Here is a 72,089-nt window from a genome sequence, read left to right as displayed (position 1 = left end):
TTTCAGTGATCTCTGCTGTTACCATACCACTTATCCACAGAATAGGGGGTTGAGAACATAAGAATGGCCATCCAGTGGCCAATTCCAGGTGTCGCAAAGGGAGTGAACTGAACAGGTAATGATCAAGCGATCTCTCTCCTGCCATCCATCTCCACCCTCTGGCAGACAGAAGCTAGGGACACCATTCCTTACCCATACTGGCTAATAGCCATTAATGGACTTAACCTCCATGAATTTATTTAGTTCTCTTTTAAACCCTGTTATAGTCCTAGTTTTCACAACCTCCTCCACAGATTGACTATGCGCTGTGTGAAGAACTTCCTTTTATTTGTTTTAAACCTGCTGCTCATTAGTTTCATTTGTTGGCCTCTACTTCTTATATTATGGAATCAAGTAAATAACTTTTCCTTATTCACTTTCTCCACACCACTCATGATTTTTATAGACCTCTCTCATATGCCCCCTTAGTCTCCTCTTTTCCAAGCTGAAAAGTCCAAGTCTCTTTAATCTCTCCTCATATGAGCCCATTCCAAACCCCTCATCATTTTAGTTGCCCTTCTCTGAACCTTTTCTAATGTCAGTGTATCTTTTTTGACATGAGGAGACCACATCTGTACGCAGTATTCAAGATGTGGGCGTACCATGGATTTATGTAAGGGCAATAAGATATTCTCCGTCTTATTCTCTATCCCTTTTTTAATGATTCCTAACATCCTGTTTGCTTTTTTGAGTGCCGCTGCACACTCCATAGACATCTTCAGAAAACTATCCACAATGACTCCATGATCTCTTTCCTGATTAGTTGTAACTAAATTAGTCCCCATCATATTATATGTATGGTTGAGGTTATTTTTTTCAACATGCATTACTTTACATTTATCCACATGAAATTTCATTTGCCTTTTTGTTGCCCAATCACTTAGTTTTGTGAGTTCTTTTTGAAATTCTTCACAGTCTGCTTTGATCTTAACTACCTTGAGCAGTTTAGCATCATCTGCAAACTTTGCCACATCACTATTTACCCCTTTCTCCAGATCGTTTATGAATATGTTGAATAGTATTGGTCCTAGGACTGACCCTTGGGGAACACCACTAGTTACCTCTCTCCATTTTGAAAATTTACCATTTATTCCTACCCTTTGTTTCCTGTCTTTTAACCAGTTCTCAGTCCATGAAAGGATCTTCCCTCTTATCCCATGACATCTTAATTTACATAAGAGCCTTTGGTGAGGTACCTTGTCAAAGGCTTTCGGAAATCTTACTACACTATAGCTATTGTCCACATGTTTGTTGACCCCTTCAAAGAATTCTAATAGATTAGTAAGACAAGATTTCCCTTTACAGAAACCATGTTGACTTTTGCCCAATAAATTATGTTCTTCTAGAGGTGTTACAATTTTATTCTTTACTATTGTTTCAATTTATTTGCCCGGTACTGACGTTAGACATACTGGTCTGTAATTGCCAGGATCATCTCTAGAGCCCCTTTAAAATATTGGTTACATTAGCTATCTTCCAGTCATTGGGTAAAGAAGCTGGTTTAAAGGATAGGTTTCAAACCATAGTTAGTAGTTCTGCAATTTCACATTTGAGTTCTTTCAGAACTCATGGGTGAATGCCATCTGGTCCCAGTGACTTGTTACTGTTAAGTTTATCAGTTAATTCCAAAACCTTCTCTAATAACACTTCAATCTGTGACAAGTCCTCAGATTTTGTTACCTACAAAGGACGGGTCAGGTTTAGGAATCTCCCTAACATCTTCAGCTGTGAAGACTGGTGAAGACATTTAGTTTCTCTGGTTAGTGAAGCCTGAAAATATGGATCTGTCCGCCTTCCTTTTTTCTGCATGCTAGAACAGTGAGGGGCAGAACCTGCGAGCCCTTTCAACTCCTGCTATTTATAGGGCTCACTGTTCCTGGCCTTGCTGCTAGTGTGTTGCTTGGGAGCCAAGGATGCAAGAGCCCTTTCAACCGTTTCTCTTTAAAGGGCTCATGGGACCCAGCTCTCAGGCAATATGCTAGAGGTGTGGGAGCTGAGAGCCCTTAAGAAGCATTTGAAAGGGCTCACTGCTTCTAGCCCCGCTGCTAGCACGTTGCTTTGGAGCAGGGGATGCTAGAGCCCTTTCAGCTGCTTCAATTTAAAGGGCTCACACCTTCTCCATGGCTGTTGCCTGACAGCCATGGGGAAGATACGAGCCCTATAAATAGAAGCAGTTGAAAGGGCTTGCGTGACCCAGCTCCTAGGCAACGTGGGGCCAGGAACTGATGTGTGGCTGGATAAAAGAGCTAGGTGGGCCAGATTTGGCTCGCTGACAGGCTCTTTTCTACTCCCATGCTAGAATGTGCTGAGCTGAGATCACTTGTACTGGGCTGGCTTATTTGGCTCGAAAAACTAAACAAACCAGCCTCCCCTCTCCTCACACTCTGTACCTAATGAAAGGGCTTATAAACTCTCTAATGTGTTTTTTTTCATTCACTTGTCTCATTTTACACTAAAATTATGCCCAGCGTGAGGCAGAGATGCTCTTTGCTAATGTCTTTATGGAGCCTAGCACAATGGATCGGGGCCTCTAGGAGTTTCCGCCACACAAAGAAGATAATAAATAAATGATACAATTAAATCATTCATTCATTGAGGTTCTGATTTTTTTCCTCTTTCCCCTAGTCCTGCCCTTCCTTTAAGGTAGTGCTTTCCCCTCTTGCTCAAGCTTCTATCCTTGTAGCTTTTAATATCTGCCCTGAATTACTTCAGAAACTTGTCTAGTTGGTCTTGGGTACCTCCACCTTAAATCACATATGATTTGACTCAAACATCCAGTCACATGTAGATGAAGCTGCCAAGTAAATGGGATTGTTTTAAGGCTTATGCATAGGAGAACTAGTAGAGATGCATCTGAGCCCCTTAAAAAAATTCCCCTTTCTGATATGTCCGATGTGTATGTGGCAGGTTGCACAAAAGACCAGGGGTAAAAAGTGGAGGAAATAAGAGATTGTTGTGATTAAGATTCAGAGCTGAAATTCAGGTTTCAGTTCCCACCTCTGCCAGATTTCCTGTGTGATCTTGGGCAGGTCACTCAGTCTCTCTGTGCCTCCGTTCTCCGTCAGTAAACTAGTAATCTCATTTATTCCCCCCCCCCCCCGTTTTGTTTTATCTCTATTTATATTGCAGATGGGAGCAGAGACTGTGTCTTATTTTGTTTCTACAGTGTGTAGAAACACCCCAGTCTTTGTTGGGTCTCTAGTTGCTGCTAAAATCTTCCAATTAGTATTATTGTATAAGTGGCTGGAGCCATGTTGTGTGAAGAGATTACATGTTGGGAAGGGATGTTTGTTTGCATGTGGGGTTACATCTAAAGATTTAAATAAACACCGAGATATTAAGATCATGATGTGAATGAAACTCCATTCTTAAGGTACACCCACACCAGAGATACATACCTTAAAATGAAATCACTGTATTTGTATTCATTTCTTATTTTAAGATGGCATTCTGTAGTCTCATAAATCAAGAAAAGCTGAAGTCAAAGAACTATGAAATTTGGCTTCTAGACATTAATTGCTTCTGTGTAAGTGACTTTGCTATGGAAATCTCACATAACTTGCAAATAATCCTTCTCCCTGTGGGGACTGCAGTTTGGAGAATTATACTATGCTCCTGTATCGTCACTATTTTCCTACTTGACTGTCATATTGGAAGCTATTATACCAACAATCCCCTCTACCCTTAACTTTCTCTCAGAAGTAAGGATAATAGGAAGTACACCAAGTAAAAGTTTCTTTGGACATAAAAGTACCATATCAGGAAACACTGTGCAGATGACCTTCATTTTCTCAAATTCACAGGCATTATTTCAATCACGTAACACTGTAAAAAGCTTAAAACTAGGAGGAACATTCAGTAATGATGCATTCACTGTGAATTATGGATGTAAGCAACTAGTCATCTAGTCCCTTGGCTAGTCCCCACCCCAGCTGCCTCTGCCTCTTGCCTCTGCAGCAAGGAAGGAGCAGGAGCCAATGTTGGGGGGAACCAACTTAAAAGCCAGTTCTCCATCTCTGCAGGGGTCCTGTCAGCTCTTAATACATTTAAAAGTCAGAGCCACAGCGGAATTAGCTCTTGTGGCGGGAGCTAACTCCACCGCAGCTACCCAGTTTATCGACTAATCGATGAGGTGATGGAAAATCCATCAACTCATTGATTAGTTAATTAAACTAAATTTATCATCCCTACTGTGAATATATTTGTAAATCCCTAGAGTCTTCTCTCCCCCATTATTTAAACTGTTTGTACTGTGCTGAAAAGTTGCTTATTCAGCAGATTTAAAAATGTATGCTTCTGGAGGATGAATTGCAGAATGTATGCTTCTGGAGGATAAATATGTGCTGCAATATCATCTTTAATGAAAGCAATTAACTATATCAATATATAAGATTCAAAGCAAGATTTGTTTTGAATTTAGATATAGTAAAGTTGTGCCTTGGATCCTACTGCCAGTAAGTATTACACAAAGGGACAAACATATTAAACGTTAATATTATCAAATCATAATAAAGTTGCTAATGTAGAAGACCCCATTTTTCAAATGCTGCATTTTTAAAAAGATTAGAATGCTTTTCCCTGTTAGAGACTTCCCTGTGGAGCTTTGATTAATCCATTCACTAAGGCACAAGAAACATTTCTAATCCCTCCATATGGTAGCTCAATAAGCAAAGCTGTCTCTACATGTGTACCTTTAACCTGAAAGTAACTTACACAATGGTTTGGAGAATACTGTCATAGGCTGCATGACTTGAGCATGCGTGATTCATGTCTTGAATGCCAACATTGCATTTTATGGCACATTCTTCTTTACAACAGAGGCTGAACAAACAACCTTCACATTTTTATTTTGGAAACCACAAAAAGCCCTAAAGTCAACTTTAAGTGTGTTATGTCAATTGTTTCTTGTCCTAGATTTCTTTATGTAAACAAAACTGTGTTCCTACTCTTTTCCACATTGTCTTAAATTTTATGTTAAAGGGATGTCTTTGAACCATATTGGGCACTATTGAAATCTGATGCACTATTGAAATCTGAGGCATGATTAGAGATTTTAATTGAGGAAGGATAATCATAGCAAGGCATTAGACCTGGATTCAATCTTTTGGCTCTGTTAGTCTTCCTGCGTGACTTTGAACTAGTCACTTAATCTGTTTGCTTCCCATCTATTAAATGGGAATTGCAGTCTTAGAAAAGAGACAATTATACTCAGTCTTTGCCTTGTGGTGGGGACAAGTCTGTGTGTATACTTCTGTACAGAATCAAGAACAGGCCCAACCCGGTGGGAAAATTTCTGTAATGCAAATGATAAATAGTTAATTTCTATTATTTTTTTGCAAAGCCCATAATGTACATATTTAGACAGAAGTTAGATTTCTTGACACTTCTCAGGGAAAGAAAACAATGGCAGCCTGCCAGAGTAAGGGCTACCTAAACATGGAGAACTGTGTGTCTGACTCTGTCCAGGGGCCCAGTGTAACTGTCCTTGATGGAACCTTTCCAGTTACTTTAAGGGGAGATGAATTAACTGTGAGGGTACAAGGAGGCAAATGTATTATATAGTGCAGGCTCTCAGCTATGCTAACGTTGGTAGATGCTCTAATCTCTGCAAATGGGATTCAGGTGTTAGGTCACATGGAGAGATGCACATGCCCTCCTGTGCCCTTGGAAAGTGTGTTCATCAGCCAAAATTCTTAAGAAACTCCTTGTGAAAACTCTGCCACTGAAATGCATAGAAAATTGTGAAGTTTTCCCTGACTACTGAATATTATCTGTTCATCCCTGTAAAAGATGATTTACAACAATGATGTTTGAACATCAACAGTCTTTAGAATGGATTTGCTTGTATTAAATATTGCAAGGGTATACACTATGCTATTTATAAAGAGTTTATCCTCTTTAGATTATAGAAACATGACAACATGATGTACAGTTTGAACCTCTCTAGTCTAGCACACTCTGGACCTGATGAGGGCTGAACTGGAGAATTTGCTGGACCATGGGTGGTCAATATTGTCTAGCAGCACTACCAACACTTCTAGGAGCCCGGTGAACAGTGGAATACATTTAGGGGTAAATTGGAGTTAAATAACAGCCCAGAAAACTGAGAGCCAGAACTGGTGGCTGTAAACAAACTTTATGGAACCATGGGAAACTTGGCCACATCCATGATAAGTGGACGTGTAGCTAACTAAAATCTTGCTGGACTACAGAGGTCCAACCTGTACCACAAATAATACCCAGTTTGTTTTCTGAGAACATAGGGTAAACATTTCCATCAAAATGCAGCTTAAGTACGTTTGTTGGCTGTTGTTACAGAGAAAGCACTTTACATGGAAAAAGCAAATTAACAAATTCCTCAGAGCCTAACGCTCATCCACTCTGTAAGCATACAAGGTTCGTCATGGGCTAAGGCAGAATTTTATTAGCACCCATTCACATGTAAGGTCACCACTCCTCCTTTTCCCAAGTGGCAGTGTTAAGGCTCTTTGGACCTGACTTTGAGATCACAGATTCAATAGGAGATTATTTCCATGAGTGTAGGACTGAAGCTCTCCATAAGTCATTTATGCTTTTTTGTGATATGCAAAATATTCTTATTACAGAGAGACCATATGTGGTGGAAGTAATAGGAACTTGTAATTTAATGTTGACACTTATATCCTTTTTGAATTCTTCACCTCATCTGTGCTGCTGCTATACAGATACTTCCTTTGATTCAGGCCTCATTTTCATGTTCCTGTTCTTATTTGAACATACTTCAGACTTTCAGTTTTAACCAACAAACCCTGATAAAACACCTCAAAATAAATCAATAAATTGGTGTTAAACACCAGCAATGGTTACTTGTATCTAAAGGGCTTGTCCATATGGAGCCATCATGTGTAAACTACATGGCTGTGATTTCTAAAGCGCATAAGCCTGTTGTGAGTCAATTCGTCTACAAAGACCCTGCTGGTGTATTCTAGATTCCCTAGTGCTGTTTGAAACCATACTACGTTAAAGTTCAGTAGGGAACATTACAGAGAGTTTGTAGTATACTAGAAGATTTACTCAGTTTTGCTCAGGTCCTTAACTAATTTTTTGAAAAATAAAATGAAAATGAACATGCTTCATTTAAATCATTGTTCTGGGGTGAGGCTGGGTATAAAAGGTTCAGTATTCAGGCTGCCCTGCAGACAGAGGACTCCTCCAGCCTTCTCTCATGGAAGCAGCTTGGGGCCAAATTGAGAAGCCACTGCAGATCCAGTGGGCACAGCAGGAGAGTGGTGCATGTCCCCCAGCTGGGGCAGGTCCAGGTTCATCTGCCCTCTGTGCTCCCCAGCCAGAGTGAGGAATAGAGCCAACTGTGCACTTTCCCTTTGCTTCTTGACAATATTCAACACCCAGCAATGTTCCCATACAAATGCGGGGGGGGGGGGGGACTTCAGGCCCCTGTGCCCCATCCTCCCTCAAGGGCACCAAGTGGCTGTGAGGCTCAGGACTGAGGCAGTCCTGGAAGGGAGGAGGGTGCGCTGCCAGACAGCCTCTTTCACTTGCCTGGTGATTCTGTTTCTTTTCTATATGGTTTTATGAGAAGTGATCCCATTCCAGGCACACACCATTTTCCTGGCACAAGCTGATCTTGCTTTAAGTTATGGTAAGAGGAAGCTGCATACCAAATGTGGCGGTCCTATCTCTTACCATTTAGGAGGCATTCTTGAACAGGCAGGCAGACACACAGACAGACACACACTCTCAAATATATAGTAGATAATAAGATAGCCATCAGCTCATGCAATTTTTGACATTTACATTCAACTGTAATAAGCCTCTGAATGGATAAATCCTGAAAATAAATAACAGAAGCCTGTTATTAAGGGAAAGATGTGAAAACAGCAGACTTCTATCCTACACTCACATATTAAACAGTGATGGCTGCTAAAATGTATGGTACAATTGAGTTAGCATAGTGTTAAAGGTTGGTATATTTTCTCACTGTGCAGCCCACATTATTTAGCCTCCTTACCCTATTGGGAATATCTAGGTAATGATTTATTAATTTGATGGACAGAGAAGAGATGTGGCTATCTGTTTCTGTGGCATGCAGCCAAAGCCTTTGCCTCGCAGCTGTTCAGAAAAGCCTGCTGGAACCCAATCCATCCTCAAAGAGTCTGTTTGGTCCAGGCAAGCAATAAAGGCAGCATTTAACTCCATTCTGGATCTTCATCTTTGATGTAAAGAATGATACGATCTGTTCTGTCTACGCATTTGGGATGAAAATCCCGCAGAGTTTTGGACAAACCATAACTGAGTTTCAAGTACTCTCTGACAAGGGTGCCCAAATGCTCTATTGGCATTAGCAGAGAAAGAAGGGATTTACTGTCTCCAGATTAGTGAAGGTATCACTTTATTCTGGGGGAGGAGGAGCATCATCCATTAGGGCTTGTATTTGTAGATGGAGTTAGATTGGCATTCATCTGAGAAAAAATGTGTCTCTTGATTCCTCTGAATGAATTGCTTTGGAAGAGAATATTCTTTGTTCACATGTTTCTTTTTTCTTTTTTCTTTTTACACATGTATTTCATGCTTCCTAAACTTGTGTGCTGTACATAGTTGGACTGCTATGCTATCTTTAAATACATTTGTGCCAGAATACAAGAAAATGTTTTGGGTTCTGTTCATAAAAGTTCATTTATGAAACAACAACAAAACTATTTATTCTCTCAGAACTAGATTTGTTTTGACATCAGTACCTGCAATCATCATGATTAAAATGTATAGCTACTTATAAAGTAAATAACAGAAATCTTATCTTTTATAAAAGGAAAGCATGTCAAAAGAGCAGCACTTCCCAACTACTTATCTGGAGAAGCATAGATCCTTAAGATTTAACACAAAACAACAGTGTAAATGAACAATTTAATGAGCTAATATTTGTAAGATTTGCTCATCACTCTAAATGAGTGATGGTACAAAGAATAAGGCTTAGTAGAGTAGAGTTGTGAAAAACTATCATTTCACTTAGTGTAGTTTAGACTTTCTTCTGCATTTATGGAAACATTTTAGATAATTTACTAAGGGAAAGAGTTAAGAGTTCCACAGAAATTTAATTTGCTCCTATAGAAAATATGTAAACATACTGGTTTTAAACCCAGGGCTGTGGCCAAATTTGGCACACGTCTGCATGTGAATGGGTGCAAAAGTTGCTTTAAGCCACATTTTCAGCCCTTTTTGTTCTGGAGCTGTTGAGCCATTGGGCTGGTCCTCAGAATAAACTGACACATCTTGAGGTTGGTCTAACTTACTGGCTGCAGAAACATCAGAGACTTGTTCCAGCATCTGGGGAATACTGGCTCATAAGGATATTATAGCCACAAGAGTCCGTTCGTTACTTACATCTGACCCATAGAATTTCAGTGTAATATATTTTCTATAGCTACTTGAACATGCAGCAAGGATGCAATTTTATCTTAAATTCTACTAGCTGTCTAAAATGCCAATTACAAAACAACCATTTTCTATTTATAGTCTATAGGAATTTTCCATTAGGCTATGAAAATTTGGCCATGGTAAAGCACTGTTTTTCCTGCTCCTACATTCTTTGAAGTCAGTGGGAATTTGAGTCCATAGGGAACACAAGCTTTGTGAATATTGCACAAGTTCTCCCCAATGCAGATAAATCCCTCAGAGGAGACACTATCTGTTTCAATTAATGTAATTTCCATTTTTCTTCTCTTGTAGGAAGGTAGATGGGTTGTCCCCTTGAGGAACAGAGACTAAAATCTTTGGTTTTGCTGGAGGCAAGCAGCATTTATACAGAAGCTCTTTCTCTCTCTGAATTACTGCTGGGCTTCTTGTGACCTCTAGACAGTACAACATTTGTCTCCTCTCATGCCCACCTTTATCTTTGTTCAAATGTTATGGGGGTTAGGCAAGAGATAATGTGTACCAAGCTCCTTTGACACAGAAATGCTAACTAAGTGCATTATGACTAGAACTAATTTGAGTACTTGCTCAGATTGCACACTGAAGGGCACAATACAACCACATTTTAATTTTCACAAATATTTTAGTGAATGTAACAATTAGGAAAATGAATTTTGTTGAATACTCAGAATTAAAACTTCAAACTTGAAATTCAATAATTCCCAATTGAGACCTGATTTGAGTTGCTCTGATCATTATGTTAATAAATAATAACATAACCTATGTTTAGTCTTTTAAATCTTCATTTCAGGACTTCAGTAACTTAACCCAAGGTTATGGGCCTGTTATAGAGGTAGTCAGTTTGTGGCCTGCAGTGTACAGGAGGTCAGACTAAATGATTGTGATGGACACTTCTAGCCTTGAGTCTGACTCTAATGAAAACTGTAGTCTGTTCATGGACAATTCAAATACCAAAACAACAGAGTAAATTATTTGCTGTGACTGGTCCTGGCTTTAGTTGTGAACTTTGCAAGTCTGAAAATGTTAAGCGCAGGTTTATTGTAAATACCTATGTGTCTAATGGAGAGAAAACACATGTGAAGGTGTAAAAATGTTAAATCCTCATGCATAGAGCCAAGGTTCTTATAATACAAGCTCAGTTTGGCTCACAGGAATGATGTAATATTGACTTTTCTGCATTTCTGGATGGAAAGGCATGCTTTGCTGCAGAAGCATCTTCCCTTTGAAAAACTAGATTCTCTTGGAGAGATAAATAGATCATTTTGATTATTAGAATTAAGGACAGAAGCAGTCAAACCAAAAGTCTGCTGTGATGTAATTGACATCATTATAATGTCTTCTCATCTTTTTGTGCTAAACATCAATTCATAATTTTTCTTCAATGTATTGACAGGCAGTACAAAATGAGCAAGGCTCAGCAACAAATATTGCTGTTGCTGTATTACCTCTCCACACTAAGAGAGTGATAATGTGAGAAGAAATTAGTACTGCATCCAGTGGTAAGAGTTAGTTGGCCTAAATCTTTGCTCATGTAAATCAGAGTAACTCCATTATTTAAGTGGCATTGTGCTGATCTCACATTACCCAAGGACAGTAAAATTTCTGTTGTCCAGCATGTTGGGGATTTAGGGAGTGCTAGTTAATCGAATATTCTGGTTAACTGAGAGTTGTACTTTTCTAATTGAATTCTACTATTCAAAGTCTTAAAATACAATATAATGAATAAAGTATAAATAAGTACACAAGTACTCACCAGTCCAGTTGTAGTACTGCACAGCAAAGGGTCTGGTTTCTTGAAGCACTTATGTATGTGCAAATAAAGTTTTCTATACAGTAGGTTATCTTATGACACTACACTTCACTGTGGGCTGCATTTGGGGAACACCCCAATCACTAACAATACACTTAACACAAAAACTATACTGATCATAATTTAATCTTTCTTTGATTCAGAAGGAATTTCAGGATCTAGCAGTGCTTCAGGGTCAACATTATCAACACCAGTTATTATTGTAGATGTAGAAGATTGTACTGAATCTGTAGTGACCATATGACACACCCTGTAAGCTACTTTTTTTGAACAATCCTCTGATATCAGTTTGCTTATTTTCTGCTTCTTTTGCATAAAAGTAGAGTGCAGAATATGCAATTGCATAACAACATGCTGAGCAGTCTACTGGTCCTGGTTACTAAAGTGAAGATTTGTATTGGAAGATCTCAAAAATGCCAGTTAATTGAGCTTTCTGGTTAATTGGCGGCCAGATATAGCTTATCCTGCATTTGACCCCTTATATTTGTCCCTTCTTAGTGTTTGAGGAAGAATATAACACATTTTAAATAAAACAAAACTTATTTTTTCTGATTTTTAGTGTTTTGCAAGTCCCAATTATACAATCAAAGGATAAAGAGGGAGTTTGAGTTAAATACATCATATATTAAGTTTTTGAATATACTACTAGTACTCTTTCATCTCCACATCCTTCTACTAATGTGGGGAAAGAATCATTCTTCCCATTTTCTCCAAAGAGCCTCAAAAGAGCCTGCTTAGGGTGAGATTCCACTGGAATATTGCTTTACAATATTGCTTTACAATCTGTTTTTCCTTATTAAACAGATAAAGTATGACATTCTGTGGCTAATTATGGACCACTGTTTTTGAAATCTGCCCACCATATGTATCCTTCCATTTCGTTTTTGTTCAAATCTACATACAAACTTTAGATTGAGCCTGAAGAACAAATAATTACTGATGCCAGTTTTGATGCCAGTGAGAGGTCTTTGAAATTGCATTTAATCACAAGGACAAAAAGCATAATGTTTTAATTGTAGGCAGGAAAATAATAGCTGAAAGTTCCACCCCAGACATTTCTGTCGTAAACAATTGCCATTCTCCGTTCTCCCTTATTTCAAAGATGACCTCTTGTTTATGTTTTTATGTTGCATCTCTCTCTGAAGTATCTGCATGCCCTGTTTTGTACTAGTGTTAAGAAGAATGAGGGATGTGCTGGCCCTGACCCTATCTCATCCACATTTTCAAAGTTATGACACTCAGATGTGAGTCGTAATTCTTCTGAAACCCAGTGTTTAAGAACTTCCCCTGACCCCCTGAACCTTGTCACTAAGGAGTGTAATTGTGCTGGCTGAAAAGATGCTTTTTTAAGCAGCTGTAATGGCCTATACAAGATCTTACTAAACCAAGGTAATGTGATTTTCCCACATATACACTTAAATACTATAGTCTGTATAATCTCTGTCACTGTTTTGGGAGAGTTTGGATGCACATTATTCATGAGATTATTTTTAATAGTTGTATTCCTACCTATCACAAAAATAGCTGATTCATGCACATTAGCAACATCTTTTCATAAGTCATTTTGAAGAGTAGGACATAACTGAGTGTCATAACTTTGCTTTAAAAACGTTTCCGGGATACCCAAAATGTCTAATATATTTCTTGGCATGCATATACATTTGTCTGGAGGGCTTGCTAAGAGGTATCCATCAAGGCTTGTTTCTTGCAATTAATAGGAAGTCCAGCATCATCAGTCAATTCATAATTTATTGGAATAATGGATACTGAGCTTTTACATACCAATGTAAGAGTGGTTCGATAAGTTGATGGAAGATGATGATTGATAAAGTATAGCTGGATTCAAAATGACAAGAAATCTGTCACAATGATATATCTGTGAATGCCAGAAGACTCATGATGAGCGCACTCATTAAACATTGACTCCACTAGGTAATCCTTTGGCCTGACCCTCCTCTCAGCTACATCAGGTTTACGCTCTGTAGACTCCCGTGGCGTTTGTCTGGATTTTCCATAGGGTAGTGAGAAGTGAATTGTCCTGCAACTTCTCATATGGGATTCATTTGCCCATCACATTGATATCTATAGCCAGCTTTGCATGAAGGCAAGTTAAGAGTTGTTCTTTTGCAGTAAGCATGGTGTCCATATAGTGTGGTGACAGCTTGACTGCTGTTTTGTTTGATTTACTGTAAGTGCGATGGATGGATAGATGGAAAGACTATAGAGTAGAAAGATTATAAACATTTCCCTCAACTTTGTGTAGGTTTGACAGAATGGCAGAGGTGGGGTGAGAGAGAAAATCAGTGTCTAATTGACCATAAGACTCACCTATATGCCAAATCCACTGTTATCTGATCAGTTACTACCTGAATTTCAGCAAAATGTTATCTTATAAATATTTCCGAAAGTTTGTTTGTTTGTTTGTTTTTGTTTGTCCCGAAAGAGCTCTAAGATGGTAAGAGCTAGAGACACCAAATTTTGCACAGATACTACTGATTTCCTAACTTAAATAACTGGATTGGTTATATCTCAACATCGCTTCCCCCAGAGCCGCAACTGGGCCACTAATTAGCTTTTAGTAGCTCCTGATCATAGGCATTTGCTGGACTCTTCTATTAAGCATGTCACATAAACTGCAACTATGAGATCCTTTCCCTATGATAACAGAAAAAGTACTAGCTATGTTAATTTCTTAATATATGAGAAAAGTAAATATAAAAGTAATATAAAAGTAATATATGAGTAATATAAAAGTAAATATAAAAGTAATATATGAGAAAAGTATTTCCAATAAAATATGCTATGTTAATGTCATTGACATAGTTCATTCATCATACCTTTTACTATATTTTCCCTGGGTATTGCTGCTAGTATAGACTAAAGCCAAGTCTAGTATCTATAGCCAACTATATTTTCCCTGGGTATTGCTGCTAGTATAGACTAAAGCCAAGTCTAGTATCTATAGCCAACTATATCAGTGACCGCCTGCTACAGTTGGCTATAGGGATACAGGGATATGAACAGGGGCCTGTACTCCCGTCACTGACCCTCTTCACATCAGTTGAGCTGATTTAGTCTAAATGAGTCCAAATTGCATTTACTTGTTTATGTTCTACTTTACTCCCGCAACATACCTGTTAAAGTAGGGTGTAAGAACAAGTATAATTTTCAGTTTTGCCTACCCCTACTTATCAAAAATGTGTCTTTCCCTGCACTACTCAAATGAGTGTTTTAATCACAAGGTTTCTATAACATATTTTAAGAGTTATTGGCTCAATTTACTGCAGCACTACACCATGGGAATGTACTCTCTGAAGTCTTAGTGCCTCATCTGTTCAGTACAAGTGAGAACACATTAACTAGCTTTGAAGTGTGCTTGCTCACTCTGTGGGTAGGTTATCCTGGTAGCACAGATCCAGGTGGTGATCACTTGGTGCTATCCTTATTGTTTTAGGCTAAGTTCACACTACGTAGGTTGGCTTCAGGCACCTAATTCCAGCTATGTAAAAAATGTAGATGAAGTCAACATACTGTAAAGCTGTGCTTCAGCGCCATCCTCACAGTGGGAGGTCAATGGGAGTACCATCACTGACAGTGTTTGACTTAGTGGGTCTTTATTAGACCTGCTAAATTGAACTTCGGAAGATCGACTGCCAGGGTGTATCTTCCAGGAAGTGAAAACATAGCCTTAGACTCCCCTATTGGTTGATGTATAATTTAACATGATTATATACTTCCCTCTACATTTTGTTCACAAGCTCAGGGCAGAAAGTGTCTAAGTGTTCATTGTCACAGAGAGTCACTTTATTTTCACATTGAACAGGAAATGTCATTGGAATAGGGAAAATACAGTTCTCCCTAAAGCTACACAGGCTGTTTTCCCTCTTCACTGTGGAACATTCCCCAGTCCTCTCTGGCTTGAATGCCTGCTATAAATTGAAGAAAACGTGGCACACATCTTCCTATTACAGAATGAAGTCTTAAGTTATGTGAGATTTGCACTTTGATGGATACAGTAAAAGAACTATGTGGATTTTCAGGAATCTCTTTTCTGTAGGTGACAGAAATGTCCTTTAATTAGCATTTTCCAAATGCAATATTCAACTAGATATATATGTAAAAGGGATGGGGGAAAGCAATTTGTGACATAATGCCTACAAGTGTCAAATAGACTCTGTAATCTGCATATGTTGTATTATTTTCTATCAGAATCTTGTAAAATACCATGTTTTGTACTCCGCAGGCTTTTTAAAAAAGTCTGTATCTGGTTGTTGCCAATGCTCTTTTGAAACTGGCAATAAAATGAGGTGGGAAGAACGTTTCGTTGACAGATGGGCATAATCAGGGATGCCAAATAACCAGTGTTTTCATCAAGTGTGAATGTTACTGGATAGGAACGAGACTTTTAATGCCAGAACAGCAGCCTGTTCAGAGCTTTTGAAGTAGCTGGTGAGGTGAAGCAGAGGGGGACTTCAGGCCATCAATTCACAAATCTGGCTAATCTTTGCAAATTTGGAAATTAAAAAAAAACACCCCAACTTCTTGTCACCATGACATTCTCTTAGTTTGTGTGAATTCAGGATATATAGTCTGAAAGAGAGACCTACAGTCTCTACTATAAACATGGGTTAGGTGCTGAGAATCTTTGGAAGGGAGGGGGAATACTATTATTTTGTGGTTACATTTTGTAAGTAGCTTGATTGGATGCAGAAACTCAAGCTCCTTGAGGTTTGCTGCTTACCCAAGTTGCTGAGACATTCTACAGCGCTAATTTGTAACTAGCAACTTGTCAATAAGCAATCTGAGCAATTGTTTTAGTCTACATGATAGACCATCATAGCCATATCAGATACTTTTACATACTGCCTTCTGCAATGTGATAAGTCTGTGATTCAAGTACTGGTATCATGCTACTCTTCTTGTATAGTTCTGAATGCAATGCTTCTTGTGACCTGTTGTAGTTCCTTCTACCACTTCTCTGGTTATCTTTTCTATATACACATCTAAAATTTAAAGCTGGATGAATTTTATATTTCAGATTCAGGAAAACAGCAGCAAAGGAAAATTATGCTTCCTCTTTCGAATGGAGACTATCTGGTCTGTGAGCCCCCATAACAGCTTCTTGAATTGCATGCTGCAGCTTCCCTCAGGGTTTTTCTGTTCAGTGACTTAAATACAATCATAAGATGTGTCCCGTGTTTGCACTGATACTTACTGGTACATATAACACCTCTTCCCTGGAGTTCTGCAGTCACTAGTATATCAGTTTTGGAGACCATAGTGCCGGGGGCTAACAGACTTACTGAGCCCCATGGGCAAGGTGGGAGGCTGGTTCCATGCTTCCAGAAGGAGTGAAGCCTTACGCAGATGGGGCAAAACTGGAGATACACCCCACCTCCAACCAGCCCTCAGAGCTGTCCAGAGTATGCCACGCAGGGCTCCAGCAATGATTTAAAAGGGCTTCGGCTCTAGCCTCAGCAGGAGTGGCAGTGATTGCTGGGAGCCCCAAGTGCTTTTGAATTGCTTGGTGCCAGGGCTATTACCCCCTTACCTCACTTCCCCCACAGTGCCAAATTCTCTTTCACTGGTTTTCAGAATTCAGAAATCAGATAAATTATTTGTTTAAGTAAATACACTATAGGAATCCATTAAATTGAAGAAATATGCAACTTATGATCCTGATTTTTGAGGGACTTGAACCCATTAACACTTACAAGAGCAGTCAGAGTTTTCGGGAGTCTTCCCACTTATTGTAAGGATTGTTACATGCAACTCTCACCCTACAATTTAAAAAGAGAAAATAGGATACCCTCAGCCACCCCTCTGCCCTCTCCCCTTAGGGGACTGGAATCTTCACTTATCACTTTTTTGACAAAGGTGGGCATGAATCCCATTTTCTCTTGCCAACTGTTCAAATCAGTAAGAGCAAATGGGAACATGCCTCCTTTGCCGGGGGGGGGGGGGGGGTGGGTGGGGGAGGTCAGGACAGCCAGGGCACGGGTTAAACAGGGATTGTCCCACCCCATGTGTCGTCCTACATACAGTATCTTTGAACAACTGTCCTGTCCTATACAGTATGGATGGAGGAAAAGAGAGGAGGAAGCCCATGGAGTATAGAAAATAAACATTTGCTAAACCACAACATCCTTGTTTGTGAGGGGACAGGAGGCATGACAGGTGTGAGGCTAGTGCACTTTTCAGCTCAATAAAATGCTTAGAGAATGTCCCTTTCATTCATCCCAACTGTGATAAACCCATGTGGTGGTGATTATTCCCCCTCTGATGACCCTTTAGACTACAGTGTATTGTATATCACTTTCCATTTGTAGCTCTAAGAAATAATTCCCATCTTTTTCTACTCACCTGACCCACATTTTGACTATGACCCTTGAGAATTGCAGACCCACTGCAGGGTTACAATGGGTCACAGAAATGAGCAGTACTTCCAAATAGGACCCAAAATCCAGCACAATTGTGCTTCAATTTTAACTTCTGTTTTAAGTCTGCCCTTGTGGCAGCTGGTAACCACACTTGAGACAGCTGTGTAGTGCATAAAGATCCAGCACTTCTAACAGGCTCCCTTTGGATTTTTGTATGAGTGTGTGTCTCTTAAAGACTTTATTTTCAAAAATCAATATTTTGAAAGACAAAGGAAAAAGAACCCCTTTTCTTGCAAAATATTGACTTTCTCTTTGAATGTCAGATGTTGCAGACTTTCCATCTGTTAAGCACTTCACAGACAGATGTCTGAAACAAAATATCACCCCTGCCATAGTCCCTTCTGCTTCCCACTTCTTCCTACTCATTACACCTACCCTGTAATAACTCCCAGCTTGCTGGCTCCGCTTCCCTCCCCTCTCTCCTCAATGTGAATGCACAAACAGGGAAAAATGTTTCTGCTGTCTCCACAGTTTTGATAAAACTCTCACATTTTATTTACACCTTCCCAGTCCTCTCAGACACAGATGACATGTCTGGAACATAAATAGATTAAAAAAAATAAACAACCTAAAACAAAATGCTCTCCTGATGTCAATAGTTTGTTTTTATAAAAATCTAACAAACACTGCAGAGTCTTCAGAGCTATGGATCATGCATCACTTTCTTTCAGAGGCTCATTTACTATTTTTAGCAATTCCATTGGTATTGTGATCTTTGAGATAAAGGATGCATGGTGCAAAATTAAAACCTTCAAAATACAGACTGCAGCTTTGCAGGCACCAGAGTGGCCTCACAATCAAACTATGTACTACAGAATTTATCTTTGCACTCTTCAGTATAGGGCGTGCTACAAGGCGAACATCATGCAGAGCTAAAGTTTGCTTTGTTTCCTTATATGGTCAGGAATAACGGGGAAAGTTTGGGGTCCATAGTTGAAGACTGTACTGAAATTTGCAAAGCCACATCTCCCATTCACATAGCTCTGTGCACCTCGGGGTTTAGCTAGACATATCTATGTTGCTCAGGGGGATGGATTTTTCACCTCTCTGAGCAATGCAGTTACACCAATGTAAGTTTGTCATGGTAGACCTGTCCTCAGTTTAAAAAAGGCTCCTAAATGCCCAAGTCAAAAGTCCAATTGGTTTTCAGCCCAAGTTCCTAAATGTGGTGGGGTGACTGCCTCACACTGGCCAAGAAGGATTAAAGTAGGCAGGAGGCAGCCTGAGTAGAAACCTGGCCAATCAGGGAAGGGTTTAGAGGAGCCCATAAATGTGTGTAGCTTGCTGGGGAACCCTGAATAAAAGGAGTTGCGCAGCAGAGAGTAGGCAGTTAGGCCCTGACCAGGGAAGGTGCAGGGCCTGGTTCCCAGAGAAGCACCTTTAGGAGAGCAGTGCCAGGCCGGTTCAGGGGAGCTAGAGAGGGAGGCCCCAGCCTGATACCTGCCAGGCTGCTGGCCTTGCTGAAAGGGACGGGAGAGTGCAAAGTATCACAGGGGAAGTGGCCCAGGGAACAAGAGGCAGTGGAGGGAAAGTGAAGGAGGGCAGGACAAGGCTGTCATTGGGGGTGGGGGGCTGGATCTCCCCTTTCCACCTTGCACTGCATCTAGCTACCATTGGAAGGAATGTGGCTGAAATGAGGGGCTAAATTGAGGCTGCAGTTGGCCATGGTGGCAAGTGTTACACTAAGGACTGCTGATATCCCTGGAAGGAAACAAGAAACCAGAGGAGTGGGCACAGCTAGAGGGCAGTGTCCCGAAGAGGATGCCGTGGACAGAACAGGAGTGTGGTGCGAGAACAGGGGAGATACTAGCCAGAAGGAGGCACCCTGCTGACGAAAGAATTAATTACTTGTAGTGAGTTCTGCTCCTGACATGAAGTCACTTGACCCAGATAGAATACGATTAAAGCTTGTAGTGCAAGTGGGACTTAACCACAGTGAGATCAGGTCACACAAACTATCCAACACTTCAACTTAGTTACACGAGCCAATTACAGCATGTTCTACTTAGATAACATTGCATTGTAATATGATCTACTAATTGATTAAAAAGATGTGGGGTGAGGTAGGTATAAGGAGTCAGCTGCACATAAATATGGAGAATGGCAAGTATTTGGGATATAGAAGGATTCGCAGGGAAAGAGCAGTGTTGACTAGGGGTGGGAAGAGAGAAGTAACTCTTTCATGGAGATAGTTCTGATAATTTTGTCCTCTCTAGTGGAAGGGACTAGAGACTCAGCCCCAGGACAATCTGCAGGGCTGGCTGCCTGGAACTGCAGACCCTGGAAACCAGGGTCCTTGTGACTCTGAGGAAGCTGCTGAGGAGTCCCCTTATCCTTCTTATGATCCAAGGATACCAACTCCATACCTTGGGCAGCTGGTGCTGGGTGACACCAGGTTGGGTGGGGCTCCAACCCTCAGCCACCACCCCCAGCCTCCTGCTCATTCACCACCAGCTTCCCCAGCCCTACCTTCCAGGTTGCTGTTGGGTAACCAGGCACAGTTCCATCAGAACATTGCCAAAATTGAAAGTTCTCTGAGAAATGTGCATCTCTTGATGAATCAGCAACTTCTGACATGCTTGTTCGAGTTTCTCCACCCAGATCTAGTTGTCACCCAAATAAAAATAAATTTGTTTGCTTGTTAGAGATGGAGTCTTTATTACTATAGGGCTGTGTCTACACTGGCCACATTACCCGTAATATCTATGGAAATGAGAGAAGTCAGAATAGGGAAATGCGCGGGGGATTTAAATATCCCCCGCGGGATTTAAATAAACATGGCCGCCGCTTTTTTCTGGCTTCGGGAAAAAACGGAAAAGAGCGTCCAGACTGGCGCGATCCTCCGGAATAAAGCCCTATTCCGGAGGATCTCTTATTCCTTCCTTGCAAGTAGGAATAAGAGATCCTCCGGAATAGGGCTTTATTCCGGAGGATCGCACCAGTCTGAACGCTCTTTTCTGGCTTTTCCCCAAGCCGGAAAAAAGCGGGGGCCATGTTTATTTAAATCCCGCGGGGGATATTTAAATCCCCCGCGCATTTCCCTATTCTGACTTCTCTCATTTCCATAGCTATTACGGGTTATGTGGCCAGTGTAGACACAGCCTAGTAGTCTCATCCATTAGAATGGGGCTGAAAAATTGTTGTGAGAAATGGGAGGGAAGGGAACCTGCAACTCACTCCTGTGTAGGCATTTTTGAAGCATTTGGCTTTTGGCTCCTTTCCCCTTCCTTCTAAAACTTTTAATACTGACTCTGGTGTATTAGTGAGAGACTCTCATCTCTCCTCTGTAGGGGCTCTGGAAGTTTTCTTGGCTATTTTCCTGCTCTATAGGGCTCTCTTTTCATTCAGGGTTTGTGGTCAGTGAGCTACCAGTTTGCCTTTTTTGGCTTGAGTGGTGAGACCCAAACAGAAACAACTCAAGAAGATAGTGATGAAGCCTAGGAAGAACAGTTGGTCTGGTTGTCCCATATATGCTGCTTATGGCATCTAATATTGACTGTCATGGTGAGAGGGAGTCTGTCTGAAGAGGATGGACTAGGGGTGAGATAGTAAGAATGGTGACTGCAAACAAAAATGAGCATAAATGGGCTGAACAGTAATTGGTGGCAAGATTGTGTGTTTATGAACAAGCCTAGTCACAGATTTAGGTCCCATTTTGGATCACCAATTTGATTGTGGAACTATGTATTGGTAAACTCTATTACAATTCCAGTGCTACTGGGAGGAATTTTTTGAAGAAGCTTACAATGCATGTACTTTGGCTTAAAATAATGCTAACATTTTGTACTGTTATAGCCTCACAGAACTTTATAAACATTAATAAATGTAGCCCTACAACACCCATGCAAAGAAATAGTATCAGCATTTCACAATTGAGTACACAGAGGTAGAGCCATTAAGGGTTAGTTTCTTCAGAAGTAGTGTGTATGCTGTGCACCTAATTTGCCTAGATGCCCATGGTAATTTTGTGTACAAAGAGCCAGCTTTGCATCTAATGATCATTTATTGATATGACTTAATTTTACATACAAGGTAACTATGATAACAAGATGTTTGTGTGTGTGCTCGCAATTGAATAGGAGCAGTACTGAAACTCTGGCCCTTGAAAATTTGTCAGCACTGGAGAACCTTAACAAAAATATTAAGGGTGTTGTAGCATAGAAGAGATTCCTAGGACAGCATCCAATTTACTACCTCTTGATTTTGGTGTAATTTCAGCAGTCTTAACTGAAATGGTGGGAAAAATGGATCTCATCTATAAATTATGGCTCCCATTGGTTCTAGCACCTCTGCAGCTGAGTAGGAGGAAGTTGTTTTTATAAATTTCTTCAGGGTAGACATAACTTTGGGGGCCAAATAAAGATAATAGTGAAGCTGTGATAAAGTTGGAATGGAATCCTGGTCTCTGAACCAGTCATGTGCCTTGACCCCAATATGTTTCTTGCAAAGGGGATTCTCTGGATTATGTGTATTTTCTCATTTGTGAGTACTAAATTCACTTATATTGTATTTTTGTTTTGATAGTACTGAAGAGCCCTTATTAATCATGTAGATGCTGAGAGGCAAATTTCCTTTATTTTCTAAGTTTTCCTGTAACTGAACAAAAATAACTTGCAAGAGAGAGTTTATGATTTTCCCTGTTTTCCAGTATGACAGATTAGAAAATGCATTAGAAAAATGTAATGTACTCTAGCAAACAAACAAATTTTGCATATTGAATAAACCACATGAAATAGTAAAAATAAGAACAGATGTGTGTGGTAGGAAGGCAGTAAAAAATTAACCATGTTTATTTGAAGAGATTTAAGGTCAGTTATATTTAAAATTGCATGCCACGTAAATTTACAGACATCTTAGAAATCAAGCCACATAAAAAAGGCCACATGCAAATATGAGTTTGTCAGGAGGGCATAGTTTCTATTTCTTACACTGACAATTTGATTTGTGCAATAATTACTCTAACCAATGGCCACTAAAGACAGGCCAAAAGCTTCACAATTGATATCTGGTTACAAACTTTCACAGAGTTTTGGGATGTATAGAATCTAGGACTTCATTAAATGAGGAGCTATGAAATATTCTGCACCAGGAGCTACCTTACCAGAAGACCAGTGACTAGTGGCATTAAGAAGAAATATATACATTGTTGACAATAATAACAAATGGATAGGGTAAAATTCTGTTTGGTTGTTTGCTCCTAGATATCTGTGTATTTACTTTTAATTTGAAATCTGACTGGTCTTAAAGCTTTTCAGAGAAAGCATATGTTAAGGTTTATTTTAAACTTTTACGGAGGATTAGGCATACGGGAGGTGGATTTGGGTTGGTGGGTAAGTTTGGATACTGGACCTGCGAGGGTGCTTAGAAAATTTGTTCTAAGGTATTCTAGAAGTCTCATCCATTTACATATGAATCTTTGTCCGCCATAGGTCAATAAACTATTCTTTAATGCGAACAATGGCTACAGTATTCTAAATTCTAATATATCAGCCACAAATTAGTTCCAGAATCTTGCAACCTTATGGTAAGTGGAGATAAAGCAGTCCTTTCATTCTTTCACCTTTTTTATATTGTATTTTGCTGCACAAAATCTGTAGCTATAATTTTTATGTGTGTTCTCATCCCAGAAATAGGGATTAGTGGTGCCTTTGACACATGTGATACTTGGGAAGTGTCAGGAGTTCAAACAACTTTTTTTTGAATGTACCAGATAGGCATGGACTTGCAGGGCAATAAATACTGTTAACCAATGCACAGTCAATGTGTAGAACTCATTGCAAGGGGATGTTATGAAGGCCAACAAATGGGTTCTAAAAGAATTGGATAAGTTCATGGAGTTCCATCAATTGTTATTGGCCAAGATGCTTAGGATGCCATCCTATGCTCTGAATTTTACTAACCCTCCAATTGTCAGAAGCTGGAACTGAATGAAAAAGAATGGATCGCTTGATAGTTGTCCTGTTTTGGTCTTTTTCTTGGAAACAGCTCACACTGGCCACTTTAGAAAGACAAGATATCAGGCTAGTTGGATTATGGGTCAGAGCCAGTATTGTCATATCTATATTAGACAGTAATACTATTTTTTCAAGAAAATGTGCTTAATTGCTTTTGAGTTACTAAAACAATAGGATACAGGAGGTCCTGGTGCTAGGATAACAATCATTATTTTGAATTTAAAGAACATTTGACATGTAAATTTTTCTCATTAAGGTATGGTGCCAGCAATACTTAAAACGCATCCGAGAAATGAAGCACACTAGTCATGAACACTTCATTGCTTTGCTTGCCTCAGTGCCTAACAAGCTTAGAAACCCAAAACTAAGGTAGCCATTAAAAAAACCTAATGTTCCTTGTGGCCTCCAGACACTCCTTGAATTCTAATAAGCCATCTCTTCCCTGCATATTCATGAACCCTTCCAAACCATTAATAATTCTATCTAAGGAGGCCCAGCAGGTCTGGCTGCCAGCCTTAGTGTTAAGCCTTGGCACAGCAAATTTCAGAGTGCAGATTGCACAGATTTCAGACAGAACTTGCGCCTGGGGCATGGCAACAGTGAATTTGGACTGAGCATATGATGCACTATCCAGGCACTGCAGTGGTGACTTTTTCATATTCTTCAGAACTGAGGAAAAATAGTTTTAGCCCTCTTGGTTGTGAAGAAAAGCTTCAAATGAATGTATGCAGTCTTGTGTACCTCAGACTGCACATAACCTGAACTAGTAGCTAGATCTAAGACCTCATCCACGCATGCCTATAGTTGCAGTGGGGTGTGGGTGTATGTAGTTGTATACCACAGTGAAAGGAAGGCTATGTACACACTTACTATAGCATGCATTTAACCATACATGAGTGAAAGGCTCTGGCAGGAGATATCTCTCCTCGCAGTGTCACTCCTACCAGTGTCACTCCTACCACTTCCGGAAGCTTTCTCTTTGGCGGGGAAAGGTTCTGGCTCAACTAGATGGTTGAGCCAGTGTAAATGTGGGAGTATTGCTTGGGCAAACAGAAAACTGTGTAGAGTATGTTCCCTGGTGCTTGAGGTATGTAAGGCATCCTACTCTACTCACTTAAGGCATGCTTTACCTTCTACATTGCTATTTGCACCTGAGCTAGTGGGGCATGCTGTGTCTGTACACGCTGCATACACATGAATACCATTATGCTTCAGAGAGAACACATTAACATGTTAAAACTATACTGGGATTTTGGATGATGCCTAGAAACACCTGCTTGGTGAAACCCCACCTCAATGCTAGGGGAAAAGTATTGTTGTGGTGTTCTCCGCTCCAAAGGGGAAGGAAACAGAGCCCAGGCAAACAAACAAGTGGGTTTTTCTCCTTTATATTACTTTGGCTTTTAGTTGTATTAGGCCAAAGTCAGGTCCAATCCTGAAAACATTTACCCACATAAATAACTTTTACAGAAAGGCTGATAGAAAAATGTTTATTAAAACTGAGATTTTGATGCAGCTTTTCCTCAGAAACAAATTGACATCGTGCCATGACCGGGACTCCAATGATATACCACAGTGACACAGCAAGAGAGGAGACCATCGTATGCTAAGGAATCAGTCTGGACTGTAGAGAAGAATGGAGCACCTGAATAACTCCCATGGGGCACCACAATGGCACTGCCAAACTGATTTTTTTTTCATTTTTTCAGACTTAAAAAATAATCTCCAAAAGTGCCATTTTCCACAGGGAAAATAACTAACTTTTTACAAGTTCTGAATAAGTGCTAGCTGGAGAATCAGTGTAGACAGGTATAAATGTTCACATTAGGAAATCTTTATATTGCAATCTCTAAAAGGCAAGGACTGTGTCTTTAGTAAGTACCAGGCATGCCATGTAAGGAAATGCAATGTATAATATAAATGCCAGACAGGCTGCACCAGAAACAGAAATCCTTTGTACCCGACAAATGATGTTGCAATACATTGTGTCCGTCTCTTTTTCCTGTATCTGTTTCTAAGATTTTAGATTTCTTGGGCAAGAATCTCAACTAATATGAATTGGGGTAGCTCTACTACTAATAATGGAGCCTCTCCAGTTTTACCAGCTGAGGGACCAGATGACTATTTTTTAGAAGAAAAGCAATAAACATTTGGAAGCTTAAAGATGATAATCCTAAATCTTCAATTTATAAAATGTTACATTTTGCACATTTTCTGGATGAGGATGAAAGGACTGATTTTTTTAAAATCACTTTGTAATCGGATGATTCATGAAGAGATGGATAATGTGACACATGATTTTAACTTTCATTAATGTGCTTTAATTGGATTAAACTCTATCAAAGACTTTCTTCTTTTTTCCAACACCTTCAGGGTCCTTGTCTGAACTCTGTGAATGTATGGAGAGTGCTACAGAAGGGTATTCATCCAGCTTTATGCTGTACATCCTGACACTAACTTAACATAAACAGAGCTTATCTTCAATGACAAAGATGGTTCCTAGGATGCCAGTGGGTGGTGGGCATCAAATGATAATTGGGCACTTATAAGATTTGCTGCAGCATTTGAAAAACTAAAGCTCTTTACATCTGAATGAATTGAAGTTACAGTTCCGGAAACTTTCACTGCACATCAGTTTTCCAAACTATATTTTTAATAAAGGCACAGATTGTAGATGACAGACAGACAGTCAATTTATCCCACTATCGTGAATGCTGAGTATAATCGTACTCCCTAAATTATCCCATTGCAATTAATTGGGACTACTTAAGTGGGACTACCTAAGGAATAAGGTGCTACTCATGGAGTAAGCATAGCAGAATCTAGCATAAAATAATGTAAGGACTATATAGTTTGCCCCATTGGTTTGGGAACCTGTTCTGCACAGTTTAAAACTGGTCCTGTGAGTATGGTAAGTGATGTTTGTGAGATCAGGCTCCAGGCTAGCAAAACTACTGTAAATAGATAATTATGGAGTTTAATTGAGTTATAAGCACCAAATAGCTCATTAGTGAATGATACTATCATGTATCCTGAAAATTAACTTACAAGTACTGTTAACTATAGATCCAATTTAGCTCATACAGATGAGAGAGGGAGTGAAATGTTCAAATGTGAGGCCTTCATAGGACATCCAAATCAGAACTTAGATGCATAAAGGTCTATTTAAATACCTATCTTTGGGATTTTGACATTCTGTTAAGGCCTCTGTTTGCAATTCGGGCTCACTCAATTTGCTGCCTATTTTTTTAAAGTACTTATGTGTGAATTTGGAAGATAGTTTGCCTAATTTTATACACATTACGTTGGAATATTCTGGATATGGAAAACTTAACAAATTCTATTTTTAGTATGAAAAAGTTCTAGGAAATAATCAGATTTAAAAAGTGGCTGAGAAAAGGTGTAAAGTTGGGGAGAGAAAGTTAATGACAAACTGAATGCAAGATATGCAACATAAACGGCACCTTCTGGTGTAAATCTAGTTTTATGGCATATTTCCTAGCCTTCTAGATAAGGCTCACTACTGCAGAGTGCTGAGCATGCTGGCTCTATCCAGCAAGGCCCTTCAGCACATACTTAACCTTAATCATATGACAAGCAAGTCCCAAATGACTGCATTTGTGTGCACTTAATTACACGTGTACTTTTTAAAAAATGTAGTCCCTAAACAAACAAGATAAAACTTACTGGCAACGTTCTTAATTTTCCTAGTTCATATTCAGTGGTATTTTACAGAAGGATTTTTTGGAACATACAGTAGTATTGTAATGACTAAATTTATGGGCAGCTACGTATTGTGTTGCAGCCAGAGCCGCTTGTGTTCAAAGTTTTCCTACTATATATCTTCTGGGATGTATATCGGGAAAAGCCAAGAATTCTGAAATATTTGATGTTGAATTATGCTCTATATGAAAGCTTTTTATTCATCTTGACCTAAATATGTGGCATATCAAGATTTTTCTTTTCCATATTTTTGTGGCTGACTTTCACAGGTCTTTGTCCTGATTTTTTTGAGTAATTTTCATTTTTTCTTTTATATTTAGGCACATAATCTCAGAATTGTTTCATTTTTACTTTAGAATATTCTCCCCTTTCTTTCAATATGAATACCTTTTTTAGATTAAAGAACTAAAAATACTGTGAATTTTCTACACATAGCTATCAGAACCAAGATATTTTCCACATTCCTGCTTGAAATCCTATGAATACAGTAGATATACTAAAAATTGCTAAGTTAGCAAGTTTTACTCATCTCCATTTTCATTTCTTAATGTAATTAAGTCTTGCTTTCAGCTTCTTGGTGTTTCCTGCCCCTCCTCCAAACTTACCTTTTCTCTTGAAGGCGAAGGAAATCTTTGTTCAAAGCACAGTCTGCTGGAGCAGAAAAGCTCCCCAGAGAACATGTTTGTCCCTGCCTCCACCATTCTGGTCCAATGCCAATCAGAGAATGTTATCTTGACTAGGAGAGAGTAGAGAGGAAATATTCAGGAGAAAGAGAAATCAACACAAACATATCGTCTTTGCTAACATTCCTATGGACAAGGACACTTTGTACCCCAAAACTCTGCATCACAGCTAATGACACTTTGTACACTGATATTCCCTACTAGCACAGTGTGACATGCAGGTTACCACAATTCTAAGTTGGCAGTAACCAACTAACTAGCAAACACATTGTAAGAAATTTGTGAATTCTGAGGCTCAGGCTCAGATTTATTTAGCCAATATTTAAAAAATTATCTCTATGTATTTGTGTGAAACCCCTTAAAATAAACCTTTTCATGCCATCTTTATTCTTTATGCATCATTTAATGAAAGATACAGTTCCAATATTTTTTTTGTTCCTTTCCAGGTCACTGTTGACTACACTGGCTGACCTCTGAAATGGAGCAGTAATCCAATGACTGCCCACTTCAGGCTAAAAACTCCTTGTCTATTTTCACAGTAAAGCATTTACACTCTCTAATTTTTTTAAGATCAAAAATTGGTAACCAAACGTATGTTGACTCTATAACTGTGTAGGGAACAACTGTAAAAGAGCACGCTCTATAATCATGTAAGGAGCTTCAGCGGGTAGCCGAGTTAGTCTGTTTCAGAAAAAAACAACAAATGATCTGGTGGCACTTTATAGACTAACAAAACATGTAGATGGTATCATGAGCTTTCGTGGGCACAGCCCCTATCTATTTACTTTGATCTGCTTAGGTTTAAGTACCCATTCTTCAGATACTTAATGATGCCCTATCTCACCCCCCCCTTCCTTTTTCTTTTTTTCTTTCTTTCTTTTTCTCCCCCCTCTCCTTTCCCTCTCCTATTTATTTCAAGTCACCTACTCATACTCCAGTCATCTGAAGAAGTAGGCTGTGCCCACGAAAGCTCATGATACCATCTACATGTTTTGTTAAAGTGCCACCAGACCATTTGTTGTTATAATCATGTGAGTGTAGTAGCAGAACCATTGGAGGGAACACACAGATTGTCTGAGTCAGAAAAATGTAGGATCTGTTCTTTTGTTTATTGTCTGTAGGGGGAAAACGTCTTCCCTCTTCTCCCCAACTCCAGACCCCTCTTCTCTTCTCGCTTAAAATCCATTATGTCTTTGGGTTAGTCTGCTTTTAATTTTATTAACGATCAAGACAAATATTTAAGCATTCTTCTTGTGCTTAATATGTCTTTCATTTCTCTCTTTTCTGGGAAACATAGCATTGGCAATTTTTAAATTTTCTCATGGTTCTAAAGGCAACAGTTAAGCCATAATTAATAGCGTTGGAGAGGAAGCCATCTCTATATAGTCTAGGTATCAGCAAGTCAAGTTTCTCCACATAACCACACTAGTGTGACACAACGTTGATCAGGAGAGACCACTTTAGTAATAGGGTCATTGAATTTTGATGCCCATTTAGTGGTATTTTCTGCTGAAGTATCAGGAAAAAGAGCCAACTGTGATGGTGTTTGGAGACATACTTGTATTTACTGAACTGAAATCATCACACTTGTGTCCCATAAGATACTGAACAAACCATTATTAAATGTTGGTCTCAATTTATTTGGGTTAGAGTCAAACAGATAACCTTGAAGTGAAACACTCCATATTTAGCTTGCAAGTTTCTATTCTAGGCCATGTTGGGCAATATTGAACTTGTAGTATTCTAATTACTATTTCTGGGGTTGTTTCTAAACCTTAGATTTTGTGAACCTTAAAAGTCAGGCTAAAAATATAATTTCAAAAGAGTTAAAGGGAGATTTTTTTCAAAAATACAGACAACAGTTATGTACCTAACTTCCAGTGCCTTTCATTGCAAGTTGGATGTTTAACTCCCTCTTTGGACTTGTCTCCATGGCAGCTTAGTGAGTGCCAAGATAAGTCAAGCTATACTCTTGGACTTTTCAGTGCCCTGTTGCAGTGATCCCACAGGATGTTAAAGCATTGGAAGCTGATTTGCTGGAGGCTCACACTCTGTCTTGCTATACAGTAATGTCCTGTGTAGACAAGCCCTTAGTGTTAAAAATTTCTCCCACTAAATGTGATGGGTGAAATCCTAGCCCAACAGAAGTAAATCCAAGTTTTGTCATTGATTTCAATGGAGCAGATTTTACTATGTTTGAAGCTTATCTATAAAATGAATGGCTAGAACACATTTTTATGATACATCCTAGATAAGTTTTTGATTTTCTTTCCTATAGTAGTTGATATTGGGTTGAGAGAGCTTAAAATCACAGCTACCTGAAACTGGTTTTTTTACATATTGCTTTTTGAAAAAACAAGAATGTAGGTGATGGCTGCAAGCATCAGAGCCCATCCTCCCTACTGAGAAACAGAGAGGGAGAGAGAGAGAGAGCAAGAGTGAGAGAGCAATCAATCTGAATTTTGTGTATTATTCTGGCCTGTCTGTTCCATACTGTGGAGCCAAACATATGGTGACTGGCTGTGGGCAAGATCCTTCAAGCTGGCAGCATGGGAGCTGTTGTCTGTCAGTTCATCTGCCCTGTCTTTCTGTGGGTTCAAAGGAAAGTCTGCAGTATCCCTCCTTGTGCTGAAGCCTGATTGGGTCCATATTTTTTCAGCTCCTAAGCCTCTCTAACCAGGAAAACCATCAGGCACTTTTAAAAAGCTAGGAACCTGAGCCAAATGTGGACAAATTAGGGAGTGAGAGCAGAAGAGTTACATCTGTCAGGTCAAGCTGGGTGCAAAACATCATAGGATTTGCTGGAATGGAAGAGGAATTTTACCATGTTGAGCTTCTCATGAGAAAATAGGCTGTTCTGCTGTATCTTCCTCTCAAGGATCAGTGTGAATCAGCTCAAATGGTATTTGGTTTATGAGAAAATTCAGGGGGGAGAAGGGGAAATAACTTGAGTCCTGTGAATTCCAAAGAGATAAAGATGCTTATTATGTAGCTTTTTGTATTACTAAGTTTTATTTTCTCCCAAGGGCAAAACATTACCCGGTAGTAGCAGTCATCATTAATAGCAATTTGAAAGCATTATTCTCTTTTCAGGGGACAGACTTTGAAAAACTGACTTAATCAAAAATCCATTTCCTTTCATGTATTTTACTACTACATTATTGATACCATTTCCTTTTTAGGCAAGCATTTACACATAAATACCATCTTTCCCTTTTTCCTTTAATTAGGCTATGTCATCTCAGACCACTTTTTAATTGCTGGATTATAATTTGTTAATTCTATAAGGGCAGAACTGCATTAGTGTCTTTGCTTAAATTGGAAAAAGCCAGAAAGTATACTTAAGGTTTTTTTTTTTAATTTCTATTTATAGGGAATATAAATAAATTAATTTTTAAAAAACCAGACCAGCTGCATAGCCACTGTCAACATAACAATTCCTGGTAAAGCCAGCTGATCTGGCTTCAGATCTTTAAAACTTTTTCTAGTCTGAGTTTTCAAAGAGTTGCTAATGCTATATACATACAGTGCTCAACTAACAAGATATAGCTATATAGGAATAGCTTATGCCACCTTAATTTATGGTGTGTTGTATTTTAATTTCAGGGAAATGGACGTGACTTCTTACGAATTAAAGTGTTGCTCAGTTTAAGAATATCAGAATCAGAGTCATAAGTATCTTTACCAAAATATTCATACCTTCTAAGTCTCATGCATCCAATAGGGATTTTACACTAGTGGTGTATTTTAGAGATGACCCTTTGTATCTCTACCTCTTAGAATGGGTGGCAAAGGAGCAACCTGCTTCCTGATGGTTACTCCCTTCTTCTGGGCTAACTGAAACAGAGGCATAGGGGAGAATTGAATCCTGCATATTAGACTGCAGTGCTCCTATTGTGTATGACATTTTTGGGAGCTATCCATGTGTTGTGAATTACTGAAATCATAAAGCTGCAAGCCAGATTCAGAAGGTGAGGCTACTTTGGATTATCCAAGGGGATAATAAATACTTCCAAAGAATAACTGACAATATTTCTTCAAAAAACAAACACATAAAATATTTCTAGCTGAAAATAGATTGTTATTCCTCCCCCGGATTGTGAACAGTTTAATTTCTCCTGTGAAGCTGCACCATCCTGTTCAGAGTTGCCTGTACGGTCATCTACCACATGTGATTTTCCTCTCTAAGTACATTAATTAGTGTGACTCCTTGTTCTTCTGAAGTCAAATGAAATAAGTGTGGCTTTGCACAGGCATGTGTGGTAGTGGCAGATTTGATTGGACCTGTGTTTTGCCCTTGAATTGGGCCTTTCTCACATCAAAGTACTAGACCTGCAAGCGGAAGCAGAGAAGTAGATATCCAAGAAAGCAGATGGAAGGAATGAGACGTTACAGTGAGGGACTCATTGAAGGGAGCAGACAAGCAGAAGAGCATTCTGGTGAGATGATGATAATAATAAGAATAATATAGGGAGATATATCATCTCATAGAACTGGATGGGACCCTGAGAAGTCATCGAGTCCAGTCCCCTGCCCTCACAGTAGGACCAAGTACCATCCCTGACAGATTTGCCCCAGGTCCTTAAATGGTCCCCTCAAGGATTAAACTCACAGCCCTGGGTTTAAGCAGGCCAATGCTCAAACCAGTGAGCTATCCCTCCCTTCCGTTTCTTCAGGGAAATGAAGAAACTGGTATTACCAGATGATCCCCTCACTTCCTTCAAGAATATGTGAAACCAAAACAGATTGCATTGGTCAAAGCTGTAAGTTTCATGCTTTGGGGATAGTCTCAGATGTAAAACTATTTAAATAGGGGAGAGCTAACATCAACTCAGAATGTGCTTAAAAACCCATTTCTGGTCATGCACATTTTTTGATAGTTCAAAAAAGCTTTGAAATATACTTAATTGAACCTTGAAGTTAGGTTCTTTGCAGTTACCTTCAGGCTCAGCTAAAACTTTGATCCATTATCCAGAAATGTTTCTTAGATTTCTCCCTCTATAGAGATAACTTGCTGCACTGAGAGGTAGAGAAATTCAGTAATTTGAGGCCAGGGCTGTGGAAGGAGGGAGAAGGAGGGGGGAAACGGGAACAGTTGTCCCAGGGCCTGGTGAATCAAAGGAGCCCAAGACACTTCAAATTTCTGTCTGAGCGCTGCTCCATGCACTTAGCATGGCTCTGAGGGCTGGGCAGCACCAAACTCTAGGTGGCACAGAGCCGGCCCCCACACACCTTGCCTGGAGCCCTGTGAAAGCGGTTGGCTCAGAACTGCCTTCAAACTCCCCTGTTTTCACATAGACTTCAGCATCATATTGACCTGGAGATATGGCAAAAGTCCAATCAAATCTGCCATAGGGGATGGTGTAGAGCAATGATACTCAGACTGACACCACAAGTGGCTCTTTATGGTGTCTCCTAGGGCTGTTTGCAGCACAACATTAAAAAAAACCTGTAATTTAATTATTAATCAATCAGGATGCATTTACTATGTTATTAAACAATTATAGTTGATAAAATAGTATTTAGTCAATCGTTTTGCTGTGAAAATAATATGTAAACAAATAATTGTAAATGAAACAATTCACGCCACTGTAGCTCTGTTGAATAACAGTGATCCCTAATTTGGCTCCTGAATCATTGAGTATCACTGGTGTAGAAAGCTTTGGTTAGCTAATAGGGTCACATTGCCGTAGGTTTTTATTTCAGTGGAGTCCTTTAATTCACCTTAGTTTACTCAATCTCGGCAGGCTAAAACAGTGACAATGACAACAACAACCACCTCCATTTCAAATCTCTCTCCAAGTTAGCTTGATTATGTTTCTGTTACAGGATGGATGAAATCCACACAGGCACCCAACCCAAATACCTTGGCTAGGTGCTATGGAAATTTATGGAAAAGAATCCTTGTCCCAAGACTAAGGAGTGGCAGCAGGGCTTTTTCACATGGGGTATTTCAATGACAGAAGGAACTTTAAGGCTCTTACACCTTCTCCTTTTCAAAGGAGGTACAGATCAGTGGCTGTGAGTTCCATGCTTTCTCCCCTGAATTTTATTGCATCATCTTGCTTTCCACCATCAGTGGAACAGTGAAGGTGGGGGAAGGATTTGTCTTTTGCCACTCTTTATTTTTTTTTTGACGGTGGTGATCTGTGAGGACTATGTCAAAGAAGGGATTATTGGTAGTGCAAGCTTTTGTCTAAAGCAAACATGCAACTCTCAAGCAATGGTTTGCTTTTGTTGTGCATTGTACAAGGCTACCACCTTCCACCCCGGAGAAAGACACATTTCAGAGATGGATAGAGTAATCCCTTCATGCTATCTGTGTTTTGTAATCCCTTTTAAAGTATGTTGAATTCTTTTGGAAACTTTCAAGAAAGGGCACGATGGGCTAGACACTCTGATTTGACCGCAGTCCTTTTGCAAGAAGCCATGTGTAATTGTACTGCCTCAGGAGACCATCAGGGATCAGATTGTGACATAGTGTTTCCTACTCCCTGAAATCCTCACTTGCTCCAGGGTGAAGTAATTTGCAGCAGTGATCTGCAGTATGATGCACAGTATTCTCCCTCTGCCCCCCACAGATGGGGCGTTGGCTGGGGGCAAGGGTTAAGATTCTACCCACTCCCTGCCCCTGCCTGCTTATTGCTGCCTACCCCTATAGGAGAGGAGAACTGACACTGAGTGGGCTGATCTCTCCCCCTCGCTATAGCCTGCAATACAGATACCTCTACTTCCCTTATTCAAGTTAATCTTGCATCTCTTGATCTGCCATCTGAACTTGCACATACAGTGGATCACCATCTGCACCCAAATTACTACCCCTTTATAACATCTCTCTGCTTCTAAATAAACCTCTCTTTTCATGTGACCCCCTATGTCTCAAGAAGGATTCTGAAGCAATCTGTGTGCAATTCTAAATTAAGCAAACTCCTCGAATAGGCTGTCTATGCTTTTCTTGTATTTAATTGATTCAAGATGGTTTCTCTTAAAATCCAGTGAGAGTGTGTGTGTGGGGGGGAGGGGGGCAGGCAAGGGGAAGGAGGAGGCAAGAATGATGGTTAGACTGAGAGAATTGTGATGAAAATGAAAATGTGTCACTGTCAGGAATGTCCTCTTTCAAGCTGGCTTTTGTAGTCTGAAACAGAACCTTTCCAAAGAAGAGCGCGCACACAGTTATTGAGGCTTTAAGTACTTGCTCCAACTTCTTTCTTTATTGTCTGTCCTCTTCCTGTGTTAGCCTTGTGTAATGTTACATGTTACCAGAAACTGAAGACTACAACAGCTGGTCCCTATTACCCTGGCTACAGAGGGATTTCACAAATGGCCAACATTTCTATGTAGTTCCATGCCATACAGAATGACTAATTTTAAAAACTGACTGAGATGTTTGTGGTCATCTTAGACATTTGTTTCTGTTCAGCTTTTTTTGGTAAAGCTCTGTTCACATGATCTGTCTAATCAAGCAGGCCAAGTATCTGAGAAGAGGAAAATAGCTATTCAGCATTAAACAGACACAACAGAATAAGGTGCGTGAAAGCAGAATAACAAGAACAAGTTTTTCCTAGAACTAGACTATGGTTTTAGTAATGATACAAATTAGTGCAGCCTCAGTAGTAAAAATGTCCTTTCTATTTCAAGTGAAGACAGCTGAAAAACGTTCAGTGTTTTGGACCCAAATGACCTTTATCAAAGTCACAGACTCCTGGCTACAGCACTTTATTAAGGCATAAACAGTGCGCTTTGTACTGTCCTTAATAAAGGTCACATGGGACTAAATGTCAGACCTTTTCAAACTATTCCCCTGCAATAAAAACTTTTATGTACTAAAGCTATCTCATTTAGTATTTTTAAGGATTTATTTCGGTCCAGTGTGCTCACAGGAACTTAGGGCTAGTTTGTACCACATATGATACTGAGTGAGGAACAGCCAGAGCCCTGGAGCCTATGGCTTATCCACTGGTGAATAAAGCCTCAATGTTGTTCTCTGTGTGTTGAAGTCTCCTTACCCTTTAAGAAGTAGCTAGGTGAAAACTAAGAGGAAGTCAGGCAGTTCCAATGCTATGGTGTCATTAATGCCAAGAGTCTTTTTCCAGATCCTCCTTTATAAATGGGATTTAGCTTTCCTCAGTGGTGAATTTTCTTTTGAGTGACTGCCACCTTTCCACCACCCCTGTCCCTGAGGCCTGGAAAGGAACCAGGCCTCTCTTCGAGTATGGTCTCCTGTACTGTACTGTTTCCTGCCATGACTCCATGTGCCTCATTGATTTCTTATGACCTTATTTACAGACTCTTTTTACACTTGGGGTATGTCTACACTACCCTCCTATTTCGAAGTAGGAGGGTAATGTAGGCATACTGCACTTGCAAATGAAGCCCGGGATTTGAATTTCCCGGGCTTCATTTGCATAAGCCGGGCGCCGCCATTTTTAAATCCCGGCTAGTTCGAACCCCGTGCCGCGCGGCTACACGCGGCACGGAGTAGCTAGTTCAGATTAGACTTCTAATCCGAACTAGCTGTACTTCTCGTGGAATGAAGAGTACAGCTAGTTCGGATTAGGAAGCCTAATCCGAACTAGCTACTCCCTGCCGCGTGTAGCCGCGCGGCACGGGGTTCGAACTAGCTGGGATTTAAAAATGGCGGCGCCCGGCTTATGCAAACAGTTTTCCGTTATAAGTATTTCCGGAAAAAGCGCGTCTACATTGGCAGGATGCTTTTCCGGAAAAGCACTTTTTCCGAAAAAGCGTCCGTGCCAATGTAGATGAGCTTTTCCACAAAAAAGCCCCGATCATCATTTTCGTGATCGGGGCTTTTTTGCGGAAAAGAAATCTGTGCTGTCTACACTGGCCCTTTTCCGGAACAGTTTTCCGGAAAAGGACTTTTGCCCGAACAGGAGCAGCATAGTTTTTCCGGAAAAGCACTGATGATTTTACAATAGATCGTCAGTGATTTTCCGGAAATTCAAGGGGCCAGTGCAGACAGCTGGCAAGTTATTCTGGAAAAGCGGCTGATTTTCCGGAATAAGTGGCCAGTGTAGACACAGCCTATGGGAATGTCTAGATTGCATCCCTCTGTCAGCAGAGGGATGTGGACTAGGCAGGTCAACATTGCAAATGAGGCAGGGATTTAAATATCCTGTGCCTAATTTGCATAAAAAGGCCGCCGCATTTTGCCGATTCAGCACTTTGTCGGCAAAAAGCGGCAGTCTAGAGGGGGATCTGTTGAGAAAGAAAGCCTTTTTCGACAGATCCTTTATGCCTCCTGCAAGGAGGTTTACAGGATCTGTCGAAAAAGGCTTTCTTTCTCGACAGATTCCCCTCTAGACTGCTGCTTTTTGCTGACAAAGTGCTGAGTCGGCAAAACATGGCAGCCATTTTATGCAAATTAGGTGCGGGATATTTAAATCCCTGATTCATTTGCAATGTTGACCTGCCTAATCTGCATCCCTCTGCCGACAGAGGGATGCAATCTAGACATACCCTATATGTGAACCTGCAGAGCTACTTCAGAATCTTGCTTCCACTCTGTGGTAAGAAACTGAACTCCCATTCTGTCTGCCACTAGGAGTGAATATGAATACTTGAATGTGAATCTTTTTTTTCCCTTTACCTCCTGAGTTATCCCTCATCTGTGGTTCTGGTCATGGTGCTTAAGCCCAGAAATATGAGATGGACACTGTCTCAGGGGCTTCCAGTGATGCTGCAGTGTCTGTGCAGCTGCAGGAACAGTGGACACTGGAAATAAATCACTTTAAAATGTGTAGGCACTGTGGCAGAGCAGGTGTTCTAACCTGCTTGTTTATCTAGAGCATGGCTAAAGCTTTGGGGCACATATAATCAAAGCAATTTAGACTCTCAGGGACAAGTTTATATTCAAGCAGGAAAAAAACAAAGCATCCATGCCAGAACTGACCGTCCCCAAGCTAAGCAGTTACAAAAACAAAAGGTCATCATTTCTAGCATATAAAAAGCCTGTAAGCTTCTGCTGCATGACATAGCTGGGTAGCTGCACTTGCATACAATTCTGGAAAAGGTGAGCTCTTTTCTGAATATTTTACTGGTTAAAAGATTCAAAGTCACAGACAGCCCTTCTGCAAATAGTTAAAAAAAAATAATCAGGGGTTACTCATACCAAACAAGTTTCTAGTTACATATGCTTTCAAACCAAAGAAGAAAAAACCCTCTATTGACCATTGACTTTCAGAATAATAAACATGCTAATTTTAAATCTGATTAGCGAGAGATACGGGATTAGATTGGCTTTTATTTTGATCAAAATAATTTGACTAATTTTCCCCGGGGGGGGAGTTTCAATTTGCTAATGGAACTCAGATAATGACATCATTAGTTATGACTTCAGTAATGCAACCAACAGTCCTCTGGCTCTGGAGTATGAAGTAGAGTCCTGGTTTTTGGTAAATTGGTTTGTCCTTACAAAAGGGCCATATTATTTCCAATTGGATAGATTTTGAGGAACAAGAATGAGTTTGGGAGTGTGGAGATTTTCATACCTAATTTTTAGCTCTAATTATTTTCACGTGCAAATAAATTCAATTCTCCATTTAATTTTTTCAGAGTGTTTTTAAAAACAGCAAGGCACCAAGGTTGCTAGGAGGTGGAATGAGCTGATATTCACATAGTATTTTCTAGTTACGAGTGAATTTTCGAAAGCCCTTATTTTTAGTCTAATTCTGCTTCAATTTAAATCAATGGTAAAAATGTTTGATTTTAATGAAGGAGCGTTATTAGGTCAATGCTTTTGAAAATCCCACTCTTACAAGTGTATATAAATAATATGGTAAGTGATGATGGTGGTGCTTTTTGTTCAGTATTGATTCATGTTGTCCTGGTTAACTTTAGAAAGTGAGAGGGATAGTAACATTACAAGTCTTTCACTCCAGTTCCCGTCCCTCTGCTTTACATTTCTAAACTAGACAAACATTTTGACTAGGTGTTCTGATATATTCTAGCAAACACATGCTTATTCATATCTCATAGCCGATTCCATAGGCCACAAGTTTGAAAAGGTGAGTTCTCACTGATTATGATTTTATTAGACTGAATTATCTGGAAGTTCCAGAGCCTGTGATACACAAATGCACATGTTTATTAACTATCAGTTTTTGAGACAAGAAAAGAAAAAAATACCTGAAAAATAATTGGATTGCTATTTAAGTGGTATTGACTTTTTGGTAGTATTTCAGAGAGCATCTTTATGTTGCCGGTTTTCAGCAGAAGTTCATTCTAGTGGGTTGGGCTGTCTGTATCTCAAAGTTTAACCATGTCTGCTTAGATGAAAGGCTTTATTGGTGGTGACGTTTGAACTAAAGTACACTAGTCAGTTTGTGGTGGGTTTTTTGTTTAAATAAGAATAACCAAGTATAAAAGCAATGTTTTCTCTTGACAGCGAGTGACCTCTTCTCTTTAATCTCCATAAAGACAGCCTGCGAAGGGACAGTCAGTCTGTGACAACTTGTCACTCACTGAGGTAGAATTCTTTTTTTGAGAATTGTGCTGAGATCTTCTAAGCCTCAGGCACAGTCTAGTTGAACAACTATGAAAGCACATGAGAGAAACTTTTACTACCTCAGCCAGGTTCATGCTAGCATTTTGTATGATCTGGAAGGGAGCTACTATAGAATAAGGACATTTAGGCTTTTAAACATTACTTAAGTCCATTGTCTAAGTATCTGCTAGGGCATGCTAGAATGCAAAACGGATGCTTTCATTATAAAAAGTTCTTTTTCTAGCAACATGAGAACATTTTACTTCTTTTGAAATACATGGCGAGAAATATTTTCAAGTTAATTACAAACGTAACATTTTACATGTGTGGGTGGCTGCCTAAAATTCATAGTGATGTGTCAAATTCTAATATTTAATATTCTTCTGGAACTTCTGTTTTATATTCCAAATCAAAAGCTAAATATACAGTACTATACTTTAGATTCATCTATAACTGTCAGACAGTGATGTACTTTTCATTATGTGGAAGCAGAGCACAGATTGATCGAGCAGCTTGAATACTTTTAATTTTCTAGTTTCAAACCTTGTATGTACCTGTGCCCGGAAGCCTTTCTCATTATTGTCAAGTATTAGGTTTATAGAGAGGTTTTAATGGTAACATGCTGTAGGAAAGGTGATGATTTTTTTTCTTTTTAGCCTTTTAGGGCCCTGTTAAAGTAACTTATATTCTCAAGGTTCTCTTGGCCCTTAAGGGTATAATATAGGTCTCTGTATTGACTTAATTCTGCTCTAATGAGCGCTTCTTTGCTAATTTCAGTGGAAACAGTTAAGCCAACACTTAGCACCTTTGAACACCCCCCCACACACATACCCTCTCTCAACTGGGGAGGGCCTGGGGCTGAGTACACCTGGCCTCAGCCCCCCCACCCCCCACTCCCGGCCACCACTGGGAGCGTCTGAGGCTGCCCTGGCCCCAACTCTTCACCCCTTCTCCCAGCCTCTGGGAAGGACCCAGCCCAGAGGCCACCCCCAGCTTTTTGCCCCCCCCCCCCCAGCCACTGGGAGGATCTGAGAGAAGGCCACATTCTCCCTACCCCAGCTGCTAGGAGGGACCAGGCCAGAGCCACCCCGGGCTCCCTCACCCCCAGCCATTGAGGGGGGCCCAACTGAGATTCTTCCCCTCCTCCTAGCTCCCCACCACTGGGGAGGGTCTGAGGCCATCATGGCTCTTCCTGCCCCCTTCCTGACTCTTTGCATTCTTCCCCTGGGGAAGTGGGCTGTGGGGAGATGGCATCCACCTCTTCCCCATCCCCAGCCACTGAGGGGTGGAGGCTGAAGCCATTCCAGGCCTGGCTTTCCCTCCAGCCTGCTGGGAGGGGTGGACCTAAGCTGGGTCTGGCTTTTCCCCTGGCCCACTGGGAGGGGCTGGGGCCAAGCTGCACCAGGCCTGGCTTTCCCCCTGGTCACTGGGAAAGGGAGGGGAGAGGAGGGCATGACCACAGGAGGCCCAGCCCTCCACATGGGCCCTGGGAAGTTACAGACTGGGGGTGGGTAGGGCCTGTTCCTGTGGGATGCAGAGTGACGTGATGATGTCACTCTGATGTTCCACAGGAAAACATTTTATATATATATAAAATATAAAACATTTAGTAATACAGTAACCATAACAATTAGCGATAGAAATGTAGCCGTGTTAGTCTGGGGTAGTTGAAGCAAAATGCAGGACAATGTAGCACTTTAAAGACTAACAAGATGGTTTATTAGATGATGAGCTTTCGTGGGCCAGACCCACTTCCTCAGATCAAAATTAGCTTTAGTAGTAGACAGATAGAAAGATGCACAAACTGAAGGACTGTAGATGGGAGGCAAACATCTTCAGAGCCACCTATATTTTGTGTAAAGATCCCATTGAGGGTTGGATTCACATGAGGGCTTAAGATGCTAACAGTGAATTTAGGTGCCTATCTTGAACATTTAGGCATTCCTGGCATTTACAAAAATACATCTGAGCTGCTGTCTAACACTGCAGGTGTTTACTGATATTCATAATTTGTAGGGTGGAAAAGGACCATGTCATAATCTGGTTTGACTCATAAAACTTTCCCAAAATAATTCCTAGATCTTTTACTCTTGATTTAGAAGTTGTCATGAAGAATGAAGATGAAGAATCCATTCCAGCCTTGAGTAAATTGTACCATTGGATGGTGTTGCATCTTTCTCTGCTGATTTGAGGAGCCTATTAAATATTTATTCCCCATGTAGATTGTAATCAATTCACCTCCAAGTTTTTTTCTCTGTTTAAACTAAATAGCTTTGTGATCACTGATCCTTCTTGCACCTTGTAGATGACCTCTCTCCAATTTATCAACATCTTTCTTGAATTTCAGGATTCTAGCATCAATTGCCCCAGTGCCAAATAGAGAGAGAAAATATGTACTCCGACTGATGATTATCTTGTCATATGCAGCTCTGGATCACATTAGCTCCTTTGGCAACAACATCCCCGTGGGAGCTTGTATACATCTGATTATTCATCAGGATCCACAGATCTGTGTCACTGGTTCCCTGTACAAAGCTCACCTTCCTTTAAGAGTGGCCTGCAGTCCTTATTCCCAGGTGTACACACTTCCTTTAACTATACAGGTTGGTTCCCTATAGTCCAGACTTCCCTTGTTCAGCAACATCTGTGGTCCAGCATCCCCTTGGTTGTTCCCTGGCTGGAGTATTCACAGAGTAAAGCGTGGGCCCCCACACTTAGCAATCCCTCCCCTGCCTTCCAAGAGTTTCTGGAGCTCTGCAAATAGCTGTTCTGTTACAGTGTTTTAAGTGTAAACAATCTCGGAGGCTCCAAAGTCATTTAGGTGCTTTTGAACATTTTCATAGTATCATAAAATCATAAAATGCAAGAACTGGAAGGGACCTTGAGAGATCATCAAGTCCAGTCTCCTACCCTCATGATGGTACTAAGCACCATATAGATTATCTCTGATAGATGTCTATCCAACCTGATAGATGTCTACCATACCTCCAGTGATGGTAACTTATTCTAGTGTTTCACCACTCTAACAGTTAGGAAGTTTTTCCTAATCATAGAATCATAGAATACTAGGACTAGAAGGGACCTCGAGAGGTCATTGAGTCCAGTCTCCTGCTCTCATAGCAGGACCCAGTACTGTCTAGACCATCCCTGATAGACATTTATCAAACCTACTCTTAAATATCTCCAGAGATGGAGAGTCCACAACCTCCTTAGGCAATTTATTCCACGGTTTAACCACCCTGAACTTTTTCCTAATGTCCAATCTAAACCTCCCTTGCTGCAATTTAAACCTATTGCTGCTTGTTCTATCCTCAGAGGCCAGGAAGAACAATTTTTCTCCCTCCTCCTGGTGACACCTTTTTAGATACCTGAAAACTGCTATCATGTCCCCTCTCAATCTTCTCTTTTCCAGACTAAACAAGCCCAATTCCTTCAGTATTTTTTCATAGGTCATGTTCTCTAGACCTTTAATCATTCTTGTTGCTCTTCTCTGTACCTTCTCCAACTTCTCCCTTGAAATGTGGTGCCCAGAACTGGACACAATACTCCAATAGAGGCCTAATCAGCACAGAGTAGAGTGGAAGAATGACTTCTCCTGTCTTGCTCACAACACACCTGTTAAAGCATCCTAGAATCATGTTTGCTTTTTTTGCAACAGCATCACACTGTTGACTCATATTTAGCTTATGGTCCACTGTAATCCCAAGATCCCTTTCTGCTGTACTTCTTCCTAAACAGTCGCTTCCCATTCTATATGTGTGAAACTGATTGTTCCTTTCTAAGTGGAGCACTTGGCAATTCTCCTTATTAAACTTCATCCTGTTTACTTCAGACCATTTCTCCAATTTGTCCAGATCATTTTGAATTATGACCCTATCCTCCAAAGCAGTTGGAACCCCTCCCAACTTGGTATCATCTGCAAACTTAATAAGCGTACTCTCTATGCCGATATTTAAATAGTTGATGAAGATATTGAACAGAGCTACTCCCAAAACAGACCCCTGTGGAACCCCACTTGTTATACCTTTCCAGCAGGATTGTGAGCCGTTAATAACTACTCTCTGAGAATGGTTATCCAGCCTAAACTTTCCTTGCTGCAATTCAAGCCCATTGCTTCTTGTCCTATCATCAGAGGGCAAGAAGAACAATTTTTCTTCCTCCTCCTTGTAACACACTGTTTAGATAACACACTCTTAGCTATTTTATTCTGTTCTTTTGTGTTAGTCCATTATATACATAGGGTCTGGTCACAGTGTTTGGTTCTCAATGTTTATGTGGTCAAAAACATTTTGATTTTGGGATTTGGCTTGGGCCCGCTTTTTCATACAAAAAATTATACAGGATAAAACATTTTTAACGTCATCATAATGCAGCACTTATTGCTACTGCTGCAAAAAATGTAGGGACAGTTAATTAGGGGATCCTTAGTCTTTTCTTTTCTAAGTATAAGCATTTATGAGAAGAGGCCACTCAGTAAGTCTTTAAAAACTAGCCAATTAGCCCATCATAAAATGGGATTTTCAGGGCTCTCCTCCACGTCGGTCTTCTCTCCTGAGCCTCTGATCTCTCGCTCCATCTCTCTCTTTCTCTCTCTCTCTCCCTCTCCTCCTCCTACTGCCTTCCCCCTCTCTCTCTCAGCTCTCCTCCACCTTCTGCCTCTCTCTCCGTCTCTCTCTTTTTCTTCTCTCCTTCCTGCCTCTCACTCTCTCTCCGCTCTCCTCTTTCTCCGTCGGGGATGCACGCTCATTCAGGCCCTACTCCCTGGTCATGTACGTCACCACCCCGCCACCCTTCACCTCCCGCCGTGGCGCTCAGCAAGGGGGGGCGGGGCGGTGACTTTCACGGCCAGGGGATGGGGCCTGGAGCCATTGTCATGTTGCACATCACTTTCCCACCCCCCTTCGCCTCCCACCGTGGCGCTCGGCTGAGTTCTGCACCGCTCAGACAGGCCGCCACGGGGGAGCAAGCAGCTGTTTGGGCTCCCCCGCAACGGCCCGGTTGAGCGGTGCAGAACTCAGACCAGCACCACGGCGGGAGGTGAAGGGGGGCGGGGCGGTGACGTATAGTGTTGCCAGGTGTCTACTGGACAGTCCGTTTTTCGGGCCCTCTGTCCTGTAAAAAAAATCAGAAAATACCAGACCTATACAATGTCCGGTATTTTCTGGTTCTGCAGCTGGGCGCTAGATGGAAGGCTGGTGGGGGTGGGAGATTGGTGGGAGTGCGGGTACGATCGGCGCTGGGAGCCTCTAGTTGCCTCTGGGAAGCAGGGGAAGCTCTGTCCCTGCTCCTGAGCCCTGTTCCAGTGCGTGCTAGAGCCGCAGCTGGACTTGCTTCGCTGGGACCATGAGCAGGGCGGGCAGCACCCTGGGATCTGCACGTACCCAGGTGAGTCCGGCTCCCCGCTGTCCAATTCCCTCTCCCTGCCTGCCAGTTCTTCCTCTCGATCCCCCACAACCAGCTTCGCTGCCCCCAACTCCCACCCCCGACCAGTTTTGCTTCCCACTGGCCACCCCTCCCCCATTTTCCCCTGGCCAGCTAAGCTGCCTCTGACTCCCCCTCCCCAGCTCTGCTTTCCACCCCCCCTCCTTCCAGCCAGCCCCGCTCCTCTCCTGGCTGGTCCCTCCCCCCTCCTTCCCCCGATCAAGTGTGTCTGTTTTTTTTTTTACCCTACCTGGTAACCCTAGTGACGTACACGGCCAGGGAGCTGGGCCATGTACGTCACCTCCTCTTTCCCTTCCCCTCCCGCCATGGCACTCACTTGAGTTCTGTGCCGCTCAGCCGGGCTGCCGTAGGGGAGCAAGCAGAGCAAGCGGCCGTTTGGGCTCCCCCGCGGTGGCCTGGCTGAGCGGAGCAGAACTCAGCCGAATGCCACGGTGGGAGGCAAAGGGGGGCGGGGCGGTGACATACATGGCCAGGCCTCACCCCCTGGCCATGTATGTCACCGCCCCACCCATCTTCCCCTCCCACTGTGGCACTCGGCTGACTTCTGCGCCGCTCAGCCAGAACGGGGGAGCAAGTGGCGGTTTGGGCCCTGCACTCCCCATGCAGCACAGAATTGCTGCATGGTGACCTCGGTGCCCAAACGGCCGCTTGCACCACTTGCTCCCCTGCAGCAGCCCAGCTGAGTGGCTCAGAAGTCAGCCAAGCATCACGCTGGGAGGCAACAGTGCCCCCCACAGGCAACACTTAGTGCTACAGCGTTACAGAGGCACAGACATTGGGCTACTATATGTATGATTGGGTACTACTTGATATTTTTAGATTCTGGTCCAAAACCTGTTTAAGTCTATGAAAGTCTCATATAGTCATGTAACAGATTTTGCTACCATAGAAAATGGCTATAGCCTCATAAGCAGGATAAATATGTTCAAATACATAACCAGACAGTTCTGTAAAGAGTCCTTTAACAGCTTTTCTTTTGGTTTGTATCACAAAAAAAGGGAAAGAATAGGTAATACAGGCAGTCCCCGGGTTACGTACAAGATAGGGACTGTAGGTTTGTTTTTAAGTTGAATCTGTATGTAAGTCAGAACTGGCGTCAGCCGCTGCTGAAACTGATCAGTTTCAACCGCGGCTGAATCTGGACGCCAGTTCTGACTTACATACAGATTCAACTTAAGAACCCCAGGCGTCCCCACTAGCTGCACCCCCCCCCCAGCAGACCAGGGAGACGGGGGTGGCGGGACCGCCCATGTCCTCCACAGCTTTGCTCTGTCTCCCTGGTCTGCTGACCTGGGAGACGCGGAGCAAAGCCGCAGAGCACGCGGGCAGCGGGACAGTCCAGGCGCGCCGCGGCTGTCCCACTGCTGGCATGTTCCGAGGCTTTGCTCCCCATCTCCCTGGTCTGCTGGTCAGACCAGGGAGACGGGGAGCAAAGCCTTGGAGCATGCCCACAGGGGGACAGCTCAAGCGGGCCCGGCTGTCCCGCTGCGGGCGTGCTCCAAGGCTTTGCTCCCCGTCTCCCTGAAGACCAGGGAGACGGGGAACAGCTTTTCTCGCCCCGGAGGACGGGGGCGGCGGACCGCGGCGCATCTGGGCGTCCCGCCGCTCCTATCTTCCAGGGCGAGAAAAGCCCCGTTCGTAACTGCGGATCCGACATAAGTCGGATCCGCGTAACTCGGGGACTGCCTGTACTCATTTTTGGCAAAACACAGAGAAGTCCTGACTAAAGGAAATTTCAAAACATTCAGTATTTCAAAAGTCATGAAACCATGAACTATATTTCCCAGCAATCTTGGGTGCTTTACAGTATCTTGCTATTGTAGGTCTGCTCTCACAAGTCTGTCTATAGCCTGGTTCTGGCTTTCATTCGCTTAATTACAACCAGCTAGTTACCTGAACATGTTGCTAGTTCTGACTTCTCTCTCCCGGGTCCAGCCTTTCCTGGACAGTTCAGATAAATAATGTAGACTACTTGTTTTCTTCTAAAGAGACAAAAGCATATCATGGTTTATTAACTTACCTGAGGTAAATATATCTTCCATTTAAATTTAGGTGTGGATTGGTGTATATTAATAGTAAAACAAATGTTATTAACAAAAGCAGATAGGTTAAATGATGCAAAGTGCAAGGACTCAACTTAGAGTAACAAGCAAATAAATGAAAGTGAAAGACTTAATCTAGCAAGTTATAGGCTTTGTTCAAGATATTTTTTCCTCATCTGTATTTAGTTCCCAGAAACTTTAAGGCCCCCTTTCCCCTTAGGTTGAAGGGCCCAGACTGTATTTCTAAACTTGCAGGAGCTCTGTTCCCTTGTGTATGTTTAGTGATGGATGCCAAAGATGACATTTGTCATTGCTTATATCGTCCAAAGTTCAAAGACCTTGCTTCAAGAGGCAGGATGACCTCCTGTTGTTCTTCCTTTCCTGTGAGCTTCCCATCCCCTTGTATGTAAATGAAACTTTGATTGTTTTTATTACGTAAATTAGGTATGGTGCAGATAGAAATAGCTGGTTTCTTATGTCTGTGAGAGCATTTCTTTCTCCCTTTTTGGCCACAGACTTTAAAACACAATATTATTAAGGATATAGATTTCCTCATAGTGTTTATTGCCATTGTGAAATGTGGGAATTTATGACCAGGTTGTCATTCACTTTTCTGAAAGGCATCCCTTAATACATTTTTATAATACAATATTCTATACAATTGATTCAATTGCTTATGACTTGAGAGGCAGCACTGCTGTTTTATAGATTAGTAATTCTTTGAAATAAATTATGTTGGTTAACCCTCAGAAGAAAGTTTATTCAAGCTGAGAGGAAAGTGACAAAGGAGTTTGACCGCAAAAGAAACTCCATGCTTTCTTCTCTTACCTGTGTTTGCTGAAGTGAAAATTCTCCTTTTTCCTTCCACTATCATATTGATCCAGTTTTACTACTTTTATGTAAAATGAGTCGTGTAAACAGGTCTGTTCTAGATTCAAGAATGTTTTAACAACTCCCCTGTGATATCTGCTTTACATATGCTTTGGTAATTCCAGCATATATTTATAACTCTTAATACACATTAAGTACATACATCATGCAAGAGCATTAATGATCAGTGTGTTTTTAGTTTTAAAAGGATACCTCACAAGGCATATTTTATACAAAAGACTATTACAATAGTCTGTGTCCAGACTCAGGGGTTTTTTCGAAAAAACTTCACCTGCGTCCAGACTCAAGCCGCGTTCTTTCGAAATTAAATCGAAAGAACGCGGCTTTTCTTTCGACGGCGGTAAACCTAATTCTACAAGGAAGAACGCCTTTTTCGACGGAGATCTGTCGAAAGTGAGTGAGTGTGGACGGGGGGAGGCCTTTTTTTCGAAAATATTGGCCTCCAGGAAGAAGCCCTGGTGGACAATCTGGGGCATGGGTTGCATGTCTGTGGTTCCTGTCTGTAGCCATTTCTTAAAGGGACAGGCACCCTCACAGCCACTTGTTGCAGAGAAGGAGCCAGAGCACACGGCTACTTTGGTGCAGCATGTCCCAGCCCCAAGACCGTCCTGGCCCTTCCACAGAGCCTTCTGGGGACCCAGCCAAGGGCTCCAAACGCCGGGCACCATCCTGGTCTGGCCCAGAGCTCAAGAGCCTTCTGGAGCTGTGGGGAGAGGAGGAGGCCTTACAGGCCCTCAAAAGCCGGCGGCGAAATGCCAATATTTATGGCCGCATGGCAGAAGCCCTGGCCCAGAAGGGCCACTACCCCCCCACCCAGGACCAGGTGTGCTCCAAAGTAAAAGAGCTGCGCCAGGGGTACGTCAAGGCCAGGGAGGAGAGCTCCCGTTCTGGGGCAGCCCCCTACTACTGCCCTTACTACACTGAGCTGGACCAGATCCTGGGTGGCAGTGGTGAAGCACGCACACCACGGCGGTTCGTCCAGTCAGGATTGGCAGACCCCGTGGTGGACGCTCCCGAGCAGGACCCAGAGCAGTCTGGAGACGGGGACATGGTGCCAGAGGAGGAGGACAGTGAGGAGACGGCGACCCTCACCCTGGAGCCAGTCACCCAGACCCCAGAGGCCTCCCAGGTGTCATCTGGCACAGGAGAGGAAGCAGCAGGTGAGTACAGTGAGGTTGTGTAACACCCGGGGGAGGGGGGGAGGAGGTAGGTGGGTGCACAGTGGGTGATGCACAAGGGAAACCTGTCATGCTCAGGCTAATGCCCAGGTCACACACAGTGTTACCTTCAGAATGTCTGCTTCCCCTGTCTCAAGGAGAGGGCATGCCCTTTTGGACAGCTGTTGCACACATGACTGATAGAAATGGAGCCGTGTTACTCTGATCTGAGGAAGTGGGTCTGGCCCACGAAAGCTCATCCCCTAATAAACCATCCTGTTAGCATTTTAAGTGCTACAGAGTCCAGTTTTTTAGGACTGATTGTGTCTTCTTCTTTTCCTCCACAGCCGGACCAGCCGTGCAAGAGGGCCGCAGCACCCCAGCCCCACCTCCATCTCCATCTCGGGGACATGGGAGCCGCAGACACAGGCGTGTCTATGCGGACATCCTCAGGCAGCACGTGGAGGCCGTGCAGGAGCTCAACTCCATCCTCAGAGAGAGGGTGGAGGCAGAGGATCGCTGGCGTGACCGGCTGATGGAGGAGCTGGTCCTGCAGCGCACGTCCCTGACTGCCACTCTCAGGGAGGTCTGCGGCTTGCCTGCTCCTGTGCCTGGTCCTGCTCCTCCAGCACCCCATGACCCCACCCCACCAAACCCCCCTTCCACAACAGCATCCCTTTCCCCCCTTGGACCTCCCTCTGCCCCAGCCCCCACAGATCCCCAGCCCCTCTCTCTCCCTGGCCCTCCTCTCCCCCAGGCCTCCACGTCCCAAGAGCACCCCAGCCAGCCAACCGACAGGTGCACCACCCGATCCCGTGGCCATGGAGCACCCCGAACACGAGGCCCAGGCAGGAGAGGGAAATCAGGCAAGCACCGTGCAACCTGATCCCCTTCCCCCCTCCAGCTTTCAAGTCCCCTTCCCCCCTCCAGCTTTCAAGTCCCCTTTCCCCCTCCAGGTTTCAAGCACCCCCATCACCCCAGTTAAAGCACAAAGAAAGGGTTCAACAATATGTTTATTGTAAATAGTTTTGTCAACATCAAAAATGAAAAAAGTTTTTTTATGTTTGCTACACGTATATTATTTTTTGAGAGATATGTAAAAAAATTAAACAGAACATATTATTTTGCAACAAACCCTTGTGTTAATGATTTGTCCAAACAGGGTCAGGAGATGGGTTGTGGAGGGAAGCTTATATTGGGCCAGGGCCCAGTCCCCAGGCAGAAGCCCCTCAGTAGAGTCAGTGGCCTCCACTTGAGAATTGCTCCCGTAGGGCCTCCCGTATGCCAACAGCAGACTGGTGAGCCTGGCGGATGGCAGCTGTCCGGGGCTGGGCAAAGTGCCTCTCCTGGCCATCAGCACCTGTACCCCACCCTGGTAGGAAGGCCTCCCCTTTCCTCTCCACCAGGTTATGGAGAACGCAACACGTGGCCACCACCTCAGGGATGTTGCTCTCCCCCATGTCTAGGCGTGTGAGCAAGCACTGTAATCTGCCTTTTAAACGTCCGAATGCACATTCCACCTGGTTGCGAGCCTGGTTAAGGTGAGCATTAAACTGCTCCTTGCTCGCATCCAGGTGGCCGGTGTAGGGCTTCATCAGCCACGGTATCAGGGGGTAGGCGGCATCAGCCACTATGCACACCGGCATGTGCACATCCCCAACCGCAAACTCGCGATGCGGGAAAAATGTTCCTGCCTGACGCCTCCGGTAGAGGTACGAGTTCCTGAAGATGCGGGCATCATGTGCCTGCCCTGACCACCCAACACAAATGTCCAAAAACTGGCCACGATGGTCGACCAGGGCCTGGAGGACCATAGAAAAGTAGCCCTTTCTGTTGATGAATTGGGCTGCTCGATGGGGCGGTGCATGGATTGGAATGTGTGTCCCATCGAGCGCTCCTCCACAATTCGGGAAGCCAAGGGCAGCAAAGCCGGCCATGACGCTGTCCAGATCTTGTAGACAGATGAGCCTGTTGAGCAGCTCAAAATTGATGGCCCTCACCACCTGCAGAACGAGACAGACAACAAAATGTTAGAAGGGGTGCCTTATCTCTTAGGAGGAGAACCCACCGCCCACCTTCCCTCTCAAACACCCCGGGAATCCCCTCCTCAGAACCCCCCCCCCAACAATTCAGGGTGAGTGGAGGAGCTCCCTCCCACTCACACTCCACTTGGCCCTTCCTGACAGTCTCCCTTCCCCCCACCCCAAACTGTGACTGTCCCCAGACAATGACTTACCTCCATCAGGATGGACCTGCCCACTCCAAATTGGTGTCCCACGGAGCGGTAGCTGTCGGGGGTTGCCAGCTTCCAGAGGGCAATGGCAACCCTCTTTTCCAGGGGGATAGCGGGCCACAGGTGGGTGTCTTGCCGTTGCAGAGCAGGGGTGAGCCAGGTACACAGCTCCTGGAAAGTGGTCTTTCGCATCCTGAAGTTGCGTAGCCACTCTTGGTCATCCCAGATCTCCATCACGAGCCGGTCCCACCAGTCAGAGCTGGTGTCAAACCTCCAAACACGCCTGTCCACAAAGAAGTTTGGAGGCGGCTGCTTGACGGAGGAGCCCTTCGTACCTCTGGTCTGGGTCCAGATGGGGAAGTAGCCTCATGACTGTGTCATGCAGATGCAGCAACAGTTGCAGTATGATGGTGTGGGGCCATCGCCTGCCCAGGGGCAGCTCTGGCTCCATGCCACAAAAATGGGTCTAAACCAGAAAAACCTCCAGAGAAAAAAGCTGCTGGGGTGTCCCAGGAAGCTGAGCACTCCAAACCAGCACTGCAATGCCTTGCTTACCTCCTCGAGGGACAGCAAAGGCAGCTGCAGGAGCAGAGCAACGGGTGTTCAGGAGTGTCTCTTTAACCACGCCGCGTCTCTGCAAAGGGCAGGCAGGCAGCAGCACCCGGAAGGAAATGCTGCCCCCATGCCCTGGCAGAAGCAGTTCCGGGTGGCTTTGAATTTCGAAAGAGCGTCCAGCAGTCAGGACGCTCTTTTTCGAAAAAGCGGATTGATTTTCCGATCCGCGTATTGTAGTCTAGACGCGCTCTTTCGAAAGAGGCTTGCAGTCTAGACATAGCCATAGTGTGTTGGGTCTGAATAGAGAGGTGGTTAGAGTCAAAATCTGGGTCATATGTTCACTTTTCAGTTCCAACCCCCTAACAGCCTCACCTGAAGTTCGTAAGATAGAATAATGATTAGAAAATACTAGAATACCTTGAATGGAACAGTTTAAACTGTTGTAATATCACAGTAGTTGAAAACAACTTCCTCCATTAAAATATGTATAACTGCAACATGGCAACACAGAAAAGTAATGATAGATTAAAGGAAAATACAAAATGACTCTAATAAATTAAAGACCACTAATGGCTTATAGTGCTAGCAGAGTAACATAACAATAGATGGCTTAACATTTTGCTGCTGTGTAGTATGGATATATCTTGTATATTAATGCGATATGCATCTACCTCATCCAATAGAATACAATTCATGTAAAGAAAATTCAGTTTAAAAAGTGTTTTTTTCCTATAAAGAGGAGCCATTAAAAAAAATCCTGCCATACTAATGGTGTAAGACCTGCCAAAGCAGAATCACATAAATAGTTGCTACACTTAAGCTGTGATTCAGCAGAGCATTTTAAGCATGTACCTAAATATAAGCCCATGAACTGAAATCACTGGCACTGGTCATGTGCTAATAGTGAATCTTGTGCTTTGCTAAAACTAGGCCTTAATAAAAATAAATATTTAATGAAGGTTCATAGTGTAAATGAATGGTTTTGTTTGGTCTTAAATATCAGTATTTTTAAGACTTGAGAGAGAGTTTAGACTCCACTTGAATGGTAAATACAGTTATGAAATGGTTCTTGTTTGTGCTACACATGTTCATCCTAACCATGAAAATGCTACCTTTTGTTGGTCTCACAAGTACCTGTGGTAGTTTTGCTGCTGTTTTAGTATTTGTTGTAGAGCAATGTACTGCAGAAATCTGATGTGAGAATAACAATTTCATTATTAGCTGCCTATTTTGATATTGAGCTCTGGGCACACATCGTTTATATGTTAGAGATTGAAAAATATACATTATGTTTATATGGATCATGAATGCAAGTAATATGCTGTGTTCTTTTTTAATATATGGTTTTACAATATATTATAAATCCAAACAATGGTCCAACTTGTAATATTTCAGTAGTCCCCAATGCCCCTACTTTTCATACATGCCAAAAAAAAAAAAGGGGGTGGGGGAGTCAAACATGTTATATAGTGGATAGCTGAGGGTATGTCTACACTACAAAGTTAGTTCGAACTAACGTACGTTAGTTTGAATTAACTTTCATAGGCACTACACTAGCGCTCCGTTAGTTCGAATTTAATTCGAACTAACGGAGCGCTTAGTTCGAACTAGGTAATCCTCATTCCACAAGGATTAAGCCTAGTTCAAACTAGCTAGTTCGAATTAAGGGGTGTGTAGCCCCTTAATTCGAACTAGTGGGAGGCTAGCCCTCCCCAGGTTTCCCTGGTGGCCACTCTGGCCAACACCAGGGAAAATCTACTGCCCCCCTCCCGGCCCCGGACCCCTTAAAGGGGCACGGGCTGGCTACGGTGCCTGTGCCAGGTGCAAGCCTCCCAGCACCCAGCCAGCAGACCCTGCACCTGGCACGGATCGAGCCACCCACCCGATGCCCCCCAGCCCTCCCCCTCTTCCCGGGACCAGGCTGGCAGCTCCCGGGAGCTTGCCCGGGACCGCAAGAGGCAGGCACCCGCCTGGTCTAGTGCGGACATCATGGACCTCGTCCACGATCTCCGCACTAGGCACAGGAAAGTGGCCGGCTTGGGCAGGATAGCTGCCAGCCTGGCCACCCAGGAGCAGGTGTGCAAGAGAATCAAGGGGTTCCACTGAGACCCCCGACCCTGAGCCCTGAGCTTAGAATGGCCATCCTGGGTCAGACCAAAGGTCCATCTAGCCCAGTAGCCTGTCTTCCGACAGCGGCCAACCCTAGGGACCCTGGAGGGGATGGACCAAAGACAGTGACCAAGCCATTTGTCTCGTGCCATCCCTCTCCAGCCTTCCACAAACCTTGGGCAGGGACACCACTCCTACCCCCTGGCTAATAGCACTCCATGGACCCAACCTCCATGACTTGATCTCACTTCCCTTTAAACTCTGTCCCAGTTCTAGCCTTCACAGCCTCCTGCAGCAAGGAGTTCCACAGGTTGACTCTTTGCTTTGTGAAGAAGAACTTTCTGTTACTAGTTTGAAGCCTGCTACCCATTCCTTTCCTTTGGTGTCCTCTAGTCCTTCTTTATGGGAACTAATGGAGAACTTTGCTGTATGCACCGTCTCCACCCAACTCCTGCTTTTCGAGACCTCTATCCTGTCCCCCCTCCGTCTCCTCTTTTCTAAGCTGAAAAGTCCCAGTCTCTTTAGCCTCTCTTCATATGGGACCTGTTTCCAACCCCTGATAATTTTAGTTGCCCTCCCCTCTCCCAGCCTCTCTCTTCCCCTCTCCCACCTCCTTTTCCCAGTCTCCCCCAGTTTTGTTCAATAAAGACAGATTCCATTTTGGAAGACACGTTAGCTTTATTTTGTACATCAAGAAGAGGGGCTAGGGAAGGGTAAGTGGAAGGAGGTGAGGGAGGAATGGGACACGAGCCCCCGATGGGGAAGACTGGGCTGGCTCTGCGGGCTTCTGGGGGTGGAAGCTCTCCTGCAGCCCCCCAATTGCCCCCTTTCCCCAGATGGCAGCCTGCGGCAAGTGCAGCCGGGCTGATGGTCGAGTGCTGTGATGTGCCCAGTGTGAGCACTCAGGGCACTCCAAGCCAGGACTGCTTTGCAAGCGGGGCACCCCTGAGAACTGTCTGTCCGGGGTGGGGGTCGGGACCCTTTAAGCGCAGCCCTCGACTAGCCTGAGACAGCATCTCCACGCTCTAAGTCCTCCTCTGATGCCCTGCCGGCACTGCTTCCGGCCATCCTTAACCCTGCTTCAGGGTCCACTTAATGTGGATGCGCTAGTTCGAATTAGCAAAACGCTAATTCGAACTAGTTTTTAGTTCTAGATGCGTTAGTTCGAATTAGCGCTGTAGCGTAGACATACCCTGAGTGGTGTGCATTGACAGTGAATAACTTAGGATCCCTGGATTCCACAAACCATAGCCCAGTACCTTCAACGCAACCTCTTATCTTCTTGAGGTATGAATAGACAAACTAAGTATCCATCAGATTACAGATCATCCTTTAAAGCCCTCCAAAGTACTGACACACTTTTCATAAGAAAAGGGTTTGCACCCAAGTCCATGAACCCAATTTGTCCTCTGCTGTGTAGTGTATATCCTTTGCTTGTTGTTCTTTACTCCAAAAGGGGCTATATTTAAGTAATATCACTTTTGCCTTTAAGGTGCTATATAAATATTGTATATTTGTAAGTTGCGTCTCTTGATCATATGGAAAATAATTTAAAGGAAGCTTTATTCTTCTGTGATGCCTTAATTTTTCCTCCACAAGACAAAACCAGAGTTATCAGACAAAAGTATGACTTTTGAATAAAGGAGCAGAATGGTACATGTTATAGAAACAATCCAATTTACACTTCAAGTGGAGATTAGTTCACAACTTGTGCATAATTCAAATATATGGCAAAGAAAAGGTCCTAACAAATAGGAATAATGTAAATAAAATCCATTTCAGAGGATTAAATTAGATAAACTAACTATTTTCTTACTGTGCACTCCTATCCCATATAGAAAATTTAGCTGAGCTGGACTTCCTTTTGGACAACCTGTGGAATTCCTTGCCAGAGGAGGCTGTGAAGGCTAGGACTATAATAGAGTTTAAAGAGAAGCTGGATAAATTCATGGAGGTTAGGTCCATAAAAGGCTATTAGCCAGGGGATAAAATGGTGTCCTTGGCCTCTGTTTGTCAGAGGCTGGAGAGGGATGGCAGGAGACAAATTGCTTGATCATTGTCTTCGGTCCACCCTCTCTGGGGCACCTGGTGCTGGCCACTGTCGGTAGACAGGATACTGGGCTAGATGGACCCAGTACGGCTGTTCTTATGTTTTCTGTTACACTACAATAGAAGTTGTTTGAATCTCCTGACGGTGATTCTACTGCTGCTCTTCTGGTTCCTGATTGGGCAGTGATAAATCAGCCAATGGGAGAAGTTCCATAGCATGTAGGAGGATGTTTGCAGACCTACAAGGATGGTACAAAAAGGGAGGAGTTCTTATTAGTGTTTACATGTTGGTTTAAGAATATCAAGAATCTCATACATAGTATAAATAAATAAATTACACCATACTCTGTCCTCAGTTTCTCCCCAGCCATGGAAACTCGCCTGCCACAAGGCCGCATTACTGACCACAACATATGTTTCTAAACCATTTTCAGTAATAAAAATATTTTCACCATTTCCTCTGATGAACCATTATAGATAGTGTTATATGTAGAAAGCCAGAGAAAAATCACTTTGAAGGTTGAATGGGCTTCAAAGTGGAGTCAGCAGCAGTGAGTAAAAAGAAGTGCTAAAGGTGTCTTCTGTTCATTTTCAAACACTTTGGAAAAAAGTGCTAAATGCATGAATCTTATCTATTCAATAAGGGCTTGATCTTGCTCCTATTGGAGTTGATGGCAATCTCCAGCTGACATCACTTGGGAACAGCATCTGAGCATATGTCATCACAGTATTTAATATTTCATGATTGCTTTCCTATTCATCTCACTTAGCAAGTACATTTTGTATTTTGTTATAGATAAAATAGCCACTTCCTTACCTATACCCTAATATTCTGTGGAATAATTCTCCCATTGTATATCTATAGTCTCCTCCATGGATTTCAGTATCCTGTGGTGGGAAAATAAGGCTCCAGGGACACACAGTTTGCTGTACAAGAAGAGAGAGCTTAGGCTAGTGTGTGCTCTTTCTATTTACTTTTCTTTGTGTACAGATCTTGGAATCCAAGGAATCTGGCATTGTAGGGGCCAAATGAGAAAATATCATTATAGCCTTAAGGGCAATTAAATTCAAAGTCTCTCTTTCAATCTCTCTCTCTCTCTCTCTCTCTCTCTCTCTCTGCTTTATTAAAAGTTGCTTAAAATCTGGATCACATATTAGGTATCTAATCTGACTGCGTTTTATTACAATTTTGTTATAGGTTATTACATGTCATTCTGTTAGCTAAAATGACAAATGGTAGCTCAAAGTCACAAAATATGTAGAAGTTCTTTCATAAATACTGCATGCATTTTAGTTCTGCAGTTGAGACTGTGAGCACAAAACCAAATGTGCATCAGTGGATAGAAATAAACATAGACACTGGTAATAACTGTTGGATACTACTAAGCTGCTGCTTACTGTATGCCTAACCAAATTATTTTTGTGTTAGGAGATGCAAGATGACACACAGTATTAAACTAACAAAAATGACCTTTGAAAAGAGATGAAGTATGGACTAGAGTTGGCTGGAGCCTTAGCTACATCTTCAACTGACTGGCATCCAAGCCTTTTTATTAGTTTTGGATCAGTCCACACCCCCTTCCTACTTTTGCCAAGATCCGTATTAGGTCACAGTAGGTGTCTCAATCTCTGCTGGGTTGGCTTTTCTCTTAAAATTCTGTAAGGTTTGGCATTCTTCAAGCTCAGACAGGAAACAGTATATGCGAGGGCTATCTCTGAGCTGGCAAGCCTTGACATAGACAGAAATTCAATACCATAACTTGACAGAGCAGAAATAGTAATGGGGACTCATTGTGATCAAGGAGCTGCTTTTGAGGGGCAGGAGTGTTGACATCAGTGAAATGAATTTGGAAGTTATTTGGGTTTATTGAGGGTAAAGCCGGAGGAAGAACTATTGGCCTGGATATCTCTTTTAGTTGGATGAAGGCAGTGTTTCTCCAAGTGTGGTCCGTGGACCACTAGAGTTCTGTGACCATCTTAAAGATGGGCCTCCCTACTGCAGAGAAGCTGGTGCTCCATCCCCACAAGGTTGGAGTGCCACCGCCAGCTTCCCACTTCAATGGGGGAGAGCCTCATGGACTGCATCTGGCTCATGGGGAAGGAAGTGGCTCCACACGCTGCTGCTCTCCCTTCCCCCAGCTGGGAAGGGAGAGCATCAGTGTGGGAAACTGCTTACCTGGAGGCTTTCCCCACTGCTCCTGTCGTCTGGAATCATGGCCAAAGGGAGCAGCAGGGAGTGGTGGCAGGAGGCATAAAGCCAGGTAAATGCCACCCATTCCTCTCATGCCCAGATCTTCCTACCCTCAGCCCTCTCCTGCATCCTCCAACCCACAGCTCCAATCTGCTCCTGCACCCTCCCTGCAACCCACAGCTCTAGCCAGCTCCTGTACCCTACCTCCCACATAGACCTCACTCCCACACCTCCTCCTGCACCCATTTTGTCGTCATGGGTGGTTCGCTGGTGGTCCGTGGAAAGGTTTGTATTGAGTGGGGTGGACTGTGAACCAAAAAGTTTGAGAACCAGTGGTTTAAGGGAGCTGAGGTCAAAGAAATGGAGCTGGGATTCAGAAGAGGGGGTCAGATGATAGGAGACAACATAGTTGGTTTTAAAGGAGGGAAGGTAAAGAAAGAGAGAAAAGAAACTGTTTTCAGAATGTCTGGCTAAGACAACTTCAGAGTTGTCAGTCTTATCTAAAACTAAACTTGAAAACCCCCCACATTTTTTTCAGTATACTCAAGTAAAGCTTTTGCCTATAACCCAAACTCTCATTTTGCTGCAGCTACTCATGTTTATAATTATAACAGCCATCATATGGCACAGACAAATACTCTTGGTTAAATATTATTTTTCTCAGCCAGATTCATGCTGACTAGAATTTTGAACTGACATGTTAAAGTGCCGAGTCAAAGCACTGTGGAATCAATCTTGTAAGGAATTTTGCATCCAAATGAAACATACTCTTTCCTCCGATAAAACGTCCATTGATTTCTGTGGGCTTTTGCCCTCTCCAAGGACTAAGCACTGCATGATTTGGCCTAAGGACAGTAAATAATAGCTACTGTGTCATATATCTGGTACAATAGAGAGAATTCACATATAACACATTTTGCAATGCAGAGATTAAATTTCTGTGAGTATGAGTTGAAGTAGATATATTCAAGGCTCAGAACAGATGAAACTTTAGTCATTAGAGAGAGACTAGTCTGAAGGTGGTGTTAATTTCAAGGGTTGAAGGTGTTCTAAGATTTGGCTAAGAGTTGATGAGAGTGCTCTAGCAAGTAGGAGTGGATTCATGGTAATTGCAATATGTATCTAGGTCAGAACTCTTTTCAAGAGCATGTCCAAAGAGTGAGAGGATGTGAGGCCACTGTGGGCAGTGGAGAGGTCTGAGTCATTTCTTGCAAGCATCCTAATTGCCCTTTGGAATCTAAAGGTTAAGATACTTTGGAGGGATGATGTGAATACATGTGCTATATAGCTATGCTGCATGCGTGACACTGAGCCCACTGTATTTTCCAAGGAAATCAATTCATAGCATTTAGTAAAGTGCCAGTGGAACTGACATGCTTACTTGCACATTTACATTTACAAGGAGCCTTTTTCTTTATCCAACAGTTAATTGTATGCTAGGTTTCTCTGACAGTGCTGAGTTGAGTCCTTGTTACTGAAATGCTGACACAGTGTGAGCAGTTTAAATTCATAGTAAAGAAAAATAATGTTTAGGGCTGTTCTTTTTTGACAAGACTTTTTTAATCAAGGTCATGAAATATTACAGAAATGATGATTGTATAAATGCATGTTGAAAACTCAGCTATTTTTTCCTTAGCACAGGTCTGTAAACAATCTCAGTGGAAACAGGTAGAAAGCAGGACTCCTCTTAAATAACATGCCTTAGTTCAGCTTTTTTCTTTGTCCAGTGTATACTTTTTACAGCAAATTAATTCTGACAAACAAACTCCTATAGTGGAGATGCACAGGTCTGAGGCTCATGCAGTATCAAACTGCTCTATATTACATCCAGGTCACTAAGTAACTTTTATTACTGATACAGTTTTCTATGCATTAATTCCTGTGGCAGTGATCATATCATAATGGGTATGTCTACACTACAGCGCTAATTCGAACTAACTTAGTTTGAATTAGTTAATTCGAACTAAGCTAATTCGAACTAATGCGTCTAGAACTAAAAACTAGTTCGAATTAGCGTTTTGCTAATTCGAACTAGCGCGTCCACACTGATTGGATGCAGGGGGGCATTTAAGGGTGGCTGAAACTGGTTCTGGCAGGGCATCAGGTCAGTAGTTGCTTTGTGTGGCTGCTGCCCGAGGCTATCTGAGGCTCGAGCTTAAAGGGACCCCCCCCCGGACAGCCAGTTCTCAGCTTTTCCTGCTTGCTTGCCAACCTCGCCGAGGGACAGCAAAGCGTTGGTCTCTGTGTCCGTCTGTGTCGGTGCTTCCCTTCGGGGACGCCGCCGCAGGTGGCAACATGGAGCCACAGCTCGCCTTGCACCTTCTGGTGCATTTTCTGGACTTGCTGTTGCAAGCCTGCCACCAATGGCTCAAGGCTGCCTGGCACCTCCTGGTGCACGTCAGCCCCCTGCCTCTCCGCCTGGCCGCCCTGGGGGCCGTGGAGGAGCCACGGCGGCGCCCCGGCACAGGCGTGCCCCGCCGCGTCTGGCGTCTGGACACCAGCACCAACTGGTGGGACCGCATCGTCCTGGAGCGCTGGGAGGACCGACAGTGGACCCAGAACTTCAGGATGAGGAGGGACACCTTCCTGGAGCTCTGTGAGTGGCTCGCCCCTGCCCTGCGCAGAAGGGACACTCGCATGAGGCCCACCATCCCCCTCCAGAAGCGGGTGGCCATCGCCCTCTGGAAGCTCTCCACGCCGGACAGCTACCGATCCGTCGGGAACCAGTTCGGCGTGGGGAGATCCACCGTCGGAGCGGTGCTCATGCAGGTACGGCACTCATCGGCCACCACACCGGGGGGGGAGGGAGGCTGCGAGGAGGGGATGGGCCGCCCCAGGGACAAAGGGGGGCGGGAGGAGGCGAAAGCGCCCCCCACCGGAGGAGTCGGTCTGTCCCGGCCGTACTACACGCCGCCAGGGGGGTTGCTTCCAGGAGTGGGGCGCGGGGCACTGCCAGGGCACGAACGCTCCCAGCCACCTGGGTGCCCCACTGATTGGCGCTTTGCTGTGTCTCTCTCCGCAGGTGGTCAAGGCCATCAACCGGGTGCTGCTCCGCAGGGTGGTCTGCCTCGCCGACCCGGACGCCGTCATCTGGGGGTTCGGCGCCCTCGGCTTCCCCAACTGTGGGGGGGCCATCGACGGGACGCACATCCCCATCCATGCCCTGGAACACCAGGCGTCCCGGTACGTCAACCGCAAGGGGTACTTCTCCATCCTAGCAGTTCTGGAAAAGATATCATTAGACTGACATTTGAAGTATGTTTTTCTTGAAGGTTCCTTGGCCATTGGAGAAACATAATCTTAATTACAGATACCCCTGGGTCTAGATTCACTGTCCAGTTTTTGCAAATGGAACCTTTGGCCTAAACTGTTTCTGGCTTCAGGTATTGTTATTGCTGCTTTTGGATCATCTAAAAGCAGCTTAGGACATAGCAAAACCCCAAACTATAATCTCTAGAGACTGCTGGTGAACACAATAAAAAGGCAGATTTGACCACATATCAGGAGAACAAAATCCCGAGTGCTTTGTCCAATTTGGAATTAACCTAAAACAGCTGAATCTTTTTCCTTTGTCTGAATCAACTTTCACAACGGTAAATTATTGCTTACTGACACATACTGGGAAGAAACCTTTTCTTTTTAGGTCTAGTCAGCTTTTGGTTTTAGGAAACTTTTAATGCCTATTGAGATCACTAGAAACTTTTCTTCCCTTCTTTTAATCCCATAGGCTACATCTAGACTGCACTGTTAAATCGGTATGCAAATTGCATATCTTTTTTCGATTTACTTTCGAAAGAGGCTCTTTCAAAATTTGGCACGTCTACACAGCACCACATTTTGGAAAAAGTGTTCTTTTGAGCCATCCCTTATTTCTCATAGAATGAGGTTTACAGAGATGGCGAAAGAGCGCATCCGTTCTTTCGAAAAAAATTTCGAAAAAAAGGACACGTTCCTTGGATGTGGCGTTGCTTTTCTGGGATAATTCCGGTATCCCCAAAAAGCAATGCAGTCTAGACGTAGCCATAGTTAGTTACTTCCTGAAGAACACTAAACCATCCTGTAAATCTGTAGATGGATACTTGAGTCATCAAGCTGCATGGTTAATGGAACTTGCCCTATCCTGTAGCCTGTATGGGTTCCAATGATCTGCCCTTGCTTCTTCTCCCTTTGTCCTTTCTCCTGTTTTAGGTTTCAAAGCCTTCATCTAGTTTTCTCTATGCTTCAGACAGGCTTTGCATTTTACTACCAGTTATCAAATCATGTGGGTTTTTTTATAAAGTTCTTTTTTTCCTTCTTTTCTCTCATTTCTTACCATTCCTTTCTTCTTTCTATTCTTTCTGTTAACCTTTTTTCTGCTCTTTTCTATTTGATTTTAGTTGCCACTGTTGGGAAGCGTAGTTGGGAAAAGCAAGTTTAATATTACTTTTTGCAGCAAAAGACATTAACAGCAATGCCTCTGCACATGTTTAGAGAGTTTTTTAAAAAGCTGTATATTAAGCCATTTTAGAATGCAGTATTTTCTTTGCTAGCCTCGGTCACTGAGACTATTGAACAAGGAGAGTGAAGTTTGCTCTACAATGTTAACTGAGAGCCATCTTGCTTTTTGCTTATGTCATAGAGGCACATGGCTTTAGCCCTTAAGGTCACGGGTTTAATCCCACCTGCTGATGAATTGCTTTACAATTTGTGACTTGTCTGGGATGAACTGTAGGGAGGTCTCAGAAACTCAGTAGGTGCTTCCTCAGTTGAAGGAAGAATGTAACCTAGAGGCACTGAGATTACTGTAAGGCTGCAGGTTCAATACCCCCTGCCATTGACCAGAATAAGTCAGCTCTACATGTTCATAGGCAAAAGTTCCTTGAGGGGAATTTTAGAAGCTCCATTGTCCATTACTGATGCCATGGAATGAAGCTGTAACAACCCAACAAGTTTCAATGTCAGGAATTAGATCCCCCCCCAATTATGATAATTTCATTTTGCTTTATGTAACTTGCTTAATTAGAAAATGTTTTATCTGTCAATTTTGTAAGTACTTAAGTCATGCGGTGATCCTAATAGAGCATGAGTATGGGTGGGGATATCTATATTAATATTTATGAAGATATCTTTGACTTTTAAGGCTAGGGAATTAAGCAACTGTAGAAAATAATTGAACTTTTCGTGGATCTTATTGCTGGAGAGAAGGGGTGATCCTGTGAGATGCTCAGTGTCCCTCGGAGGTACGGAGTGTCCTTCACTGCCAACAGGATGCTCAGAACCTCCAGGGAGAAACTCTTCAGCTTTTGGGAATAACTCTCCTTGGGCTAATTTAGCTTATGCCGGGCATTTATAAGTAAATGTCTCAGCCAGAGGAGAAAATAAGAATGAGCTTGTTTGAAAATAGTTCTGTTTCACACCATCTCTACCCTTTTAAACACCTCTCTCCTGCTCTCTCCTTGACTAGTGCCTACTGACTGCTAGGTACTGGTGAATGAGAAACCTGTTCATGCGCTCTGAAGTAATTGCCACTTAACTCACATGCATAGCATGTTGGGGAGAGCACAAAAGATTCCACTGTGGTGTTGATGTGTGTGATTTAGTTTATGAAATTATAACCAAACAAGCCTTTTCTGTTATCATTGTTGTCAGTTCCTAATTGTGTTCTGTTTCATGTGCAATTGGGAAATAAAGCTTTAGCTTTACGGGAGGAATCCCTTTCTCAGCACCCAGACCAAGTAAGTATAATAAGGAGAGCCTGGAGGCTGCTGCAAGGAAATGGAAAAAGGAATCCTTCCTTTCTCAGTTGCAGAATCATATTGACAGAAGCGACTTCAGCCTGTTCAATAAGCAATAAGGTAATATAACTACTGGCTGAATTAGCCTTTCAGACTCTAGTGGGCTCCTTTCCCTGAAAGCATATGATTCCTTTCAGAGGGGTAGCCATCTAAGTATGTATCTGCAAAAACAATGAAGGGTCCTGTGGCATCTTAAACACTAAGGCTGCATCTAGACTGGCAAGTTTTTCCGCAAAAAACTTGCCAGCTGTCTACACTGGCTGCTTGATTTTGCGCAAAAGCACTGACGTTCTACTGTCTGAAATCAGTGCTTCTTGTGCAAATGCTTTGACGTTCCCGTTCGGGCAAAAGCCCTTTTCCAGAAATGCTTTTGCACACGAGGGCCAGTGTAGACAGCTAAAAATTGTTTTGCGCAAAAAAGCCCCGATGGTGAAAATGGCAATCGGGGCTTTCTTGCGCAAAACCGTGTGTAGATTGGCACAGGTGCTTTTCCGTAAAAAGTGCTTTTGTGGAAAAGTGTCCATGCCAACCTAGACACTCTGTTCCGCAAATGCTTTTAACGGAAAAACTTTTCCGTTAAAAGCATTTGTGGAAAATCATGCCAGTATAGACGTAGCCTAACAGATTTATTTGGGCATAAGCTTTTTGATGCTAGAGGGATTTAACCCACAAAAGCTTATGCCCAAATCAATGTTAGGGTATGTCTACATTGCAGAATTTTTCCAGAAAAACTACACTTACGTCCACACTGCTATTGCGTTCTTTCGACAAAAAGTTGAAAGAACGCACGGGGTTTTCCAACAGCGGTAAATCTCTTTCTAGAGGAAGAAGCCTTATTCCAAAAGAGCTCTTTTGGAAAAAAGGTGTGTGTGGATGGGGAGCTCCATTTTTTTTCGAAAGAAGAGGCCTCCAGGAAAAAGCATAGGTGCCCTGGTGGCCACTCCATCCATAGCAATCACAACTTAAATATGAGATAGCATCCAATAAATGTGGACGCTATATTTCGAAAAAGCAGATCACTTTTATGATGCACTTGTGTTGTGTGGACGCTCTCCTTCGAAAGAAGTTTTTTCCAGAAGACCTCTTTCGGAAAAGCTTCTTCCTAAAGAAGCCTGCAGTCTGGACATAGCCTTAGTCTTTAAGATGCCATATGAGTCCTAAGTATCATAGGTTCTGTTTCTACATGGATCATTTGTTCCATTCCCAGTCCTTTTACTTGCCTATGTAAGGAGCCCCTTTGAGGATTGAATGCATAGCACAATCCCTTTGTGGCCTCCACGGCTCCTGACTCTCCTTTGCCTTGCATAGCAAAACCAACCCATGGATAAGCAGTGAGGATTTGCTCTCAAGAAATAACAGTTATGTCAGTGGTCTCCAACCTTTTTAACCACAAGATCACTTTTTCAATTTAAGTGTCTCAGGGGCTGCAGGGACATGCCAACCACTTCCAGGAGCAGCAATTACCATAGGGATAATTACTCCAGCCACGGCAGGTTAGGCGTTTTAGAATTCACTGCTCAAATAATTAAATTTAAGCATAAGAGTGAAATGAAAGTTATAAAATGCACAGACCAATCAAAATAAAAAATAACCCACTTTGCAGTCAGTAAAAGTAGTAACAACAACCCCCTATATATGTCCTGGGTCGGGAGATGAGAGTGAAGGACAGTGTGTATTTGTGAGAATGACAAACACACACACACTGTGAGATTGTGACAGAAATTCACATTGCCAAGCTCCCTCCATCCCCTTCTCTTTGTGTTGAGATAGGGTACAGACGCGGGGGTAGGGAGGGACACCCTTACATCAGCACCCCCCTCTTCTCCCTCCCACACCCTCCATAGCTAGCAGAAGGCTCTCAGGGGGCAGCTTCAAGGCAAAGGGCAGGAGCAGCATGACGTGGGTGGAGGGGCAACTGAAGTTCCAGCACTTGATAGCTTCCTGGCCAAACTAGTCAGGATCACCTGTCAGAGGCTCTAAGATCTATGGGTAGATCCCCATTTACTGGTTGGTGACCACTGAGTTATGTACTTTAACAAATGAGTGACTAGAATTCAAGTGCTAGAAAGGATAAAGTCACTAATTATCCCTGGGCTAAAATTTGTGTGTCTCTAGCCCACAAAAGGTGGGGGCTGTTTTTTTTAATGTTTATGAAATGTATACAGAATAGAAAGGAATGAACCCAGGCCTGGCCAAAGGGTTTGTGGGGCCCATGGCAGGATGTTGAGAGCAGGGCCCCAGTCCTGGCCGGTGGATGGTGAATACTCAGCAGCGCAGGACCCTGAAAGCATTTGCCTTGCTCGCCTTGCCCTAGGGCCGGGTCTGAATCAACCCACTAGGCTACATAGGTTTTAAAGTCTACATATCTGTTCAGTACCTCGGGAGCAGGAAAATCAACTTTAACCTCAGGAGGCAAGGGGATATAAATGGTTTTATTGGACAAAGCCATGTGGCTTCTATAGCTTCTTGATTTGCATTAGAATAGGTAACTCAAAGTGAATGAACTCAAAGTTTTAAAAAATATGTTTTTTAATTGTCACCTTCACTGAAACTTTCTCATGCATGGATGGTTTTTAGTCAAGTGTTTACTGAATAAACTCATTTTCATGTTCTAATCCTGCCACTGTTTTTTAGCCTAAAGACTTGTGTGTCTAACCATGGGATGGATAAACCAAGTATTGTATCATACTCATATTCATACCCTGTAGTTTTAGTAGACATCTGCACAGAGGTATTTCTCCTCTTTAAAAGCAACCAAACAAAATGAGAATCCATAGAAAATGATACTATCTACTGGTGAAATTATAACTTCCCATTTGAACGATATCAAAGGAGACTAAGTGGTGTATATACTGTGAAGATGAACAAAGAAGCCACTAGGTCTAGGTAGAGAAATTAGCCAGAGATCAAATTGTACTAAAGAACGTGGGAGTAGAGATGGGAGATATAGACTGCAAAGATGATGGGGGAGGAGGAGCTTTGGAAAGAAAAGCTTGGCATGGAGGAGGGAAAGAATACCTCAGGAAATTCAGATGAGCTTCATTTGGTTCACTTCAAATATTTTAGTGCTTATTAGGAAGTTTATCCAAAACCTAACTGTTTGAAGATACATACCCCTGTCTTAGAAAGAAAGATATGTTCATCTTTTACTTTACCCTTATTAGTGGATTAGTAGTTATTCCAGGGTATGACTTTTATTCTGGCACACATCAGTCTATAGTATTCAATGATTCTTATTAAACAAGCCAGGAATAGTTTATCTTTTTTCCATGTGTTATTTCTTTGTTTTTCTAAAGTGGATGACTGAGCTCCCAGTGTTTACTGTTCCAAAACGATACAATTCTAAATGTCCTGAGAATGTCAGGAAAAATTGTTTATAAACATATTTTAATAAGTTTACTGACCTTCATAATCAGTGTCAGGCTGCTATAAAGGGACTATTCCAATTTTCCATATGTTCATATCTGGTATGTGGGTTTGTTTATAACAGGAAGTGGAGCTTTAAAAGCAGAATAAAAAGAGAACTGTAACTTCGGATGAGGTTTTGTTTAGCAAAAGCTTTAAATAAAGCCCCAAAGGCTTTCTCCTGCTCTCTGCTTCTTGCTGCATTATGATCATTTACAGATGGTTCATGAGAGACTGTTATGAGATCCAAGTATTAACCTCACTGGAACTTCTAAGCCACTTCATGCTAAGGCTTTCCCATAGCCCAGTTAATCCAAACACTGAGAAGTAAGTCAGCCATTTCATGTCATTCTGTTAACACTCCACAGAAAGTAACTCCACCGTCTAAGACCAATCTTGAAAACTGAGGCTTTGCAGAGAACACACAAAAGCTCAAACAGCATGGCTGCAGGAGATCATGGCTCTGTATATTAATAGTAAAAAAGTTTAAGGTTGCTTGGCTTTTTTGACCTTATTTTAAACCAGAGTTGCTGTGCTTTAAATCCCAGCATCTTGCCTGAAGTGTAAATCTCTGTACTTTTCAAATCTGTAAGACTGCTGGGGAAGTCAAGGAAGTACAGTATCCTTTTTTAAAACATAAAATCAAGAGTATTTCTAGACAGAAAGAAACAAAGGAGAGAAAAATAGTTGATTTAAAACTGATGCATGTATTTTAAAATCTGCTGCACAAAGCATTTTTCAGTTGTTGTAGTCTGCTATATATATATACCTTTCAGATACCCATAATAGATTTAGAGGGGATCTTTGTGATATTCGAGTCCATTACTCACAGTTGAAATGGTCATTTTCTTTATAAATGGAAATAGTCTTACTTTGTAGGTGGTTATGGTGCTCGTGCTTTTAAAAGGAATTGAAGATCTGAAAGATGCATAGGTTTGCTTTCTTTCTTTGTTTACACTTTTAAGGAATATTTACAAAGTTATTTTTATTAAATATTTTTAAAATGACACATGCAGTTAGCCCAATGGGTTTTTAATACCTAGCGAAGCATGAAAAGACTGTAGTTATAGTTGCAGGAAACCTGGTGCTAGACTTTACAATCTTTGTGTTTAAACCTGAAAAGCATGATACTACAATAAGGCTGTCAGTTTTGGTTGGATGTATTCCTGGAGGTTCTAGCCCATGCTATAATCTTTGATTAATTTTTAATTCCTGGAGACTCTAGGACAACCCTGGAGAGTTAAGACTCCTATTCTGTAATCCTTATTCATACAGCCAAGCAGGCTCATACCCATGCAAGTATGTTCAGTGAAGTCAGTGGGGATACTCGTGTGAGAAAGGATTGAAAGACTAGGCCCATAATTGCTAGCTTACTAATGAAAATGCATGCCGATATATCTTATCTCAGCTTTTCAATACAATGTGTTGTATTTCAGTGATGGTTTCCTAAGACTTTTCCCCGCCTTTAGACATTACATAGATTAGTTGCTTTTCATCATCCATATAACTTATTAAACCACATAGTATTGTTTTTAATTAGCACAGGTTGAAACTCTCTAAACCGGGACTCTCTGGTCTGGTCACATCCATGGTCCAGCGTGTGGCAGTGGGGTTGGGAGACTCAGTGTGTGGCTGCCTGGCATAGCAGGGAGTCACGGTGGCCCTGCAGTGCAAAAAGGCTGTCAGGAGATGGGGAGTTGGCTGGGAGGCTGGTGGGCTGAGCTAGGGGAGCTGGTGGCAGGGGTCTGGAAATGACCTCCCCTTGTCTGACAATATCTCTTATCTGGGACAGGTCAGGTCCCACAGGTGCCAGACCAGGGATGTCTAACCTGTATTAGCTGAAATTTTACAAGCCATGAATTCCCCTCCTCACCCCACCATTATTTATGTGGCTGTCCCTATACTCAGCAGGCAATTGTTATCAAGATTTCCAGTGTGAATTTTGTGGCAAAAACACTGCAGAATATAAAAGGGATGTTAACATTGCAGTATGCCAAGAATGGCAAATCCAATTCACAGCTGGGGCAAGCAACTGCAAATAATGGTCTGTTAAAGTAAGGTGACAGATTATTTCATGTCCTGTTTCATGTACAGCCTAAGAGCATACTGTGAGACCTGGCTGAAGCCATAAAGAGTGAAGTACATCTTATGGCAATATCCAACAAACAGAAAGAGAATGAGATGTACAAACCTCAGTTCACTCCTCCAGTCATTCTTCACAACAGAGTTGGGATATCGATTAGTGCATGTGGCCTCTTTTTGCTCACAATCAAATCCCAGTGTTGTTAAATGTTTTGTTAATAATTCAAAATTACTCCCTGAATAATTTGTCCTGTCACATTTTTTGAGCATCTGTCATTCAAGCTTTGCTAGGATGCAAATAGCATGGTATGTTTCTAATGCTTAAGTGGATGAGTGCAGCCCTTAGTGAGATTTGTGGTGCAAATATTCATGCTTATGAACTTTTAATATTCCCTTTCTGTAAATAGTCTGCAGTATTTGCTATTAAATTAATTTTCTAGCATAACTGATAAAAGCAAACACAAAAATGGGAAGTTGTTCCAAAAGCTGAATGAATGTTCAAGCAAAATTATTTAATATTTCTTTAGCCTCAGTACCCAAAAAAATAAACATGTTTGCAGTGAAATTGTGCATGGAGTTACTTCAGCTTTACCCCGGTTTATCTGAAGAGAAATAGGCCCTTTACCTAAAATCAGTTGACGATGTAGCTAACTTCTTTTTAACCGCATTTGTTTAGTTTTCAAGCATAGACACAAAAGAAGGCATATAATATCAATGCTAGTATGTATCAGTTGTGTAAAGGAAAATGAAAAAAAAATATTAACTCCACCCCAAAATAAATATAAAAGACACATTCACACATCGCAACATCCCTATTTAGACTAAGATAACCATGATATGGTACACGTACATCCTGAAAAGTTGCATGTTGGGCTAACACATGTCCCAATTTGTTTAAGGAAAAGACTTTTCCAGCTTCTGTTGCCGAAGAGCTGCTTCTAGGAAGGGCTTTTCTGTGACATATGATGTTTCTTATTGGATATGCTCCTTTCCGCATCTCTCCCAGGGCTGTGCAGCAAATCCATAATGCTATGATAAATTCATTTATAAAGTTCAATGGCGGAGGGGATGGGAAGGAAAAGAAGGTAGGATCTGGGTAAATTTCTAAAAATAAAAGAGTTTGTTTTATAGTGGGAAACTGGTCCTGTGTTGCTGCATGCCTTCATTGGCTATGAATGTTCCTATGCTTGAAGGAATCTATCTTTCTCTTCATGTGGCCTGTCTAGTAGGCTATCTTGAGTGTGTATATGTCACATATTGCAATAATATCTGAGTGCCTTACAATCTTTAATATATCTTCATTGCACATCTGGGAGGGAAAATGTATGGCCCTAGCCTGGAGCCCTAGCCACACTAGAGCATCTTTCTCTAAGCATTTGCTTTTTTGCCGAGAGCTCCAGTTCTATAAGGGAGCAGAACGGCTAACCCTCTCTTCACATTTGGAGGACTCATCTCCATTATATCTTGGGCTGATCCAAATGTAGCATTTAATGCAAATGACAGAACTTGTATATTTATAAAGGATTTGCACATGACTACAAACATTTTGGCACAGCCTCAACCAAGCTGTGGTGAGCTGCGCTGAACCTGGAAGCTGTGTGGCTGGGGTACATGGGAGGGTGATGGAGGGTGTTAGGTGTCTAGGGTGCTTTGGAGTGGGTGCTGGCTGAGGTCTGGATAATAGTGAAGTTGGGGTGGTTGGAGGGGGCACAACTGGGAAAGACTGGGATCAGTTCTGAGCTCCCTTCATCGACTGTCCCCATTACTTCCTAGTTTAGATTGAGTAGGATAGGGGTTTTCAAACTCTGGATTGAGGTTTGTAAGGGCAAGCCACTAGCTGGACACGAGATACTTTGTTTTCCTGAGCCTCCACAAGTATGGATCATTACAGCTCCTGTTGGCCACAGATTGCCATTCCTACAGTAGATACCGCAACTCCCATTGGCTGGAAATAGTGATCTACAGCCAACAGGAGCTGCACTTTCCCGTGCCTGGGGAAGCACAATTAAACAAAGTGTCTTTCATCCAGCTAGCAGTTTGCCCTTACAAGACTTGACCTGAGTTTGAAAACCCCTGCAGTAAGGGGCCCAGCCGAAGAGGCAAAATAGACATCAAAGCAGCCTTTGAGGCTCACCGGGTGAGCTGCAAACCCATCTTTGCAGTCCAGTTGAATGAGTGACATCTCAGCTTGCTTGCAGAAATGCATGCATCACTAACAACTGCGATGCTTTTGATAAACACTTTGATTTATAAATGTCAGCGTTACAGAAAGTGATAATTTTTGAGAAAGTGAAGGTGTTTTTCATTTGAAAAAAGTTCTCTCATCTGGAGGGACTCTGCCACTTGTGAATGAACATAGTCCCGGTGGGTGCAAAATCTGGTCTGTGAATAATAGTTTATACAGGAGAGGGTTAGAAAGTTTTGAGACTAACCTGTTGGTAAATTCAGACCCCATTACATTTTGTCAATCCCTTTGGATTATCATTCTAAATACTTTGTCTCACTTTTAACACTTAAATTGAATATCTGCCATTGCCTTAGATATCTCAGTGAATTGAAACTGACACTTTGTGATATA

The sequence above is a fragment of the Pelodiscus sinensis genome, chromosome 4 (assembly GCF_052426305.1).
Source record: "Pelodiscus sinensis isolate ZL-2025 chromosome 4, ASM5242630v1, whole genome shotgun sequence".
Classification (NCBI taxonomy): Eukaryota; Metazoa; Chordata; order Testudines; family Trionychidae; genus Pelodiscus; species Pelodiscus sinensis.
This window is presented reverse-complemented; position numbering follows the sequence as displayed.